At 42.5% G+C, this 72,089-nt stretch overlaps 1 long non-coding RNA gene across 1 annotated transcript; it reads right to left on the bottom strand.

Moving 5' to 3' along the window:
- LOC108635642 lies at nt 13,229-47,052 on the bottom strand. Its single transcript, XR_001917904.1, has 3 exons — nt 46,680-47,052; nt 23,062-23,175; nt 13,229-14,355 (listed from the first exon to the last, which is right to left on the bottom strand). It is a non-coding gene; the product is annotated as an uncharacterized LOC108635642 (long non-coding RNA).

The raw sequence follows: 72,089 nt of genomic DNA on the forward strand, positions 1-72,089 counted from the left end.
GAGGCGGAATGGATTACCTAGGAAGCACTCTTGCTAAATTAAAAAAAAAAAAAAAAAAGATCCTTGATCTGATCAAGACTTTAGTTCAACTATCAATTTTCAGGGAACACAGAAGACAAAGGAACATGCTAAGCCATACCACAGAAGCGTCATCCGCAAATTCAGACTAGGAAAAACCACTATAGGAAAACAACCTGGTTTCCTCAACAAATAAATTAGGAAGGGGAAAAACAGAGCTGGGGAAGAAGCATGTGCATTAAGAGAGACCAATAACAATGTGTGGAAGTTATTTGGATCCAGACTCAAATAAACTACTTTAAAAATTATGACATTTTTATCATTTTGGAAATATATAAACTGACAGGATAATGAAATTTAAAAATTAAAGCTATGTTTAGGGGTGAGCTGTTATTATAGTTATGTATTTTTTAAAGACTCCTTAGACTTTAGGGTACATATTGAAATATTTTCTTGTGATTTGATAACATGTGTGTGTGTGTGCACATGCTCAGATGCTGAGTCTTTGCAACTCGTTGGACTGGAGCCCATCAGGCTCCCCTGGGCCATGAATTTTCCCAGCAAGAATACTGGAGTAGGTTGCCATTTCCTCCTCTGGGGATCTTCCTGACCCAGGGATTGAACCTGCATCTCCTGTTTTTCCTGCATTGGAAGTGGATTCTTTACCACTAAGCCACCTGAGAAGCCTGAGCTGATATTATAGCTAAGATTTAGTAATACAGAATGGGAATAGATGGGTGGGGCTAGACATGAAACAAAAGTATCCCTGAATTGATAACTGTCTAATCTAGGTGATAAGTACATGGGCATTGATTATTCAGGTCAGGCTACTTTAGTATACATTTGAAATTCTTCATAAAATTTTTTAAATAGTTAGACAAGAAGTCAGACAGCCCTGGATTCAACTAGCAGCCCCCATATCTTTTCCCTTTAACTATATGTTCCGTGGAAATTCACTTCACTTTTCTAAGCTTCCATTTCCCTAAAAATAATGTAGAGATAATCTCCTTTCATTATTTCCAAATGATACTCTAAGGGCCAAATGAGTCCATGAAGGTGAAAACACTTTATAAAGCATGAAAGTCTATAAGTATGCTCAGAACTATTTTTGTTACTATCACTATTGACCTGAAAATAATTTAGATCTTTTGGGTTCTGTCTTACCCTTAGTAACAGTATCTCTTCATCCTTGGTCTGTTCCCATGTAAAATTAACCACAGACAATTCAGAAAGCTTTGGGGCAGTGGTTATGAATTTGACAAAGGGTCTGAAGATAATTTTTTTAATGTCATATTTTCCCTTTATCTCAAATCCAAATGGGAAGAATTTCTGCTACTGGGTGAAATAACAGGGACTGTATTTGCCCTCCTGCTGGATACAACCAAGAAATAGTCTATATGTATGTCATTCACAAGAGGTGGCAAGAATGCACAGAAGAACTATACAAAAAAGATCCTCATGACCCAGATAACCACAGTGGTGTGATCACTCACCTAGAGCCAGACATCCTGAGGTATGAAGTCAAGCGGGCCTTAGGAAGCATCACTATGAACAAAACTAGTGGAGGTGATGGAATTCCAGCTGAGCTATTTCAAATCCGAAAAGATGATGCTCTGAAAGTGCTCCACTTAATATGCCAGCAAATGTGGAAAACTCAGCAGTGGCCACAGGAATGGAAAAGGTCAGTTTTCATTCCAATCCCAAAGAAAAGCAACACCAAAGAATGCTCAAACTACCGCAAAATTGTACTCATCTCACACGCCAGCAAAGTAATGCTGAAAATTCTCCAAACTAGGCTTCAACAGTATATGAACTGAGAACTTCCAGATGTTTAAGCTGGATTCTGAAAAGGCAGAGAAACCAGAGATCAAATTTCCAACATCCATTGGATCATAGAAAAAGCAACAGAATTCCAGAAAAACATCTACTACTTCTGCTTTATTGACTATGTTAAAGCCTTTGACTGTGTGGATCACAACAAACTGTGAAAAATTTTTAAAGAGATAGAAATACCAGACCACCGTACCTGCCTATTGAGAAACATATATGCAGGTCAAGAAGCAACAGTTAGAACTGGACATGGAATAATAGACTGGTTCCAAATTGGGGAAGGAGTATATGTCAAGGCTGTATATTGTTATCCTGCTTATTTAACTTATATGCAGAATACATCTTGCAAAATGCCAGGCTGGATGAAGCACAAGCTGGAATTAAGATTGCCAGGAGAAATATCAATAACCTCCGTTTTTGATACATATGACACCAACCTTATGGCAGAAAGTGAAGAACTAAAGAACCTCTTGATGAAAGTGAAAGAGGAGAGTGAAAAAGCTGGCTTAAAACTCACATTCAAAAAATGAAGATCATGGCATCCAGTCCCCCTCACTTCATGGGAAATAGATGGGGGGACAATGGAAACAGTGAGAGACTTTTTATTTGGGGGGTTTCCAAAATCACTGCAGATAATGACTGCAGCCATGAAATTAAAAGACACTTGCTCCTTGTTAGAAAAGCTATGACCAATCTAGACAGCATATTAAAAAGCAAAGACATTAATATGCCTACAAAAGTCCATATACTCAAAGCTATGATTTTTCCCATAGTCATGTATGGATATGTGAGTTGGACCATAAAGAAGGTTGAACACCACCGAATTGATGCTTTTGAACTGTGGTGTTGGAGAAGACTCTTGAGAGTCCCTTGGACTGCAAGGAGATTGAACCAGTCAACCCTAAAGGAAATTAATCCTGAATATTCACTGGAAGAATTGATGCTGAAGCGTCAATACTTTGTCCATCTGATGTGAAGAGCTGACTCATCAGAAAAGACCCTGATCCTGGGAGAGAATGAAGGCAAGAGGAGACGGGGATGACAGAGGACGAGATGGTTGAACGGCATCACCCACTCACTGGACACAAGTGTGAGCAAGCTCCAGGAGATGGTGAAGGACAGGGAACCCTGGCATGCTACAGTCCATTGGGTCTCAAAGAATCGGACATGACTGAATGACTTAACAACAGCAGCAATGTTATTTGAGTATAGATTTATATATATTATATATATACACATACACATATAAATTATATATATATACATACACACACACATATGTTTACATATATTTACATATGCATGAGAATGATTTTTAAGGAACTGAGTACCAGGCCCCAAAGGATAGTGGTCACTGATGTGTAAGAAGCAAACAAGTTGAGTCTCACAATTACCTCGGTTTCCTGCTTCAATTGCGACAGTTTCCAGACCCCCAAAAAGGGAAAAAAAGATATCCATATTGGATGGGAAGAAGTGAAGCTGACTCTAGTCACAGATGACATGATCATCTGTATAGAAAATCTAACAGAATCTACAAAAAAAGAGAAGAAAAGACAATCAGAACTGAGTGACTTTAGCAGGTCTATAATGATCAATTTTATATATATATAGTAGCAGTAAAAATCAGAAGTTTTGCATATCAAAAATACATCATTGTCGATAGCATAAAAATGTGAAATATTTAGTGATGAATCTGGAAAATCTGTGAAATATCTATACACTGAAAAATAGTAAAACATTGCTGAGAGATGTTTAAGAAAATCTGGGTAAATGGCAAGATTACTATAATCATATGCTGGACAACTCAATCCCCAATATTAAAGATATTCTCCCCAAATTTATGGATAGATTCAATGCTATCCCAGTCAAAATGCCAGCAGAATATTTTTTAATAAGTTGACAAACTGATTCAAAAATTCATATGAAAATGGAAAGGATCTAAATCAGCCAAACGAACTTCTAAAAAGAATAAATTTAGACAACTTCCACTATCTGATTTTATCTGATTTCAAGAGTTATTAGAAATTACATTAATCAAAACAGTTGTATTGGTATGAAGATAGACAATAAGCTCAATGGTACAGAATAGAGTCCAAAGATATAAGGAGATGTATATATATATATATATGATATATATATCTGATTTTTAATATAAGTGCAAAGACTATTCTGTCAAGAAGAGTAGTCTTTTCAACAAATAGTGCTAGATTTGGATATACTTGTGAAAATAAATAAATAAAAAACAACTTTCAATCTGTTTTTTGTTCCATAAACAAGAATTAACTCTAAATGGACCATAGACCTACATGTAAAATCTAAAATTATGCAATTTATAGAAGAAAACACAGGAGAAAACCTTTGTGATCTTGAGCTAGTGAAGGTTTCCTGGGATCCAGCATCACAAGCACAATCTAGGGAAGAATGAAGTGGGTTGAGGACAGGAGGATTCACTCTGCTGGTAACATCATTACCAGATGGTCATTTAGGTTCTGGTGAGAAAGGGAAGAGCTCAATGAAAGTTCCTATGAAGATCTGTGAGAAAATTCAACTCATATAGGTTTTCTGAAATTCCTTGGAGACAAAAAGGCCATATCTGAAAAGATCAGTTCCATTTTAGTTTTTTTTTTTTAAGACCCAATCTAAAACTTCCTTTTTATTTTGTTCTGTCTTAGCATTTGCCACCACCAACCCTCCTCCTCCCCCTTAGACTTCTTTCTCTGTCTTTTGAGAATTGGGGAACTACTGTTCAGACTTTGCACACTTCCTCTGGCCTCCAATAGCCTGCTCCAACATTTTTACATAACCACTGTGCAACCACAGATGAGATATTAAGACTCTTTATGTCTCAGTTTATAATAAAGCTTTTGGAGGACCCAGTCTATAAGATCTATTTAACTTTGAGCCCCTTATTCTATGCTTTCCAAGAAGAATGATTTAACAATAAAACAGCATGAACAAGATTTTTTTTCATTTTGATAGTAGATTGTACCCAAGAATAGGAGTGATTGTACCCAAGAATAGGTGTATGTGTTATTGCCATAATTCATAAACTGCATTGGAATGAAGCTACATTGGATTTAGACAAATTCTGGGGTGTCTGTTAAATAGCCACTCATATTTCCTCTTGGCTCATACTTTCATTCATTCATCAAACTAATATTTACTAACCACTTACTACGCCCCAGGTACTTTTCTGGCTATTAAGAAGCAGGGTTCACATCTGGCAAGTAAGACCAACAAAATTTTTCCCACTACAGTGTCTGTACACCTCTATGACTTCTTCCTGGGACAGCCTTCCCCTCCTCTCTTCTGGCCAACTTCTATTCTTGATTTAAAGAACCCAAATGTGACTTCTATAGAGAGAACTTGCCTTCCATGAAGTGAATGAAGTCCTCCCGTTACTTATTTTCTTGTGCCTCTCTACTCTTTTCCCTTCCCAGCCTTTAACAAAATCTAGGACCATTTTATTTCTCATTGCGTTTCTCAGCACATGTGGCACAGTCCTTGAAAGGAGCAGTTGCTTAACCAACATATATACATTACCATGTGTAAAACAGATAGCTAGTGGGAAGCCACTGCATAGCATAGGAAGCTCAGCTCCGTGCTCCATGGTAACCTAGATGGGTGGGATGGGGGCAGTGGAGGGAGGTTTAAGAGGGAGGAGATATACGTATGCTGCTGCTGCTGCTGCTAAGTCGGTTCAGTCGTGTCCGACTCTGTGTGGCTCCATAGACGGCAGCCCACCAGCCTCCCTCGTCCCTGGGATTCTCCAGGCAAGAACACTGGAGTGGGTTGCCATTTCCTTCTCCAATGCATGAAAGTGAAAAATGAAAGTGAAGTCGCTCAGTCGTGTCCAACTCCTAGCAACCCATGGACTGCAGCCCACTAGGCCCCTCCATCCATGAGATTTTCCAGGCAAGAGTACTGGAGTGGGATGCCATTGCCTTCTCCGAGATATATGTACACATATAGCTAATTCTCACTGTAGTACAGCAGAAACTAACAAAGCAATTGTACTCTAATAAAAAAAGCATATAATAATAAATAATGAAATAAAGCTAAAATCATCATAACAACACTTAAAATATACCTGTAAGCTAAGTGACTGAACCAATGAACAGATAAAGGGCACATAAATGGATGGGAAGAAGGAGGTTGGAATGGACTCCTAGAATTATTAGGTCTTTAGCGTGATCAGAATTCAGGTGGGTGAAAGGTGAAGGAACTGGACAAGCAGATGTCTCATCTTCAGTTCATGATCTCTTATCTGGGAAACAGTCCCCTAACAGGTCTCAAAATTTCTGGTCTCTTTAGTTTTTCAGGCCAAGAGTTATCACACTACAAAGTCAGTTATATGACATCACTTAACATCTCTAAAATGCAGTGGACATCCTACTGAAAAATAGCCAAATTCTCCTGCATGGCACTACCCCCTCCCCCCGAAATGATCTGGCTTTCAACCCTTTGTCTGTATGTATTTCCCAGTAAATCCACCCACTTACTTTACAAAGCAGTCATAATGAAGAGGCCATCCCCCACTGACCCATGCATATCCTGCCCTTTCCTGTTTCCACGCTATGCGCTTTCCCCCATTCTCCCTCTGCTAGAGTTGTCATCTGATTCAAGTGTGACTCGAATGCCATCTTCCCTAAAGAAGCTTCTATGGCAAAGCACCCTTCCTCCCCTGAAGGAATCTCTCCTCCCTTTCTGCATCCACCTCACATGCTTATACTTTCTTTTTGTGCACCTGAGTCATTCTGCTTCACACCACGGTTCCTATCTACATATCTTTCAGTAGCTGATGAACTCTTCTAGATCAGAGGCAGCTCCCAAACTGCCCCCAACATAAGGTAAACACTCAGTAGACTTTTGTTGGACTAAATGGCCTGATATATCCACCCAGGGATCCCTTTCTACTATCCCTTGCTTCCTGTGGTGTTCACTAGGAGAGCATTAAGATACAGTCTTCTCAAAAACCAGACTGTATAGCCTTCCCCCAACTCTGGTAATTTATTTATTCATCAGATGTTCATTGAACATCTATCATATTTTAGACACTTTTCTAGTTACTGAAGATACCAAAAAATAGAAAAAATTTCTGTCCTCAAAGCACTTATATTTAAGTGTGTAGAAGACTCAGTATACTATGAAGTGCATCAGATAGTGAAAAATACTATAAGAAATATAAAGTACAAACGGGGATAGAGAATCATTGCCTCCTGGAGGTAAGTGATATTTTAAGGAGTGTTCCTACAAGTCCTCTAATAAAAGGTGACTATGGAGCAAACTCTAAGGAAATAAAAGAGCAGGCAAATAGGAGAGTGTGAGGCACACCAGACAAAGGAATATCTAGCAGAGAGGCCCGAAGGCAGCACCAATGGCAGCAATCCAATTTAGAGAAAACAGCCACCTGTTCTGCAATGGTGTATTTAGGATCAAGTCTGAGACCAGTGTGGGTAGAAGAGCATAAGCGAAAGGACAGAAGCGAGTAGATAAAGAGGAAATGGGATGTGGACACACAAAGCCTAAGAGGTCATAGTAAGGCCTTAGACCTTCCCTGTCTGTGAAATAGGAAGCTGTTGGAAGGTTTTGAACAGCAAAATGAGATCAACTAATACGTGTTTTAAAAGCATAAAAGTTTGGTTGTGGTGTTGAGGAGACATCACAGGGGAGTGGGAGCAGAAACAGACGGAGAGCACTGTGTGCAATAACCCAGGAATGAAGGAGGCTCCAGACAGAGAGCTGCAGGTGCAGGCTGAGGTGGACAAAGTCAGCCAACACTTGTTGTCTGTCGTTTTGATACAGTAGCCATCCCAATGCCTCTGAGGTGAGAATCTCACTGTGAAGACTATGAGAGAAACACAGCTTGTGGAAGGACAAGGATTCAAGAATTCAGCTTTGGGCCACTGAAGTCTGAAATGGTTTTATCATCCAGGTGAGATGTCAAGTTGGCAATTAGAAAGAAGAGTCTAGAGTTCACAGAAGAAGCCAGAGCTAAAAATATAAATTTGGGACATATCAACCTAATGAGATGATTTCAACTTATGATTTCACCAAGGGGGATAGTAAAGACAGATAAGAGAAGAGGGCCTGGGGCTAAACCTGATATTAAGGGATCCGAGATTTAGGAACCAGTACAAAGAAAAAGTGGCCAGCAAGGTAGGAGAAAAACCCAGGGCGGCGGTATATAAGTGATGAAGGAATCACTTACGCCAATTGTTGGGCCAAAATAAATGTGCCCAATTGACCATCAGTTCTAACAATGTAGAAACTGGTGAACTGAACAAGGTTTTGTGAACAGTTGCACACAAGCTTGCTTAGAGGAAGGTCCTTGAGCAAATGGGAGGAATGGAACTAGGGACCGCGTGTAGACAGGGCCACCATATGCTTCTGTTTGCTATCACAATCCCAGTCTGCACCTGCAGGCGAGTGTTATGGCCTGGTCAAAAGCGTCCCAGTCTAGATGGTAAATCATAGAACAAAACAATCTTAAGTATAGACAGCTCTGTCTAGGTTTCTGTTAACACACTGTACTCTTTCATCCATATAACAGTGCACTTTCCCCTTTCTAATTTTCCTGATGTAAAGAAATCTCAAATCTCTCCCAGACCAGAGATCAAAGGCCTAGAGAACTCTCCCTAAAGTAATAATATTCAATATGATGCTGTGGCCACACAAAAAGGACCAGGGCTTTAGCCTCAACAATTTTAAATTCCATTAATCAGACATATAGCCTGGGCTTATATCTCCTCCAGGAGAGTCTAATGTGTAGCCAGGGATGGGGACCACTGCGCTGATTAATGCAGAAGCAAGCAGGTGAGTCTGGCGGAGGTTATTATGTAAGCCTCTTCAGCCATCTCTGCAGAATCTTCCTCCCTGTCCATCCCATAGTCAATGCTCTGGTTCATGTGGTCATTTTTTCTCCCTGGACTATTGATGTTGCTCTCTAGATAGTTCTTCTGCCTCTGGGCTTACCTCCTTTGATTCATCTCCTCTCATATTACTAACCTATTCCTTTGAACTGACTGTTTTTATTTCTTTCTTTTTTTTTAATTATTTATTTTTTTAATTTTTAATTATTTTTTTAATTTTATTTTTACTTTATTTTATTTTACAATACTGTATTGGTTTTGCCATACATTGACATGAATCCACCATGGGTGTATACAAGCTCCAAATCCTGAATCCTCCTCCCACCTCCCAGCCCATATCATCTCTCTGGATCATCCCCATGCACCAGCCCCAAGCATCCTGTATCCTGTATCGAACATAGACTGGCACTTCGTTTCTTACATGATAGTATACATGTTTCAATGCCATTCTCCCAAATCATCCCACCCTCTCCCTCTCCCTCGGAGTCCAAAAGTCCGTTCTATACATCTGTGTCTCTTTTGCTGTCTCGCATCCAGGGTCATCATTACCATCTTTCTAAATTCTGTATATATGTGTCAGTATACTGTATTGGTGTTTTTCTTTCTGGCTTACTTCACTGTGTATAATCGGCTCCAGTTTCATCCACCTCATTAGAACTGATTCAAATGCATTCCTTTTAATGGCTGAGTAATACTCCATTGTGTATATGTACCACAGCTTTCTTATCCATTCATCTGCTGATGGACATCTAGGTTGTTTCCATGTCCTGGCCATTATAAACAGTGCTGCGATGAACATTGGGGTACACGTGTCTCTTTCAATTCTGGTTTCCTCAGTGTGTCTGCCCAGCAGTGGGATTGCTGGGTCATAAGGCAGTTTTATTTGCTGTTTTTTAAGGAATCTCCACACTGTTCTCCATAGTGGCTGTACTAGTTTGCATTCCCACCAACAGTGTAAGAGGGTTCCCTTTTCTCCACACCCTCTCCAGCATTTATTGCTTGTAGAATTTTGGATCGCAGCCATTCTGACTGGTGTGAAATGGTACCTCATTGTGGTCGTGATTTGCATTTCTCTGATAATGAGTGATGTTGAGCATCTTTTCATGTGTTTGTTAGCCATCCGTATGTCTTCTTTGGAGCAATGTCTGTTTAGTTCTTTTGAAACTTCTGATGTCACTTTATTGACTTCAGATTAAAGTTCAAATTTCTTGTGATGTCATTCAGAGTCCTATGAGTGCTCCACAGCTATACTGGAGTCAAACCACTGGGGTAAACAGAGACACATACAGCGAAGGAATAACAGAACCAACAATATGGGTGCAGATGGGGAGCTTTTAAAATCCCATCAGAACTTTAAGGATGTTACCAGAGGGACAGGAGGGAAAGTTGGGAAGCATAAACTGGGAGATTGGGGTTGACATATACACCCTATTATATATAAAATGGGGCTTCCTAGGTGGCTCAGTGGTGAAGAATCCACCTACCAATGCAGGAGATGCGACCAGGGTCAGGATCCTGGAGAAGGAAATGGCAACCCATTCTAGTATTCTTCTCTGGAAAATCCCATGGACAGAGCTACAGTCCATGGAGTTGCAAAAGAGTCAGACACAACTTCAAGACTAAACATAAAATACTTAACTAATAAGGACCTACCGTATAGCACATGGAACTCTAACCAACTTTCTGTAAAAACTTACAGGGGAAAGCATCTTCAAAAGAGTAGATATATGTATATACATAACTGATTCACTTTGCTGTACACCTAAAATTAGCACAACATTGTAAATCAACTATACTCCAATAAAGAAAACTTTTTTTAAAGAATGTATGAATCTATAAATGGTAAGGAATTTCCCACTAGACACATTCTTGAGCACATTTTGTTTGTGCAAACCTGTCAGACATGAATTGGAATACAGAGAAGAGAGGAAAAGTGGGGAGCGAGATGCTTCATCTCACTTGTGTTCACTCCATCTTTACCCTACATCCACCGGGAAATTACATTCATTCCTCAAACAAGTCATGTTTTTTTACCTCTAAGATTTAACACATATTGTATCCTCCTCCTGGATTACACTGTATCTCCCTTCTTTAAGTAGCTAATTTCTACTCATCCCTGAGATCTCAGCTACACGATGAATTCCTCTGACAAAACTAGCCCAACGCCTGTCATCCTCTACTTCACCAGCTTCACTAGGTCTGGATCAAGGGTGTTTCCTGCAGTATCCCGCACTATCCTGGACTTCCTCCACCATGGCCCTTCTCTCACTGAATTGTAATTGTCACTTTACGTGTCTGTTTTTCCCACTAGACTACCGAGACCATATCTATTTCGAGGTTCAATAATTCTTTGCTAAATGAACACTAATATGAATTCAATCTAACGGGCTGGTAGAAAAATCGGTACGTAAAACAAGGACTCACAACTTACAGGTACGGAACTCTCCTTTGCAATTTGACAGCCCCAAGGATGTCCTACCTAACCCTGGTCTTGCTTTGCCCCACACCCACTGGTGGACATGTGCTTCCCATTGGCCTCGGTGTCCGTGACATGAGTCATGCTGAAAGCACATTGGAAACCCTCATCTTTATAGCTCTTTTCTGAGAAAATTACCCAATCTGGCACTCCTTCTGGCCCCAAGGCCACTTGACAGATCCCAATGAGCCAGGCCAGATGGGAGGGGGGATGAACTCCACCATCAACTTGTCCAACGCCTAAAAAATGTTGGCTTTGGGATGCTGCAGGTCCTTTTTTGTGTGTTGCCTATAATTGGAGGAAGGTGTTCTCCGCCAGGCCAAGGCAGTGAGGTCTCTGTGTTCCTGGCTGAGGCCCCCAAGTCGGTTCTGTCTCCACCACAGAGCTCCCTGCCAGGTGGAGTGTCACAGCTGTGGAATCAGAGAAGTTGTGCAAGAGGAGAGAAAAAAAAGTTTTCCAACTCAGCAAAAGAACAAGTTTTGGAGCGAGAGAGCTAGGGGAGAGTAAGAGTCCAAAGCCAGGCTGAGAATCATGAAATAAGTCCACGTAGCAAGAACTAAGAATCTTAGCAACCGCAGTAACTAGAGGGAAGTAAATGAGCAGAAAGTTAAAGAGAAGAATGAGTGTGGTCAGGAAAACACAAGGAATTTCACTGCTTTCCTATAGCCCAAAGTTTGTTGCAAAGCATTCTATAAGTCATATGTGTATGCTCAGTCACTTCAGTCCTGTCTAATTCTCTATGACCCTGTGGACCATGGCCCGCCAGGCTCCTCTGTCCATGGAATTCTCCACCCAAGAATACTGGAGTGGATTGCCATGCCCTTCTCCAGGGAAACTTCTGAACCCAAGATGAGAACGTGAGACTCCGGATCAAATCCGAGTCTCTTACATCTCCTGCAGTGGAAAGTGGATTCTTTACCACTAGCGCCACCTGGGAAATCCTCTAAAAGTCAAGTCATATATTAATTAACTCACCAAGCACTTGCAGATACTTTGGACTTAACCCCCTTGATCTGCACAACTCCCTAGCTTCTATTATTATTCCATTTTACGAATAAGAAAAATGAATTTCAATGAGATTCATAAGTGACCAAGAAAAACTTCATGCCCAGGACCTGTCTGATCACAGGCCCATCTTCTGGATGGTAGCCCACCCCAAACCACCTTACACACTGGGCAACCCTGAGGAAAGTCATGCTCTTTGATCTTATCTATAAAATGAGAATGCTATAACCACTGAGATAATCTATAGGAAAGGATTTCTTCAACAGTAAAGCATTATGCAAATATGAGTTACATGTACTGGTTTATTCACTGGCTTGTTTCTTTATAGTCTATTTCATTTCGCAATAAGGCCGAAGTGAGACCACACACAGTGAAATAATACTGCTCAGTCATCCAGATATCAGTGCCAAAGAGATTAAATTCTCCATTTGTCAGATCTTCATGGAGGAAGACTCTGCAGGCACAAACCTTGTGGATACCAGTCTCACAATCATAAAAGCAATCGCCTCAACATGCCCTTACCAAACCCCTGTGTGTGCACGCTCAATTGCTCATTCACCTCTGACTCTTTGCTGTCCCATGGACTGTAACCCACCAGGCTCCTCTGTCCGTGGGATTCTCCAGGCAAGAATACTGGAGTGGGTTGCCATTTCCTTCTCGGGGGGATCTTCCCGACCCAGGGATCAAACCCCTGTCTCCTGCAGCTCCTGCATTGGCAGGTGGATTCTGTACTGGACCAAATCTGGAGGCAGTATATAAGTGTGAATAAAACAAGTCCCTGCCCCCAGGATCTCACAGTCTAGAAGAGACAGCAGAATAATAAAGATGACATTTCAAGAGTGTGCTCAAGAAATTCCCTGGTGGTCCAGGGGTTATGAATCCACCTTCCAATGCAGGGGACACAGGTTCGATCCCTGGTCAGGGAACTAGAGCCTACATGCCTCAACAAAAGATCCCATGTGCCACAACCAAGATCCAATGCAGCCAAATAAATAAGTATTTCTCTAAAAATGTAAAAAAGACTGTGCTCAGTGCAACAGGAAAGGAGAAGACATCAAGTTGCAAGCCTGGAGAACGTGACAGAGGCACTTAGCCCAGGAAAGTGCTTCTGGAGGTAGGAACTACTGAGCTGTTTCCCGAAATGGACTGGAGTCTACCAGGAAAAGCTTGGGGGTGAACAAGATGTAGAATGTTCACACCCAGGGATGGGAGGGTGTGTGAGCTGGCAGTGTTGTGGGTCTGCAAATAATTGGCCTGGCTGAAGCTTCGAGTTGCAGGGGCGAGCAGGATGTGTAGGAAGAAGCTCCCAGAACAAAAATAACTTCCTTGGCTCTGCTCATGAGTGTCCTCACTCCAGGGCACAGTGAGACATCCAGGAGGCTGCCAGAGCCCTCCAGAGCCTTCCGCCTTACTCTGATACATCAGCTTCCCTAATTGCTCCAATAAGTAAACCAGGCCTCAGCAACCTCTTACCTAAATGACATCTCTCATTCCACATAAGCAAAGACAAGTTGCCCAAAGCCTGAACAGGCTGTGTCTATTTCCCTTCGCTGAGTTGTAATGGTTCAGACCTTGGGCCTGGAGTTAGACTGGCCCACCTTGCAAGCCTGTCATGGCTGCTTCCCTACTATGTAACATTGGGAAAATAATTTACTTTCTCATATCTGTTTCCTCATCTGTAAAGATGGTCAATAATATCACCTGCCACATAGGGTTTCTGTGAGAATTCAATGAGATAATACAAATAAAGAATAAGAACAATGCCTTCTACATAGCAGTCATATCGTTATTATAATAATTACCTGAAACATCAACTTCTACAACCCCAGTCACTTTACTTTGAATTATAATTCTTTCCAGTAACTGGGGAAATGTGCATCAAGAGAGAGAATGAGAAAACATACGCAGAAGAATCATTGATTAATATGGGAGAAAGAACACAAATACCCAGACCACAAAGTCTCACATGGCTGGGATGGTTTCGTTTCAAGTTTGACGTCCAGTTTCCTGGCAGCCAAAGCAGAAGGGAGAACCAATTTGTAATTGCTTTCCCAGGACAGGTCCAAAGAAAATTTCTTCCACCAGCTTCACAGAGACAAGACATGACGTAGTGAACATATCCACAGTGGGGTCCGGATTGGTCTGTTGGAGCTGCTGTAAGAGAGAACCACAGACTGGGTGATTTAAACAACAGAAATTAATTTGAAATTTATTTTTTCACAGTTCTGGAGGCTAGAAGCCAGAGATCAAGGTGTTGGCAGAGATTTTTGCTCTGCTTTGTTGGGTTGTTGCTGTTGTTGAAAACTCTCTCCTTGGCTTATAAATGGTTTTTATCTTTTTAAATCTTATCTTCACATGGTCTTTCCTGTGTGTGTCTGTGTCCTAATCTCTCCTTATAAAACCACCAGTGATATAGAACAAGAGCCCACCCATATGATCTCATTTTCCCTTAATTACCTGTCAACTACAAATGGCCACTTGCCAAGAGCATTGCCAGCAGCTCAACAACAACAGAAAGGGCATTTGCCATCTGCCTCTGTGGAGGCCGAACCCTGTCCTGCTGCAGCTGGTGACCTTCAGCAGTCCTCTCTGAGGGAGTTCAGAGTGGAGTGAAGCACTCTGTGTTCCAGGGACCTGGTGGGACAGGTCTTTAGATAGTTGGATATTTTCAGGAACAGATTTCATGATTCTAATCTTTGCATCTCTTCATATCTAGAGAAGCCCTAAATCCCTTCATGGTGACAGCATCTCCTTGTGACTAGCAGAACATCTTTTGTAAAATAAGCACTTGATTGCATTGAAGTCCCCCTTCACCGAAATCTTATATATTGACCTTCCCCAACTGCCTCTTTGGAGCAATCTCTCAGAGCTATTTGTGGAGCTCCATCCTGGCCTGCAGTCCTCATTTTGGCTCAAATAAAACTTAACTTACAACTCTCACATTGTACATCTTTTTTCAGTCGACACCTCTTGAAAGTCTCTATTTCCAAATACAGGCGCAGCATGAGGTATTGAGGGTTAGACCTTCAACATATAGATTGGGGATGGGAACACACAATTTAACCCATGATAATGTCCCTGAGGCAGAGGCAGGGAGGAGAAAACACAGCTTGACTCCACAAGTCTTCCTGACTCTGCAGTCCTCTGACCTTCTGATGACCCAGCTGATTTCAGAAGAGAACCCAGAGAGTCTAGAGTGGTGGATGGACTATTTACATTCCAAAGATTTGGGGAGAAGATCATGTCCCTCAACCAATACTAGAAGGTGAAGGTGGGGTAAGAGAAATAGAGACCCTACTTCACACTGTGAGCCTGGAGTGTATTCAGTATTAGTTTGCTGGGTAAGGAACCTTTAAAAAGGTAATATTGCTTTAAAGCATCATGCTCGTGCAGTAGTGTGTGGCTAAGAGAAAATGGGAAAGCAGGTAAGAGTGGGTTGGAAATACCTAGGTTAAGGCTGCAATCTAAACTGGGCCATGTCAGTGGAGATAGATGCCAGGAGATGGATCTGCCTCATGCAACCTACTTCATGCTTATGGTTCAGAAAAGGTCTCCACTTGGTTAACAAGTAGAAAGAAGTGGTGAGGATGATGAATGGAGCAGGCTCGGAGGAGAGGATTTCAGTTTCCAGTCAGGACAGATCTGAGCTAAAGCCTCTGGAGCAAGAGTCATTCTGCTCTGTGACTGCTGTGGACCCTGCCCTCCTGGAAATGAAGAGTGCCCTTTACTGATAGGGTCTCTGCAACAGTCACAGAGTCGATCCATATTATTACATTTGATCATGTGATTCCCAAACTAGTTAGATGTTATTTTCTGTATATAATAGTAAGGAAACTGAGGATCAGAGGAGTAAAGTAAGTCACTTAAGGACACATGGTAAATGACAGAGGCAGAATTCAAACCATTCTGATGACTTTAGTTAGTGTGACCTTAACCAATGTACAGTCAGTGCCCCACCCACATTGCTGGGTGCTCTAGGATCAACTGAGATTTCAGAGGTTAACAGCCTTCAACATATTTTAAAGTCAGTCAGCAGCAACTGACACAAACTTGCTCTTGCCCCCTTGATCACTAAACCACCTGAAACCATTTCTCTGAATGGAGGTACCAGAGTCCTTAGTCGTCTGCATTTTCATGGACAAAAATGGGATAGAAAACGTCACAAAGCCATAGTAATGCCAGGGCTCCATAGCCTCTCAGTCACCTTTTCTTGGGCCTTTTAAAAGCAACCCAAACAACTGAATAACCATCTAGTCAGCATCCTATTAGCATCTATGAAGGGCAACTCCAAGACGCCCCAGATTCAAGTCTCAGAAGAGAAAACACAGGTTCAGAGTACTTCACAGAATTCTCATTCCCAGAGGAAAATGTCTATCTTTTTCAGCATTCAAGAAACCAGCTGCCCTCCCATTTCATGAGGTCCACTGCACCCCTTGACTGTCCTTCATGTGAAATAAGGAGATGGAGGTGGGCCTGGAATGGACAGCTTCCTTCACTCAGTACATGTGTTGAGCCCCCTGTTGTGGCAGCTAGGCACAAGGAGGAGCAAGAACCTCAGCATTAGGTTTGACCTGGTTTTGATTCCCACCCCTGCCACGGGGTGACCTTGGGTGAGTCATTTAAACTCTCTGAATTTCAGGCTATCATCAAAAATAAAAATGCTGGTGGGACGCAGACTACTAGGGAGTATCAGGACTAGCCAGTTCCACTGAAGTAAAGCAAACCAGTGGGCCAGCATGCAGGGGCAGAAAGTTACAATTAAACACAGTCAGGCTCAAGTCTCAGCTTCACTACTTACAAGTCTGGGATGCTGAGATCTCACTTAACTCTTTGACCTTCCATTTCCCCACTATAAAATGGGTTAATAATACTTGCCTTACGGAGCTATTATAGGAATGAGAAACACTTTTGCCTCTGAAATACAGCAAGTTCTTAAAAAGCGGTGATTGTCACTGTTTATGAGATGCCATGCTAGGCTCTGGAGATGTGAAGATGAAAAGTCAGTGGTGCTCTCTACCATCAGAGTTCACATCTCTGGGTATCCAGTTCCTTGTCCATCGTATAAGGTAACATGCTGTTCCCTGACTTGTTCATAGGGCTAATGATAAAATTAATAGCACAACTGTAACTATAGTATCTATACTAATTGAATATGATTACAATGTGGCTAGGCACGTTATCAAGTGTATTAGCTGAATTTTTTATTTAATCTTTTTGGTAGGCAGAATAATGGCCCCCAGAGATGTCCATACCCTGATCCCTAGTACTTGTGAATATTAACTTAATGGCAAAAGTGGCTTTGCAGATGTGATTAACTTAAGAATTTTGAGATGGGAAGATTATTCTGGATTATCTGGATAGGCTCAATCTAATCACATAAGACCTTACAAGCAGAGAAATTTTTCCAGCTGGAGGCAGGAGAAATGAGGCAGAAGGTGAGGTCAGACAGAATATCTGAAGTGTCAGGACTTGATACATGGCTTGTTTTGAAAGTGGAGGAAAAGAGCAAGGACACAAGAAGGCCAAGTGGCCCCTAGAAGCTGAGGATGCCAATCAAAAAGGAAAAAGCAACCCAGTCCTGTGGCCGCAAGGAACTGAATTCTGTCAGCTTCTCGAAAGAGCTTAGAAGGAGATTACTGTTTTGTGGCCTCCAGAAAAGAGGACACTACTACTGACGCCTTCATTTCAGCCTTGTGAAGCCCAGAGCAGAGAACCAGCTGAGCCAGGCTGTGCCCCTTTGAAATAATAAATGGGGATGATTTTTAAGGTATGACATCTTCAGCAATAAAAAATCATCAACACAACCATGTAAAGAAAGAGTCATTGTAATTCCCATTTTGGTGATGAGAAACTGAGGCAAAGAATGGTTAAACTCATCCAAGATCACACAGATATTAAGCAATAGAATTATTTGATCTAGTCTGATTCAAGAGCCTTTGTTCCTCAAAGCAGTATGTATGGCTTAGTACAATAGGTACTCAAAAAAATCTGTGAAAAAAATGGATGGAGGGAGAGATGAATGAGCGATGAGAAACAGTGAGTGTGAAGATACTGAGGACATAGAAAGAATTGCCACTTGTGTTACACTGAGCAGATCCAAATCTGTCATTTCAAGAATAGCCTGAGACCATCAGAAGGTACAAACTTCCAGTTACAACATAAATAAGTATTAAGGGTACAATGTACAACATGTTAAAAATAACTAACACTGCTGTATATTATATACAAAAGTTATTAAGAGAGTAAATCCTGAGTTGGCATCAAAAAAAATCCTTTGTTTCTTTAATTTTGTACCTGTAGAGATGGTGAAGGTTCACTAAATTTATTGTGACAATCACTTCATAATGCATGTAAATTAAATATTATGCTGCACACCTTAAACTTACACAGTGCACTGTAAGTGCAATTATATCAAGATCAGTGCAGTATCAATTTTATCTCAATAAAACTGGAAGAAAACAGTTTTTTAAAGAATACCCTTGGAAATAAAAGGAAATTTGGCCATTTGAGGAAAGAGGACTACACCGGGAGGCCTATATTTTGTTCCTGTTTTTCGCATCTATTTTCTGTGTGACTTAAACCAATCTCTGCACTGCTCTGAATCCGTTTTTTTTTTCCTGTAAGATGGAAGTGATAAACCCCATACAATCTCCCACTCATGGGTGCCACGAGGCTCACATGGGATGTTGGTGTTGTTCAGTCACTCAGTCATGTCCAGCTCATTGTGACCTCAGGGACTGCAGCACACTAGGCTTCCCTGTCCTTTACTGTCACTCCGAGTTGGCTCACTCATGTCCACTGTGTCGATGATGCCATCCACCCATCTTATCCTCGTGTCGCCCCCTTCTCCTCCCACCCTCGATCTTTTGCAGCAACCGGGTCTTTTCCAATTAGACAGCTCTTCACATCTGGTGGTCAAAGCATTGGAGCTTCAGCTTCATGGGATGAGGAAATGTAACAATAGTTTGGCAAACTGTGCTCCACGTCCATTCCTCCATTTGGTCATTAACATTTACTGAGTGCCTCCCGTGCAGCAGGCAGTGTGAGAGGAGTTACAGGTGAAAGCAAGCCTATCCTAAAGATCTGCAGCCCTGTCATGACAACGTGTACAGAAGCACATTATTGGAAAACAAGATAAGATGTGCTTAAGGTCAAGTCAGACCCCAAGAGAAGAGTTTGACCAACCCTCCATGGTGTATGTGTGTTGGGTGAATGAGCAGGTGGGTGGAGGTGCAGGAAAGCTTCCCAGTGGCTACATTTGAGCTGCTTCCTGAATAACTGGGAGTTGATTAAAGTGTTTGTGGGAAGGGAAGATGTCTCAGACAAAGGAACAGCCTTTCAAAAGGCATCTATGTCCTGTGCAGAAGGTTTCTATGTGGTCATTAAGGATGGTCACCAGTATCCCCTCCTCCTCCCCTTTCAAGCACATGTTGGGACAGCACTGCCTTCCTCTTGGAAGTTAGGTGGGGCCTGTAGCTGGCATTGGTTTATGAAATGTGAGCCAGAGTGACTGCTGTCATTTCTATAAGCCATGCTTGCATACTCAGTCGCTTCAGTTATGTCTGACTCTTTGTGGCCCCATGGAGAGTAGCCCACCAGGCTCCTCTGTCTGTACAATCCTTTAGGCAAGAATACTGAAGTGGGTTGCCATACCCTCCTCCAGGGGATCTTCCTGAAACAGGGATCAAACCCTCATCTCCTGCATTGCAGGCAGATTCTTCACTGCTGAGCCACTAGGGAAGCCCTCTGTAAGAATAGATGTGATTTTAAAATTCCCAGCAGTCATATTAGCCACATTTAAAAAAAAAAAGGTCAAGACAAACAGGCAAAATTAATTTTAATAATTGTGAAATATTTTAATATAATATATTCAAAACATTATCATTCATTGTATAAGCAATATGAAAGCATTAATGAGATATTTTATATTATTTTTCACACTATGTGTTTGTGTGGCTAGGCCAGTTTGGGCTAGGCCCCTTGCAAACGCTCAGTAGCCACATATGCTGGTAGCTGCCACATTGAACAGAGGTGGGGTAACTGGTTGAGTCTCCATGACCCTTGGTTGGTGAGTGAGAGACACAGAGCAGGGGTACAGAGAACACTCAATGAACACACACCATAATCAAGACATTGTTTCTGTACACCACAGAGACCTTTTTTGTCTGTATAACTTAAACCAACCAGCACAAATTTCATGTTGCTAGAATATAAAGTAAAACCAAAGGAGATTGGAAAGCACAACAGGAGTTAGTTAAAGGAAGGCCTTTAAATGAGACACTTCAGTTCAGTAGCTCAGTTGTGTCCGACTCTTTGCGACCCCATGAACTGCAGCACACCAGGCTTCCCTGTCCATCACCAGCTCCCAGAGTCTACTCAAACTCATGTTCATAGAGTCGGTGATGCCATCCAGCCATCTCATCCTCTGACATCCCCTTCTCCTCCCACCTTCAATCTTTCCCAGCATCAGGGTCTTTTCAAATGAGTCAGTTCTTCACATCAGGTGGCCAAAGTATTGGAGTTTCAGCTTCAGCATCAGTCCTTCCAATGAATATTCAGGACTGATTTCCTTTAGGATGGACTGGTTGGATCTCCTTGCAGTCCAAGGGACTCTCAAGAGTCTTCTCCAACATCACAGTTCAAAAGCATCAATTCTTCGGTGCTCAGCTTTCTTTATAGTCCCACTCTTATATCCATACATGACTACTGGAAAAACCATAGCTTTGACTACATGGACCTTTGTTGGCCAAGTAATGTCTCTACTTTTTTAATATGCTGTCTATGTCGGTCATAGCTTTTCTTCCAAGGAGCAAGTGCCTTTTAATTTCATGGCTGCAGTCAGCATCTGCAGTGGTTTTGGAGCCAAAACAAATAAAGTCTGCCACTGTTTTCATTGTTTTCCCATCTATTTGCCATGGAGTGATGGGACCAGATGCCATGACCTTAAGTTGAGTTTGAAGCCAACTTTTTCACTCTCCTCTTTTCATCAAGAGGCACTTTAGTTCTTCTTTCTGCCCTAAGGGTAGTGTCATCTGCATATCTGAGGTTATTGATATTTCTCCCAGCAGTCTTGATTCCAGCTTGTGCTTTATCCAGCTTGGCATTTCACATGAGATACTTAGACATTTGAATTTTATTCTGCAGGAAAGTTAACAGGTCTTCTGACACCATTCAGATCTTATAGGCCAGACTGGGGGACAGGAAAATAAATAGGAGGCTGGTGCAACATCCACATAGTGAGGCCTAGTATTGAGACAGATGAAAAGTACGTATAGGAAGGCATACACACCATTCGCCATCAACCTACAAATGGAGTAGCTTGTTTGACTGCATGTAAAAGGGGATTTTTGTGGCCCAGTCAGTGAGGGAAGCATCAGCCTGGCCTCAGCCTGGCCTCTTACATTCTGCTGGGGCTTCAGTTTCATCTTGCAGCTGGTATGTGAGGAATGATTCCACAGATCCATTATGGTAGAAGACTTTGCCCTGATGCAAATGATTATGGATCAGTTTTAAGGTCATTTTCACCTATCTAGGTCATTTTTTCTTATTTTTCTTCTAGCCTGGGGCAGATTTCAAGACTTCCCGCTTTTCAAAGCACTACAGCTAGGGTGGAGTATCCCCCCCCCCGCCCCCGCCCCCTGCCCCACCAATGATATGCCAAGTGAATGTTTGGGTAATTCTGCACCATTCATAGAGAAGGGACAGGGTGGCTAAAGATGACCCTGCAAATAGATTGGTGTTGATTTGAAGTCTATACATCAAAATCCATTCCATTGGTTTGAACTGTTGTATTTTGAGAAATCAGTTGTTTGTCTTTTTAAGCAGGGCTGAAGGACACACTTCATTCTTCCATGACCATAAAGAACTCTTTTGGAAACAATTTGGTAAAATGACAGTCATAGCCGTGAGAAAAATTTGTTTAAAAATGATTTTAAGTCTTTTTGCTGAGGGTTTAGAAAGATGTCTGTTGCAGTGATTTTCACATTTTCTAATCAGCCTTAGCTCTGACAGTAACATGGCTACAAAGCCCTTTACACACAGGCACATGGGCACCAGGAATTATTTGTTAGCTGCTCCATAATTAAGCTGAACTCAAACTAAGTCTTAATTCTCCCACTTACTTGCTGTGTGATCTCAGGCAAATCCAATAACTTTCTATACCTTGGTTTCCCCATCTGTAAATTGAGGGCAATGATCCGTACTCCTAAGAATGGTTGTTAAGAATACAGTGGAAAAACTGGCATGTTATGTCCCATAAATCTCAGTTCATTATCTGAAGTACATGGACTTGGGGCCAATAGTCTTAGGATAGAGATCCAGCTCTGGCACTCCCTCGTCACATGGCCTTGGACAGCTCATGCATATCATTTGTCTATAGTCTATAAAATGAGATGACAGTACTTTCCCCAGTTAAACAACATGATGTATTTAACACTTGATTTTTGTCTTTATCGTCTATAAAGCAGTCTGAGGCAAGGATTAAAGTGCTGGGACATCTAGTTGGAGGTGGAAGCCAAGGGAGGCCAAGGTGAGGGAGAAAAGCAGAAATGAAAGCAATGTGTGATTTGTACGTTGCCAGTATTGCACTCTTCAGGGTGAGCTACAAAGAGATGCTGATTCTGCAAAGGCGTGTTTATCCCTTTAGCCACTATGATATTCCAGAGAATTTTCAAGCAGATGCTGCAACTCAGCAGACAGGAGGAAAGAGAGAAATGAATCTGCCTTGGTCCTCCTGGTCTCCCTTTCCCGTTGATCAGGGTTTACTCCATAAGAAGCTAACTCCCCTCCCCTCTGAGTCATATCATGGGGCCCCTCAAAAGCTGATCAGGAAGCAGTTTATCTATCCCAGTGGAAAGTTACCTCTGTGTGGTCCAGCTTGGCCTGTGGGCCATGTGTGTGACGCTTGACAGCTCAAGGAGCTCCATCACCAACAGCGGCACCAGAGCACTTCAGCCTCTTCATGCTGGGCTCTGACTGTGTAGGGGGGAAGACAGCGTCAGTGATACAGAGCAGGAGTGAGTGAGATTTCAATTTTAAAAAAATATTTTGAAAGCTTAAATGTAACCTGTTTTTAAAATGAAAAGTTGGAGGCCCAGAGAGGGAAATGGACTTCCCCGCTGCACTGCTGCCATTGTCAAAGTCCATCAGACCTCTGCTCCTTCAACTCTGTGCTCCTTAACCTACCTGGCAATCTTGTTTGGAAGGAGATTCTGACCCAGTAGGTTTGAGCTGAGCCAGTGGTCAGGATCTGTGAGTTATGTTTTGAGTGGCAAGGTTTTAAACAGCCGGAGCCACCTTGGAAATCCATACTACACACCGCATAAAGGAGACCAGCACATTTCCTTCTTTCATCCACCGCCTTAGTCCAGAGCGGTCCCCCTTGCCCATCGCTTGCACCTGACTCTATCCTGCTACTGAATTTTTCCCGACTTTGCCTGTGATTTTCTCAACACTGTCTTTGCCTTAACAAGATGGCTCAATGCTCCACTCTTCCTTCTTGGCAAAGATTCTGGGACCCTCACTATCACTCAAGCTCTACCACATGAAGACGCGCTGAGTGCACGCTCTCCCTTTCTGCAGCTCGGGCCCCGAAGCCTCCAGCCACAGGGCATTCCTTGTGGTCAGTGCCTATAATGGGCTCCACCCAGCTTGTTTTATGTGAAGATGAGAACCCCAGTCTTCCAGGCACTTTTCACTGTGCCACCCAGCCTTAATTCTAAGGTTTAATAAGGCCATAGGGGATTTGTAGGGCACAAGAATATTTTAGTGCTGGAATGTGTACTTGTTCTCAAAAAAAACCCGACAACACAAAGCTTACATTCAAACTGGAATACTCTGGTTTCCTAAAAATCACAACCAAAATAGATTTTCTTTCCTGTTCTCATATGAATCAGATTGTTCTTCAGAGTTACTGATTTGCAAACAAATCTGAAAGTATTTATGAAATATCTACTGTCTCCAAAGATGTAGCAGAGAGCACAGAATGGGCTAGTGTCAGTGAAACTGAAACAGTCACTAAAGGTGAAACTTAAGGAGAAAAAACAGGTGAGTGTGGATGGGAGAACCGTGGGAATTACATTTCCCAAGCTCTTTGTTTACTATGACCTAGAGCAGGTGGCTTCAGAGAGGCAGTTTCTCATGGGTAAGAGTAGGGACTCTGCAGCCCAACAGCAACAATTCAAAGTCCACTCTACCATTCGCCACTGGTGTGATCTTGAGCAAGTTATTAAGTGCCTTGTTTCCTTGGCTTCCCCACTTGTAACATGGGACTAATAATAGTACCTATCTCATGGAGCTGGCATAAGGATTACTTGAGTTAATCATGTAAACACACCCATTTAAATTTTTCCCACCACATAATAAGCACCCAACAAATGGTAGCCAGCATGCTGCCAGCTGAAACTTCACTGCTTTGACTCCCACTCAAAAAATTATACGGTAGCAGAATGCAAGTAGGTGAAAGTGAAAAGAGAAAACAAGTCTTCTTTATACACTTGAGAAGATTGAATCATATCAAATGTTTTTTTGTGTGTTTGTTTATTTTCCTGTCCACAAAGAAATATATTCTGATATATCAAAGTATTTATGCTAATTTCTTCAGGAACCAAGATTTTTAGTGTATGGGAAAAGAGAAACAAGTATAATTCAATAACGTTAGACTTTATATTACTATATTTGGATTGTCAGTGATTAGCATGAATATAGTTTTTTAAATAGATTTTTTTTTTTAGCTTTGCCCACTAAAAGTGCTTAGAAGCAATTACAGCTTCATGGCAGTGAGCAGCCCTAGCACCCAAATTGTGGCTCCTGAAGACCATTCCTCTCCAAAAGGAACATGGACTCCTCTGAAGAGAGGATGGTGATGATCTGGACCAAAGAATTTCCAGAGACTTCTTGTACCGGAATGGAGGGAAGCTATCAAAGAGTGTTGAAGATATGATAAAAGGACCCATGGCAAATGTATTAAAATATGCTGCATATAGAACCCATGTGCTCAAAGTGATACCCGTAGAAGAATAAATAACCTCAGCACTCAGTGTTCACCACTATTAAAGGGACCGGATCATTTACCCTGCCTTTCCTCCATGAAAAAGTATTCAGAGTAAACAGATATTCATGATTTGTCAGCACAATGGGTCCATACAGAAGAATTCCAGCCAATACATAAGAAAGGAAAAGAGAACTAGAAAAAGTGCCCATCTTCAACTCCTAACAAAATAATTGGTTTAAGCAAAGATTGTCTGTAGATGAAACCATTAGCTGAAAGTCTAAAGGAAATCTTGGGATAGAGATATTAGACTGTTTCTACCTGAAATTTTTGATTAAATTAGCATCATAAAAATGGTGCAATCAGACTTTCTGTGCCTCCTAATGTGACACAGCATGAAGTATAAAGTGCCAGCAATGAAATGCTCTTGGGGAAAAACCCTGGACTTGAATCTCCTCAAGACTTAACTAGCTTCTGGCTTACTATAAATGGAAAGGACACAGAAATCAGTTAAATGACACTACAATGATGCAAACAGACACATTCAGAATGTAGGATTTTCTATAAGACCTGGTTTCTTCAATAAGAAAAACAGCATAAAAGGGGCAGAATCAGGGAAAGACACCAGGGGAAAAGGGCTGTTGTAGTTTAGATGAGACTTAAGAAATACAACTGATTGCAATATGCGTGGATTTTTATTTATATCTTGATATGAACAACAGTGCCTCACATTCTTGGGATAATTAGAGAAATCTAAGTACTACACCAAGGCATAATAGTGAATTTCTTTAGGTATGATGATAGCCCTGCGGCTAGCCCAGAAAGTGTCCATGTTGGTGGTGGGTGAAGGATGCAACATGGTTTTTTTTGTTTTTGTTTTTATTTTTGCTATTAGTGAAAAAAATCAAGGATTGCAAATATTTTTTTAACAAAATATGTATTAAGTCTGAGACATACCCTGGACTATTCATAAGTGAAATGACATGAGATTTGGGATTAGAAAAAGCAAACAATTGGATGGAATGGGGTAGGTGGGCAAGTGATGAAACAAGAGAGGCAAAATACTGATGTTTTATATATATATACACATAAGAGAAAGTGAAGTTGCTCAGTCGTGCCCGACTCTTTGCAACCCCATGGATAGTAGCCTGCACCAAGCTCCTCCATCCATGGGATTTTCAAGACAAGAAGTACTGGAGTGGGTTGCCATTTCCTTCTCCAGGGAATCTTCCCAACCCAGGGATCGAACCCAGGTCTCTCACACTGGAAGTCCTTGTGTATATACACATACATACGTATATACACAAACATGCATACTGGTTATATGTAGTTTATTACATTATTGTACTATATTATGGGCTTCCCTGGTGGCTCAGATGGTAAAGTATCTGCCTGCAGTGTGGGAGACCCAGGTTCAGTCCCTGGCTTGGGAAGATAGGCTACACAGTACTATTCTTGTACCATTATTATTATTTTCTCACCATTTTGGACTTCCCTGGTGGCTCACACAGTAAAGAATCTGCATGCAATGCAGGAGACCTGGGTTTGATTCCTAAGTACGAAAGATTTCCCTGGAGGAGGGCATGGTAATCCACTCTAATATTTTTGTCTGGAGAATCCCATGGACAGAGGAGTAGGTTGGGCTACAGTTCATGGGGTCACAAAGAGTCAGACATGACTGATCAACGAACACTTTTACTTTCATACACATTGTGTATGTAGGAAAGTTTTCATAATAAAAAATTTTTTAATAATATGGGAAAATCTAAACTCAGACTTAATTTTGTTTAAAAAATATTTGCGATCCTTTATTTTTTTCACTAATAGCAAAAAAATTAAAAAGCCATGTTGCATCCTTTACCCACCACCAAACCAAGGCCTCACATTTGGTCACCACTTATGCTGTGTGTGTTCCATCCTTGAACTAATCAGTCTGAATGAAATGGGGGTGTTCATTTGTCTCACAGTCACCAGACTGTAGCTTGGTAGCAGGAAATGTGTCTTATTCAACTTTGAACCCCAAGCGATGGTACACAGCCATTGCTGGGAGTAAATGCACATAATAGGTGAATATTCACAGGAATCAACCAGAGATTGTTTAAAATACTGATCCCTAAACCTCAACTCTAGAACTGCTGAATCAGAAAGTCTGTGTGGGGTCTAGGGAGTGTTCGTTTTTAGTAAATTTCCCAGTGATTCCTATGCACACGGTTTGGAGTCCACACTGAGCAACTCTTATTTCTCTATTAAACAGTCATGCAGGACAGTTTCACAGGGGAGCTCAGAAATAAATAGAGTCAGTAACTGCATATAGATGGCACGTATGCAGTTATCAGTTTCAGAGGCTCCGATTTCTGAGGTTAAATAATGAGAAGGCTGATTAGCAAATACAAAGGGTGCAAAGCAGCTTCAAATGCAGCATTTGATTTCAATTTCATTTTTATTTAAATGGAAACATCTGCAGGAGTCAAAAGCAAAGCTTCTTGGTTACAGACAGAGCAGCCATGGGTGAATATAAATCCTAGCTTTCCAGAAGGCTTTGTGAGAGGGATAAGGAGCACACGACACTAATGAGTGTGATTATATAAGGCACGAGCTTGTTATAAGGCACGAGCTTGCAATAAGGCTTACACGAATAGGGGCTTCCTCAGAGTCCAATTTGTAAAATTTCTCATTTTCTCCCATCAGCCCCATGGGCATCTGTTTACATCTGCCAGCTCATTGGTCAGAATAACATTGTTTCCACACAATTCCCAATATCATGCCAATCTATTGTTAGGGGTAGGGAGTTAGTTGCCTCATGAGCCTGGAATTTCCCTCCCCTGGTGTCCAAGTAGAGGACAGGGGGATGATCACTGAATGATTACCTGGTCTAAGAGATCCTACATTGGGTCTTGGAAATAAAGGTCCCAGATTCCTGCAAATTCTAGTCCTCGGTTGCCCCTTAATTTCTGCCTGTCTCCAGGCTTGGAAAATGCTCCGCCCCTGCCTAAAATGCCCCTCCCCTACATCCCTGCCTGACCAGGTCCATTGAGCCCCAGCTTAAGAATCTGCTTTTCCAGAAGATTCTTCTGACATCACCCTAATGTAGAAGCTCTTCTCTGTTCTCTTGTAAGTAGTCTGAGGTTACCTCCATTTTAGCATAATTGCCTTTTAAATTTTGTAAGTCCTGCCTCAACTGAGAGAATGCTATCTCACTCATTGCCACATCCCAGGTATCTTGCACAAATTTGGCAGACTGCAAATACTCAACAAAGGCAGTAAAACTGAAGGAATAAATGAATGAGTGCTTAACCAACACATCTAAGTTACTCAGCCAATCCAATTCAAGAGAATTATGCTCCTAAGTTGAAATATTAGCAGTATTTTGAGGAATTTCTAAAATACTGGAGAGTTAGAGAAATGCCACAGACAGGAGATAGATACAAGTGTTAGTTTTTCAAAAGGCAGTTGAAGGTGAATTTAAGACCATCGGAAAATTAACTTGTAACTGATTATTAGCAAAATTTAGGAGCATTTTAAAGCAAAGACGTGATCATTGGGTTATAGTAATGCATAGTTTTTCAAATCATCAATCTCCCAAACTCTCTCTCCCATTCAAGTATTTAACAAACCGTGTATAAGGTCCATCTGAAACAAGAAAAACATTAGCAGAAAGATAATGCTATTTAGACAAATTTTAGTTGGTTAAATTTATGTGTTAATGAATATATCAAGATTAGTCTGCAGGGAGAAGGCTGTCATCACTTCTTTGCTTTCCTGATTAACAGTTATACAAATTACTTGATAAAGATTCATAAGATAAGCTCATTAAATACATCCATCCATTCAATAAATAACTGTTGAGCCCTTTCTTTATGCTTTCCCATGAGAAGCTCATTGCAGAGTAAATAGCTAATTATACTACATGACAGATTATACAATGTGACAGATGCTATCACAGATTTTGAAGCAGAATCCCAAGAGACTGGCCTAGACATCACAGTTGTTAATACGAGCTCCAGGTTTTCCTTGAATTCAGACAAGGATCTAGAAAATTATGTCAGATGATACAATCAATTTTAAAGTATCTCTAGCCAAAACTGAATAAAGGAGAAAAATGAGAGCAAAACTTTGAAATACCTCCACTGACAAGAACAATGTGTTGAAAACTAAAGGAGAAATGTAATGATTAGTAACATTAAAACATGCAAAAACTGGGCTTTACCAATTATACAAGAAAATAATGTGTGTGACCTGGTTTGCTGAGTCTGTTAAATCCACATATCTCTAGCTTACTATCTTTACTACAGTAGTAGATAAAAGAATATAATCACAGCAATATGATTTCTTGAGTCTCAGGGTCCTCATATATTTAGTGGGCCTAATAATAGGAGCTGCCATGAGGACTTGTGGAGTCTCTAGGTATAGCTGTATAGGAGAAAATTAAACAAGAAAATTAATTTGCTCATAAAATATTTATTGACTCACTACCATATTTTGGTGATAAGCTCTGGGTATGTGTGAAGCGCTTTGTACCATGCTTAGCACATAGTACATGTACAAAAAAATGGTACCTGTTATTATTATTATTAAGCCCACTTATAATGATCCTGGTTAGCCACTCTGCAAGCAGAAACAGAAACTGCACTTGGTTTTTTGTTTTGTTTTGTTTTGTCTTTTAGTTTCAACAACAGGAGGGATTGTGCTGGGCTGAGGAAGTTAGCACATGGTAAACCTCTTCAGAGCTCTTTCCTTATCAAGTGTCCTTGAGAGTTCCAGGCAGAGGCAGACTCTCAGGATGGTGTCCACTGCTAGACTTGTTAGGGCAACTAAGTGTTTTCCATATCAAGTCACAATTAGTCCCAGACTAGACCAGCTTTCTTAGGAGTTCACCTTTGAACTCCTAAGAATTGTTAGTCTGTAACACACTGCAGAAGACTTCATTTTACTATCTTGGAATAGAAAAAAAAAATGCTTAAGATTATCTTAAAAGGTATTAGTTAAGAGCCTGGACTTCTTGGTGTCAGACAGCCCGAAGTTTAAAACCCTAATTGTCTGACCTTGGGAATGTTATTTTATTTCATCATTAGTTCAGTGCAGTACTTTGAAGATTGAATGAGATTATTATGTACCTCGAAGTGTAATAGGGAAGAAGAGATCTTATTCCATATTGGATCTGTTTCTTTATTGTAATCTTTGTATTCTTTAACTTTTTTGTCAAATTTGGAATGTCGTCTATAGCCCAAAATATACAGGATAGTTTATTGTCAAGGTTCTGACATCGAAGGATACAATACTTTTCCATTCATTTAAAGATTGAAAGCTGCAGAACAGAGAATAACATTTGTCTTGTTGGAGGTTTACAGAAACATCGTCATCTGCCCTACATCGACAGCTGCAAGAACAAAGGATTCCAACACCAAGAAGTTTGAAATAACCAGTGACACCCCCTTCCCAATCAGTGTAAAAAAAAAAAAGCCTTGATTCTGACTTGGGTGAGATGGTTCTCTAAGATGTTAGTCTGCCATCTTCTCTGACTCCCAGTTTTCCAAATAAAGTCATTATTTCTTGCCCTGACACCTCAGTGTCCTAACTTATTGACCTGTTATGCAGTGAGTAGAACAAGCTTGGACACAGTAACCGGGAATCCATTGAATGGTAGTGGTCAGGAGCAGTAACTGCTCATTGGTTCACAGTTGGCTGTTAGAAAGTTCTCCATGAATTGAGCCAGGAATTTCCTTACTCTTTGTTCTTACCAGTGGTCTAAAGTCTGCCCTCTGAAGGTAGAGAATCATACCTTTACTTTCTCTATTTCTCTGGGAAAGTGCTTCAGATAGCTGGAGACGCCAGTGATGTCTCCTTAGGGTGACCAACTATTCTAGTTTGCCCAGGACTCAAGGGTTTCCTGGGATACAAGACTTTCAGTGCTAAAATTGGGAAACTTCCAGGTAAACCAAGTTGGTTGGTCACCCTACCTCCCTCTCTGTTCTCCTCCAGACTGAATAACCCCATGATCTTCAATTATCGCTCTTGAAACCCATGTGTGATCTCTTACCTTCCTCTCTCTCACCTTATAGGTATTTGTTTTTATCATTGTCCTTCTTCATGTATAGCACAGAAACATTTATACTACTGTATAGATGTGGTGACTTCACTTTCACTTTTCATTTTCATGCATTGGAGAAGGAAATGGCACCCCACTCCAGTGTTCTTGCCTGAAGAATCCCAGGGATGGGGGAGCCTGGCGGGCTGCCGTCTATGGGGTCGCACAGAGCTGGACACAACTGAAGTGACTTAGCAGCAGCAGCATAGATGTGGTAGATTTTCTTTTGTGATAAATGACATTGGTTCTTTTCTTTTCCCCATCTCAGGTGCAAACATCATTCTAAGTCCATGGGTCACTACGTGCAAGACTCCCTGTTTCTTTATCCTCATTGTCAGCATTCCTGACATTTATGTCTCTTTCCTGATTAGGCACTCATTCTAATATGAGAAAGATGAGATGAAGATTTATGTCACTGTCAACCATGTAGTTGCTTTTTATGCATGTGTCTTTCTATTTGCCTATATGGCATTATGCTAGAGACTTCATTTTCTTTTTCTAAAAAAGTAATGGTTCTTGTAAAGATCTGTCTACATTACCATGTAGACCATCATTTTCTTGACTCTAATTGCTGTATAGTATTCCTGAGTGTATATCCAACTCATTCTCTAAATCGATCTCCTCAATGATGATAAACATATACTATTGTGATGAGCACCTCATTCATGTCCCATTTAAGAGAAATTCTCTTGGAACAGTTTTACTTACCAGAATCTCCCTGAACTTGTTTCAGTTCAGTTCAGTCACTCAGTCATGTTCAACTCTTTGCGACCCCATGAATCTCAGCACACCACACCTCCCTGTCCATCACCAACTCCCAGAGTTCACTCAGACTCACGTCCATTGAGCCCGTGATGGCATCCAGCCATCTCATTCTCGGTCATCCCCTTCTCCTCCTGCCCCCAATGCCTCCCAGCATCAGGGTCTTTTCAAATGAGTCAGCTCTTTACATGAGGTGGCCAAATACTGGAATTTCAGCTTTAGCATCATTCCTTCCAAAGAACTCTCAGGACTGATCTCCTTTAGAATGGACTGGTTGGATCTCCTTGCAGTCCAAGGGATTCTCAAGAGTCTTCTCCAACACCATAGTTCAAAAACATCAATTCTTTAGTGCTCAGCTTTCTTCACAGTCCAACTCTCACATCCAATACATGACTATTGGAAAAACCATAGCCTTGACTAGACAGACCTTTGTTGGCAAAGTAATGTCTCTGCTTTTCAATATGCTATCTAGGTTGGTCATAACTTTCCTTCCAAGGAGTAAGCATCTTTTAATTTCATGGCTGCAATCACCCTCTGCAGTGATTTTGGAGCCCAAAAAAATAAAGTCTGACACTGTTTCCACTCTTTCCCCATCTATTTCCCATGAACCCAAGTGTGTATATATATATATACTTATAATATTATATTATATAAATTTTATATATAATTATATATATTTATAAATATTGATATATATAACTATTATATATATATATTTATATAACAGAGAGAATTCTTATCATTAAATAATTGGAAGAAAGAAAAATTTATGCTGAGCTTCCCAGAATGACACCTGGAACTACACAGCAGAACTGGCCCACCAGGGAGCAACGGGGCCAAAGGACCTAGAAACCAACATGACCTCTCTGAAACTAGGGATTTCGATTGCCCAGTTTCTTGACATTCACATATTAGGACCAGATATCAGACCCTCTACTGAAAAATGAACTGAAAAATGAACTGCTGCTATTTAAAAGTCTTTGTGATCACACTTACCAACAAAAATAACAGACACAGCAGAAAAAAGACCTCTGTCTTGTGATAATCACTCTCACCTTCCAAATAGTATATATAATATCAGATACATATATATAATAAAAATATCACATACATGCTTTCCTTGGAGGAAGCTAGGTCATTAATGGAACCTGAACAATAAGGGCATATGGAAGATACAGATTTTTGCATTTCTTTCCCCTAGGAAATCAACTTCTAAGTGAGGCAGAAGGAAGTTGGGTGAACCAGTCTAGAGAATTCGCCAGAAACCAAGAGTGAAGCTGTTGGATCATGGGCGTATACAAACTTAATTTGCTCAAGTTGTGCCAGATTGTTCTATAGAATGACTACATAAGTCTACCCTCTCTCCAACAGTGCATGAGGGGTCCTGATCCCTTCTTCCCCAACAACACTTGGAATTACACAGCTAACAGTTGTTTGCCAACCTAGTTACAATGCCAAAGTAAAAGGCACATTTTTAGTGCCCCAGCACCCTGTTGGAACCAACTGAACTTGACTTCTAAAAATTTTTCCTAGTGTTTCTGATGTGAGCTGCTACTGCACTAATTTTCCTGAAGCCAGTAGTTCCATTGTGTATATAATCTTAAATTCTGGACTTGACTTTTTAAAAAATTTCTTGTAAGTAATATTAGCCCACTGAAGAGTTGGACACAACTGAGAGACTTCACTTTCACTTTTGACTTTCATGCATTGGAGAAGGAAATGGCAACTCACTCCAGTGTTCTTGCCTGGAGAATCCCAGGGATGGTGGAGCCTGGTGAGCTGCCGTCTATGGGGTCACACAGAGTCGGGCATGACTGAAGCGACTTAGCAGCAGCAGCAGCAGCTGGTCTATCAAGATTATTTTAAAATCTATCTAAGTATTTTATCTATTTATTAACTGATCCTTTCTACTCTGAGAGAGTAGAGGGAAAGAGAATTAATTTTCTATTTTATACTTGAGAAACTCATAAAAGGTAAATAACTTGCTCAAAGCCACCCAGTGATAAGTGGAAGAGACATGATCTGAACCAGGCATATTTGCAACCAAAGCCTTTCACACACAGTGTTATATGGTGCTTTGCAAAATCATACAGTGTATGGAGTGTCTGAGGACTAACCCAGACTCTGACTTGACGATTTAAAACTATTTTCAGAATTACTATTTCAGAATAGTTCTTTTTATGGCCTTTATAAATAAAGTCTAATGAAAAGACACCAAAAGTGACCTAATGGAAAAATTTTAAGATCTTAAAATGTATTATTGCAAAAACTAAGTTTCTCATTAAAAATGGTTCAAGATAGGGAAAGTGTGCTTTTCTGTGACCTCCATACTTTTGCACTTGCTGTTCACTGAAAATCTCCTTTCTCCACCTGGGCAACTCTTGCTCATCTTCCAACACCCAGTTCAAGGTGATTCCTTCTGTTTTGTCTGCTGGAATCCTTCAGAGAGATTCAAATTGAGACACTTTTGATATCAGAACCCACCCTCTTAATTTTTATATGCAAAAGTTAGTGTGGAAAGAAACAAAAACAAACCCATGAAACAATGTGATTCACCTTGTAAATGATGTAACACTAAGGCACAAAGGGCACAGAGAGGACGAAGCATCTGACTCAACTGAGAGAATCATGGGAGCTTTTTAGAGAGTGTGATTGTTGAATTGAACCTTGAAAAAGGAGCGGGGTTTGGCAGGTAGACAAGGTAGAGAGAATTTCAGAGAGAACTGGAGCAGCCAAAGTAGGGAGGAATGAAAGAGCATCTTTCTCCTAAAAGCGTAACGATACATTCTTCCCCAAAAGATCAGTCAGAAGATCCTTTTTAAATAACTCTGAATCTTGGAGATCATCTTTGTAGTAAATTTACTTTAAATTTTTTTAATGTACTCTAAAACTACCTTGTTATCACTAATAAATGAATGGTATGACTAAGGTTGCTGGTGTTTCCCCAAATTCTCTGATAACAAGACTTGTCTGGGATTCTTGTTAAAAACACAACTTCCTGGGTTTCCCTGGTGGTCCAGTGGTTAAGAAATTGCCTGCCAATTCAGGGGATATGGGTTCAGTCCCTCATCCAAGAAGATCCCACACGCCACAAGGCAACTAAGCCTGTGTGCCACGTGTGGTGTAACTACGGAAGCCTGCATGTCCTAGGGCCCCACACTCCACAACGAGAATCCACCATAATGAGAGGCTTACACACTGCATCTTAGGTCCATGAATCAAGGGTAATTGGGAGTGGTCAAATAGGCGATGGCAAGAGTGAATGTTGACATTGTAGGGATCAGTGAACTAAAATGGACTGGAATGGGTGAATTTAACTCAGATGACCATTATATCTGATACTGCAGGCAAGGATTCCTTGGAAGAAATGGAGTAGCCATCATGGTCAACAAAAGAGTCTGAAATGCCATACTTGGATACAATCTCAAAAACGAACAGAATAATTTCTGTTCGCTTCCAAGGCAAACCATTCAATAGTAATTTAAGTCTATTCCCTGACTACGTTTCCCTGGTGGTTCAGTAGTGAAGAATCTGCCTACGAATGCAGGAGGCATAGGAGACAAGGGTTTAACCCCTGGGTTGGAAAGATCCCCTGGAGGAGGACGTGGCAACCCACTCCAGTATTCTTGCTTCCCACATAGCTCCATCGGTAAAGATTATTCACGTGCAATGCAGGAGACCTGGGTTCAATTCGTGGGTCAGAAATATCCCCTGGAGAAGGAAATGGCAACTCACACCAGTATTTTTGCCTGGAGACTCCCATAGAAGAGGAGCCCGGCCGGGCTATAGTCCATGGGAGTGCAAAAAGTCGGACACAACTGAGCAACTAAACCACCACCATGCCGCAAACAGTAATGCTGAAGAAGCTGAAGTTGAACGGTTCTATTAAGACCTACAAGACCTTCTGGAACCAACACCCAAAAAAGATGTTCTTTTCATTATAGGGGACTGGAATGCAAAAGTAGGAAGAAAGGAAACACCTGGAGTAACAGGCAAATTTGGCCTTGGAATGCGGAATGAAGTAGGGCAAAGACTAACAGAGCTTTGCCAAGAAAATGCACTGGTCAAAGCAAACACCTTCCTCCAACAACATAAGAGAAGACTCTAAACATGGACATCACCAGATGGTCAACACTGAAATCAGATTGATTATATTCTTTTCAGCCAAAGATGGAGAAGCTCTATACAGTCAGCAAAAACAAGACTGGGAGCTCATTCTGGCTCAGATCATGAACTCCTTATTGCAAAATTCAGACTGAAATTGAAGAAAGTAGGGAAAACCACTATGCCATTCAGGTATGACCTAACTCATATCCCTTATGATTATACAGTAGAAGTGACAAATATATTCAAGGGATTAGATCTGATAGATAGAGTGCCTGAAGAACTATGGACAGAGGTTCATGACATTGTAGAGGAGGCAGTGATCAAGACCATCCCCAAAAACAAGAAATGGAAAAAGGAAAAGTGGTTGTCTAATGAGGCCTTACAAATAGCTGTGAAAGAGAAGTGAAAGGCAAAGGAGAAAAGGAAAGATATCAGCATCTGAATGCAGAGTTCCAAAGAATAGAAAGAAGAGATAAGAAAGCCTTCCTCAGTGATCAATGCAAAGAAATAGAGGAAAATAATAGAATGGGAAAGACTAGAGATTTCTTCAAGGAAATTATAGACACCAAGGGAACATTTCATGCAAAGATGGGCTCAATAAAGGACAGAAATGGTATGGACCTAACAGGAGCAGAAGATATTAAGAAGAGGTGTTAAGAATAGACAGAAGTACTATACAAAAAAGATCTTCACAATCCAGATAATCACGATATTGTGGTCACTCAACTAGAGCCAGACATCCTGGAATGGGAAGTCAAGTGGGCCTTAGGAAGCATCACTATGAACAAAGCTAGTGGAAGTAATGGAATTCCAGTTGAAATATTTCAAATCCTAAAAGATGATGTTCTGAAAGTGTTGCACTCAGTATGCCAGCAAATTGGGAAAACTCAGCAGTGGCCACAGGACTGGAAAAGGTCAGTTTTCATTCCAATCCTGAAAAAAGACAATGCCAAAGAATGCTCAGCTACTGCACAATTGCATTCATGCACCTGACCTGCCTCTTGAGAAACCTATATGCAGGTCAGGAAGCAACAGTTAGAACTGGACATGGAACAACAGACTAGTTCCAAATAGGAAAAGGAGTACATCAAGTCTGTATATTATCACCCTGCTTATTTAACTTATATGCAGAGTACATCATGAGAAATGCTGGGTTGGAGGAAGTACAAGCTGGAATAAAGAGAGCCAGGAGAAATATTAATAACCTCAGATATACAGATGACACCACCCTTGTGGTAGAAAGTGAAGAGGAACTAAAGAGCTTCTTGATGAAAGTGAAAGAGGAGAGTGAAAAAGTTGGCTTAAAGCTCAACATTCAGAAAACTAAGATCATGGCATCTGGTCCCATTACTTCATGGCAGATAGTTGGGGAAACAGTGGAAACAGTGTCAGACTTTGCTTTCCTGGGCTCCCAAATCACTGCAGATGATGACTGCAGCCATGAAATTAAAAGACGCTTACTCCTTGGAAGGAAAGTTACGTCCAACCTAGATAGCATATTGAAAAGCAGAGACATTACTTTGTCAACGAAGGTCCATCTAGTCAAGGCTATGGTTTTTCTGGTGGTCATGTATAGATGTGAGAGTTGGACTATAAAGAAAGCTGAGCGCCAAAGAATGATGCTTTTGAATTGTGGTGTTGGAGAAGACTCTTGAGAATCCCTTGGACTGCAAGGAGATCCAACCAGTCCATCCTAAAGGAAATCAGTCCTGAATATTCACTGGAAGGACTGATGCTGAAGCGGAAACTCCAATACTTTGGCCACCTGATGTGAAGAACTGACTCATTTGAAAAGACCCTGATGCTGGGAAAGATTGAGGGCCAGAGGAAAAGGGGACATCAGAGGATGAGATGGTTGGATGGCATCACCGACTCAATGGACATGAGTCTGAGTAAACTCCAGGACTTGGTGATGGACAGGGAGGCCTGGCGTGCTGTAGTCCATGGGGTCGCAAAGAGTCAGACGTGACTGAGCACCTGGACGGAACTGAACTATGCACTGAAATCAGAGAGTCACCCCACTGGCCACAACTAGAGAAAACCCAAGTAACAGCAATGAAGACCTAGTCCAGTCATAAAAAACAAACAGGTGAAACAGCTTCCTGGGCCCCCTAGAGCTTCTTACTCAGTGGGTCTGGGATGAAGCCAAGAACTTGTAAAGTTTAACAAGCATGCACAGGAGATTCCCATCAACAGAGAAGTTTGGAAAACACCGAGCTAGCATGGGCCCTGACATCCAGCACTCCTCCAAGGACTCTCTGCAGAGGTAAACTTCAGCGCAGCAGTCAGCCTCCCGGTCAGTTAATGATTAACTCGTGGGAACCACTGCCCTGTATAATTTAAAGATATATTTCATTAAAAAATGTGACTGTGAGCACTATGCTTGATGATGCTGTGGATCTGTCTCTTGCTTCAATGGTGTTTGGACAGAAAAGACCCAGGGAAGTTCCCTCCTCCAGGCTCTAACCACTTGCAAACTTTTTTCCTATCAAACCTTCGGAACCAACCACTCAGCCAGCCTCAGACTCTGGGACAAGCTCACACCATTTTTTGAGATTAATTTCTTATTGCTGATCAACCACATGATCCCACATTCATCAGAATTATTCCCTTCAGGAGGAAGCTGCCATTGACCTCCCAGTCAACCTGCATCTGCAAGCCTCCTACACTACCTCTCTCTGGGCTTCTATTTCCACCACAATGATATGACTTTGGAGGGCATGGGCCACTTCTTCTGTGAATTGGCTGACCCCTAGGTAGGGCTGGGTAATTATCTCTTGCAAAGGCTCGCCCTCAAGCAGCACCAGGAGGCTCTGGAGCCCAGCAGCCTTTGAGAAGCCCCCTCTGGTGTCAATGCAACCACCTGACACTCTGCAGCCAGTGGGCTGCTTTTTAACTATCCTGAAGCCCTATCCGAAGACTTGGACCAAATACAAACAATAAATCTTTTTGCAGCAAAAATTAACAATAATAATAGTAGTAGTGTGAATTCAGAAGCTTTGTACCACATTTCTCTTTATGAACACAGTGCCTGACACTTATCCTGCAGTGTCTCATCCAATCCCCTCAACAATCTTGCCAGGTAAATCTTTTTATTTTTTATTTTCTACATTGTACAGATTTGGAAACTGAAGCTCAAGAGATTTGGGGAAGGTATGGGTCATGCAGCTTATAGTAAGTAGCCAAATTGAAATTTAAAGCCAAATTCATCTGAATCCAGAGATCATGTTCTTCCCATTATCCCAGATTCTGGAAGCGTCTATGGCAGAGTCTTGTCACAAAGTCAGTCTATACAAATGTCTGACCATAATTTAAATCTGCATGCCTTTCCTCAGCATCTCTCCACTTTAGGTTGACATTTCACTGACCTTTTCTCCCCCACCCAACCTGCTTTACTCCAAGAAGCCATCCTATTTTCTCCTTGCCACTTTGTTGCAATTTTTCACCCAGATTATTTGTATCTCTAACAAGTAAGGCCACGCCAATATCTGGCATTAAAAGAAGCATGAATCTTCATTCCTGAGGTAATAAGACCTTTTTTTTCCAAGTTCCTTCCTTCAAAGTTCATGAACTTCATAAAAAATAAGACCCACTCTGTTACAGCCCAGACCTCTGCTGCAGGACGCCAAGGCTGAGTAAAGGCAGTGCCTGCATGAAAAAGAAATGTATCCATAGATTAGCACTGACTTTGTCTTCCACCAACCAAATTCAGAGAAAGACACAGTAGGAGGCACTCTAGCCCACATCTGAGCTTCCTGGTTATGCACTGCGGGTGACATTCATGTCCCAAGAACTAAGTGGACCTTGATACAGAGATGTTTGTAGTCTTTATTGGGCTTCCCAAGTGGCTCTCAGTTCAGTTCAGTTCAGTCGCTCAGTCGTGTGCGACTCTTTGTGACCCCATGAATCGCAGCATGCCAGGCCTCCCTGTCCATCACCAACTCCTGGAGTTCACTCAGACTCACGTCCATAGAGTCAGTGATGCCATCCAGCCATCTCATCCTCTGTCATCCCTTTCTCCTCCTGCCCCCAATCCCTCCCAGCATCAAAGTCTTCTCCAATGAGTCAACTCTTTGCATGAGGTGGCCAAAGTACTGGAGTTTCAGCTTTAGCATCATTCCTTCCAAAGAAATCCCAGGGCTGATCTCCTTCAGAATGGACTGGTTGGATCTTCTCCAACACCACAGTTCAAAAGCATCAATTCTTCGGCACTCAGCCTTCTTCACAGTCCAACTCTCACATCCATACATGACCACCAGAAAAACCATAGCCTTGACTAGACGGACCTTAGTCGGCAAAGTAATGTCTCTGCTTTTGAATATGCTATCTAGGTTGCTCATAACTTTTCTTCTGAGGAGTAAGGGTCTTTGAATTTCATGGCTGCAATTACCATCTGCAGTGATTTTGGAGCCCCAAAAAATAAAGTCTGACTCTGTTTCCACTGTTTCCCCATCTATTTCTCATGAAGTGATGGGACCGGATGCCATGATCTTTGTTTTCTGAATGTTGAGTTTTAAGCCAACTTTTTCACTCTCCTCTTTCACTTTCATCAAGAGGCTTTTTAGTTCCTCTTCACTTTCTGCCATAAGGGTGGTGTCATCTGCATATCTGAGGTTATTGATATTTCTCCATGCAATCTTGATTCCAGCTTGTGTTTCTTCCAGTCCAGTGTTTCTCATGATGTACTCTGCATAGAAGTTAAATAAGCAGGGTGACAATATAGAGCCTTGACGTACTCCTTTTCCTATTTGGAACCAGTCTGTTGTTCCATGTCCAGTTCTAACTGTTGCTTCCTGGCCTGCATACAGATTTCTCAAGAGGCAGGTCAGGAGGTCTGGTATTCCCATCTCTTTCAGAATTTTCCACAGCTTATTGTGAATGGGAAAGAATTTGCCTGCCAATGCAGGAGACCCAGGATCAATCCCGGTGTCAGGAAGATTCCCCAGTAGGAGGACATGGCAACCCACTCCAGTATTCTTGTCTGGAGAATTCCATGGGCAGAGGAGCCTGGCCGCCTACAGTCCATAGGGTCACACAGAGTCGGACATGACTGAAGTGTCTTCATGACTGAAGTGTCTTAGCACTCAACGGTCTTTGTTTTGGCTTCCCAGGTGGTGCAGTTGTAAAGAATCTGCCTGCGAATGCAAGAGGCTCAGGTTTGATCCTTGGGTCAGAAAGATCCCTTGGAGTAGGAAATGGCAACCCACTTCAGTATTCTTGCCTGGAAAAGTCCATGGAGCCTGGTGTGCTACAGTCCATGGGGTCGCAGAGTTGGACATGACTGGGCAACCTGAGCATACACAATCTTTGCTTATGGTCTTTTCTACCTCTCGGAAATAAAGCTTTGGAGAAGCCTAACACTTGACTCTTCAAAGTTATCAGAGATTTTCATCCATCTCCACACAGAATAGTGTGGAAGACCCAGGGATGCAAGGAAAGAGTTACCCCCGGCTGTTTCTCATCGGCCTCCTGTTCCTCAATGCCAGTGGCCATTGCCACATGCTTCTGCAGCTGCCCAGTAATGGTCCCATGGTGGCCATCACTTCATAACTCCCGATGTCTCCTCCTCTGAAGCTCTTAAAGGCCACTACCCTCCCCTGGTAACCCCAACTCCTAGCAGCTCACTTTTATAACTACTGCACTGAGGCATGCATCCCTAGACCCTCCAGGAACTTGGCTCACCTGCCCATCAACTCCCTGCTAGCATTCCAACGCCCGTTCAGAAGATATGTTCTGAGGACCAATCATAGTCTCGACAAGAAGGAGTCACCTTGAATGAGATCCGTCCCTGCTTTTCCACCAGCCTCATCTCCTCCCCTGCCCAAACTCTCCCCTCCCCTTCCTACAGACCCTTCATTCTGCTCCACCCAGCCACCTATATTCTCTGCTTTGGCTGCCAAGCTGCTGGAGAAGCTTGCCTAACAATGCTGAATTGCAGTAGAAAGGAATTAGCGAGCTCTGCCTTGGCTTCAGTTTCGACATTGTAATGCTATGATGAGAAACAGGAGGAAAAGAATCCAAAATCCCTAGTATCCTATGTAACCCAAGAAGGTGTTCAGCAGATATCCCCACCACCCACTTGATGTCTGAATTCTAGCAGTCCATCCAGTTGCTGTGTCCTCTGAGCCATTGCCCTCTCATCAGGAAAACAGAGGCAGAAAAGTCTTCAGGCCACAGAGAAGATTCAAAAACAAACATGTCAACAGCCATTATTCCCTTGTGCTTTCCCTAAATGAATGTGGTCTCTCTGGGCTTCAGATCCCACACCATTACCTGAGTTCTAGGTGGCTTCAAATCAGCAGCTTTACCCTACTGCATCAGAGGAGCTCTGCTGATGACAGGTTTAAGACCTGCTAGACTCCTAGAACCTTTGCCATTGCCTCCTAATTCTCAGCTAAGACCATTGAGAAAAACTGTAAAAAGTCTCAGAAAACAACTCTCAGGAGCCCCTGCACCCCGGGAGGTTTGGTGCAAGCGAATGTAACATGCTCAGCGCTCTGAGGCCCTCGGCCCCATCCCAGATGTGGTGGGCAGCGATGATGAGGAGTGGGTTGCATTTCCTATGAATTAAGCCATCAGGCGGGAGAACAATATCGTCATTGATGGGGAAAGGTCACTGAAATTCCAAGGACACTTGAAGCCTTTCACTGGGTTGAGACAGAGATGCCTAATGTTAATCCGACGTAATGCAAGTCTCTGACAGCCTATTTTCTAATGGGCCTATGGCAGCTCAATTGGCCATTCACTGTGATTCAGTGCATCCTCAAGGAAGTGGTTTGGAAGGGGGGAACCTATTTTTTAATCTGTGGTCTGAAACTCCCCCAGAATATATTAGCATGGGCCATTCTGATTCTTGGGGGAAAAGGTGCTTTGCTCCATTCAAGACTTAATTTACTTGCCAATGGGGGGCTTCCAAGCACAGTGAAATCAATGTTCTTTCATTTATTAAATACGCATTAATGGGGCACAGAGTATAACTAATACACAGGCTATTTCGGCTGCCCTCCTCAGGGTGGTTTCTGGCCTATGACCTCGGCTCTAAGGCCCACCTCTTTTCCCTGGTACTTTGGAGTTTCATCCCTTTATTTGATGAATAATTCATGTGTGCTCGTCTTCTTCCAGGCACTATAGTAAGCAATGAAATGGCCAACATGACACAGCTTCCCCTGACATGGTTTACTAACTAGCTGGAAAGTCAATCCATGACTTTATTTATTGCAAGTAAGTGACATGGGTGTAGAGCTGGGGGAAGTTCAGGACCCCCTGCGAACGTACAGCAGGCCCTCTGTTAGGGGAGGAAGCAAGGGGAATTGGAAGACGTTTGGAGAAACTGAAATTTCAGCCAGGCCTGGACAGTAGGCTAAGAGTTAGTTGACAGAAGGGGAGCAAGAAATAAGGGAGCTAAAAGGAGGGCGCTGTCCCTGGGCTTTAGGGAGTAGGGAGGGCAAGGGGAGAGGCGTGGCTGAAGCAGAGCCAGCGGATAGAGGGCAGGGCTACTTGTTCCACTCACTCTGGCTTCCCAATCTGCATGTAGTCTCTAGATCTGCTTCAGCTTTTCAACCTACAGTCCTTAGTGAGAGCCCAGCCCCCAGAGTGCCAGGCGAGGCCCAGCTTCCCAGGGGCCACTTGTCAGGGAGGGGAATCCAGACCACCTCCACTCACATCTCCAGGGTCTTATTATCATGATTAGAAGAATCAGTGTGAACTGGGGAGGCATAATTTGTCCACTAAGTAGTACCTGTGATGCAGTGTTTAGGACAGAGTAAGCTCAGTTTCCCAGCTCTTTTTCTTTGTCTTTGCTGGCAAAGAAATAACCTTTAGGAGAGGAGGGCACAGAAGTGAACCATTTGTCTCCCTAAATGAGTTCTCACCCGCTCACCTTCTGGCTTGAATTAGACTCTGCCCAAGAAATGAGCGATGCTACAGATAAAACTTTAAGGAAACATGAAGAACAAGGGCAGAGTTGAAGGACAGGAGTGTGGCCAACATTGTGTTTACTTTTCACAGTGAGAAAAAAGTAGGCACAGGACATGTCACCGGTGTCCTTGACACTGAGACCAAGCGAGGATGGAGGCACACGATCAAAGGCATTAGAGAAGAATATCCAGGACATTGGAGAAGGAAGCAGCAGTGAGCACGGGAGCAGCTCACTCAGCTGGCTGCCTTTTTGTGAACAGATATGAGTAGGTGGTTTAGTGAAAGTCCATGGTTTCTCTGGGATTCAACAAAATACATGCCAAACACTCCTTGGCAATCCTCAGGCTACAAATGTGCTCTAATTATGATGTGTCTGCAGAGTCAAGGCCAGAGTGTATGAGAGCATGGAATAGTCACCTACCCAGCCTGTGGCAGGTCTGAAAGGCTTCCAGAGGGAGGCTGGAGGCTTACCTGAACAGAGAAATCACACATCTCTGGCACATGGTAGGGGAGAGGCTAGAAGCAGGTGGTACAGCATGGTGTGAATTCTGTAGCCAGCCTGCCTGGGATCAAAGAGGGCCCTACTGATCACTAGCTGTGCAACCCTGGGCAAGTTCCTCTAACCTCACTGTGCCTCAGTTTCCTCATCTGTAAGATGAAACTGATAATAGCACTTACCTCATAGAGAAGTCTGAGCACTGAAGAATTGATGCTTTAAACTGTGGTGCTGGAGAACACTCTTGAGAGTCCCTTGGACTGCAAGGACATCAAACCAGTCAATGCTAAAGGAAATCAATCCTGAATATTCATTGGAAGAACTGATGCTGAAGTTGAAACTGCAATACTTTGGCCACCTGATGTGAACAGCTGACTTACTAGAAAAGACTCTTATGCTGGGAAAGATTGAAGGTGGAATAAGAGGGTGACAGATGATGAGATGGTTGGATGGCATCACCAATGGACATGAGTTTGAGCAAGCTCCGGGAGATGGTGAAGGACAGGGTGACCTGGCGTACTGCAGTCCATGGAGTCACAAAGAGTAAGACATCACTGAGAGACTGAACAACAACTTAAGTTTGATGTGGAAATCTCTGAAGAGAGTCCATATATACAAATTACTTAGAGCAGCGCCTGATAAGTGCTCTATAAATGTTAGCTATGATTAAGGAGATGTGTGATTAAGGTTTTTTTAATTAATAGACTTTATTTTTAAGCAGTTTTTAGATGTATAGAGAGAGCAGAAAGTGCAGAGATCTCCCATAGGCCCCTCCCTTTCACACACAATTTCCCCTCCTTTTGGCATCTTGCATGAGCGTGGCACCTTTGTTAAAATGAGCCAATACTGACACATTATAACTAACTACAATCCACACTTTACACTAGGGTTCACTCTTTGAGTTGTACATTCTATGGGTTTTAACAAATGTATAATGTCAGGTACCATTACAGAATCACACAGAATAGTTTCACTCCCCCCAAATCCTCTGTATTCCATCTCTCCCTTCACCCAGCCCCAATTTCCTATTCCCTGGCAACCACTGTTTTTCTTTTTTTTCCTATCTCCATAATTTTACCTTTTCTGGAATGTCAGATGATTAGAACCAGACAGTACATGGCCTTTTCAAACTGATTTCTTTCGCATAGCAAAATGCATTTAAGTTTTCGTTGTGTCTATTCCCTGATTAAGTTCTTGTAAGGAGGAGGTATATTCATACCAAGTTGAATGGCAGTACTCAAAGGAAGCTAAATAAAGGGTCTTTGCTTTGTCACTCTATAGAAAGTTCTGCTAATATTTACCTTTGGAATCCTGCTACTTCATCCTCCAGTGAGTTCCCACTGTTAATGCTTTTTGCCCCTAGTTAAGTGACTCCTTTAAAATACAAACATTCCTGGGAGGTCACATTTTAAATATTTCATGGCTAGAACTATAGCATTGTTCAGCTTAAAGGGAGCCTCAGCACCAAACATTCTCAAACCCTACATTAAAGATGGGAATCAGAGAGAGAGGTGACTTACTGAAGAGTACACAAGACAAGTGACATGTCATTCATCTAAGAAGTCACCTGTGACTTGAATGCAAGTTTGGAGAGACAAGGACAGTAACCACACAGCTTGAACTGAAGAATTAAAACACAAGTTTCAACAAAAAAAATATTTTGAGTAGCAACCATGAACATATACAACTATTTATACAATCCCATAAGTATTTCATTTATAAACTTTATCAACAGTAATAAATTAAGGCAAGACTATACATTTATTGACTTAGTTTAATGCTGTTACTGTTGATAAAGTTTATAAATGAAATTCTTTGTGCTTCCTAGGTGGCGCTAATGGTAAAGAACCAGCTTGCCCGTACAGGAGACTTAAGAGACTGGGATTCGATCCCTGGGTCAGGAAGAACTCCTGGAGAAGGAACTGGCAACACTCTAGTATTCTTGCCTAGAGACTCCCATGGACAGAGGAGACTGGAGGGCCACAGTCCACAGAGCTGCAAAGAATCGGACATGACTGAAGCGACCGCAAACGCACGCATGCATTTACAGACATACTTACTGGGTGTCTACAAAATGCAAGACAATAAGCTAAGATATGCATGTAAAAATAATATGTACTTACAGAAAGTAGGAATCAATGACTGCCTGGGTCAAACCAGGAAGGCTTCCCCAAAGAGGTGGCATTTGATCCTGTCCTGAAAGATGAGCAAACGTAGGCAGGGAAGAAAGGACACTGCGGTGACCCTGGGATGAGGAACGTGGGTGACGTTTATCCAGGAGCAGTGAACAGTTTTAACTGGCTGGGAGGAGGGCACAGAGGGGGTCACAGAAATGGAGCTTCACTTTCCCCATCACAGGGGCAAGGTGACCGTAGGCTGCGGAGGGACTGGGCTGGGCAGAGCCCTGGGAAGGCTGACTCCTCCGTTCACCACTGTTCCCAGGACCCAGGCTGCTCCACCAGGGTAAAGTGTTCCGCTACCCGCATGAACGCTTGCCAAGAGGCTGTCTACAGCAGGTTCTTGGAGAACTCAAGGACTCCCAGCTTCCTCCCTGTGTCCTTGGAGGTCGTGTCCTCATTGTGCTCTCTAAGGAACAAGTTTCCTCTCAAAGGGCAGACAATAGAATTCTTCCGAGAGAGCCTTCACAGGCAGGAGATGTCCTAAGGCAGCCTTCATTCAGCCTTGGTGGTGGGGGAGTGGAGGGTGGGCTTTCCTTCCTGGAAGTCCAGCTTATTAGCGAATTGCCTCCCCACCCTCCTCCCAACCCTGCTGGCGGCCCTGCCCTTCCAGCCCCCTTCCTCTGCTAATGCAGCAGCCCTTGCAGTCAGGATGGGTGTAAGCAACTTTCTCCATTAAATTCCAGACTCCTTACTTGTTGCAACTGTTTTCCCACCAGGCTTCCCAAGCTTGTCAGAGCAAGGAAGGCTCTGAGTCTGCAAGACACCTCATTCAAATAAACACCCAGGCAACAAGCAAGCATCATGTTAAAGAAGAATCAGGAGTGCGGTTGACAAGGAGAGGTCTTGGGAAAATGAGGGCTGTTTGGACTGGTCCCGTGCCAGTCTTTTGAACACTTGTCTCCTTCCTACCTGCCTTCTATCTCTGTGGATATAAGCACACATATGTATACATGTACACACACACACACACACACACACACACACACACACAACTCCAGCCATCCTCATTCTCTGTGCGTGTGTACATGTTCAGTCACTCGATCATGTCCAACTCTTTGCAACCCCATGAACTGTAGCCCGCCAGGCTCCTCTGTCCATGGAATTCTCCAGGCAAGTATACTGGAGTGAGTTGCCATTCCCTTCTCCATGAGATCTTCCCTGACTCAGGGATTGAACCCACGTCTTCTGTGTCTCCTGCCTTGGCAGGTGGAACCTTTACCACTGAGCCACCTGGGAAGCCCCTTATTCCCTATACTCACCCCCATAACTGACCTCTACCACCAACTTTCCTGACCCCTCACATCCCCACTAATTCTTACAGCACCATGAACCTCAATACCACAGGATACAGTGAGGACACCAGCTTTAAATCCTACAGACAGGGGCTGTATTGTAACCCTAGTACCTGTCTGGTGTCTGTACCATATATAAACCTTCCTCAGCTTCAGTTTCCTTACATGCAACCTGGAGATAAAGAAAATGAAAGGACTAAAGGATACAAAGTGTGAAAATAACCAAGAACTCAGAGTATAATCCCAAATGATTTCCTCTCCTCTACCTCCCTTAACAAATTAAACTCAATTGCATTCAAACACACAGCACCAGACTGTCCCTTCAAGGTCACAGAGAAGCATTATGATGGGACAGGCAAAGGCTGAGAGACAGATCCTGTCTCATAGAATAGAGGCCCCCAACCCCCAAGTCATGGACCAGTACAGCCTGTTGGAACCAGGCCACCCAGCAGGAGGCAATCAGCGGGTAAATCTAAAACCGTCCCACCCACTCCCCCATCCCCAGTGCGTGGAAAAATTGTCTTCCATGAAGCCAATGCCTGGTGCCAAAAGGGCTGGAGACCACTGTCATAGAAGATAAATTGTTTTTGCAAAGAACAGAAACCCCAACTCAAAATGGCTTGAGGGAGGGGAAAAAAAGAGTTTATTGCTTTGGCAAAAGAGATAAATACTCCCAAGATCCATTCTCCCATCCTTCCCTTTAGTAATAGGACTCCCTGCCTCGGTGATCCAAAGGTTGTGACCAACTCTCCCACACATTCCAGAGACCTCTTCACCTGGCCTTCCTTGCATCTAGATGTGGCTGTATATTAGAATGTAAATGAAGGAGGTAAGTATGTTCTCAGGTCACTTTCTTAAAAAAGATATTACTCTCCATATCTTTGTTTGCTCTTCTCCTGGGTTGAGAAAAGAGTCCACTGAAGCAATCACTTGGGACCTACAGATGGAAGCCACATGTTGAGAATGGCAGACCTACTCTGGCAGCCTAGACCACTTGCCTCTGGGCTGTTAGGTGAAAGAGACCTTAATTTGTGTATTACTTAAGTCCTGTTGCTGAGGAGTCTGTGTAATAGCAATCTGGCTGCCAACTTATTAACAGTTTCAGGTGAGACTTGATTCAGCGATCTCCAACAATATCAGTGAGGACCCAGTCTCTTTCATTGTCTCTGCTCTGTTTCCAATTGTGTTTATCTTCTTTTCAGACTCTGTGTGATCCCCTCCCATAACTGGCCACTACTTCCCCAGAACAGCTCCAGGGTCTCCCGGATACTAACAGAAATTTCTGCAGCCTTGTCCAGCTCTTTGTGACCCCATGGACTGTAGCCCGCCAAGCTCCTTTGTCCATAGGGATTCTCTACACAAGAGTATTGGGATCTTCACAACTCAGGGATTGAACCCAGGTCTCCCGCATCACAGGCGGATTCTTTACCATCTGAGCCACCAGGGAAGTCCATACAGCCCTCAAATCCTCACACAACACACTTTAGAGAAGAAGGATATTTTCTTCCCTTGTCATCACAAAATGGCAGGAGGGAGGCTAAAGGACAGAAAGATAAGCCAGCAAACTTAAATGGCCTACAGTTATTCATTTTCTCCTTTGAAATCTTGCTTAACTGTTTAGCTAGAGCCATTAGCTTAGGACTTACACCAAGTACAATAGACTTTAGAATCCAGCTCTAATATTCAGACTGTGCTTCTTCAGAGACCTTGTGGGTTTCTATTGTGGGAGGCAAGCACCTATTTCGAACAATGTCCAAGACACACAAGAGAGGAAACTAATTCCCCAAATGAAATTAAGTGCTGTAAGGAAGTGGAAATCAATTCTGGGAAGCTAAACAATGGTAAATGTCCATTCCATCACCTATATACTGATATCATCCAAACTTGTAATTCTAGCCCAACCTCTCTCCTGTGACTCAGACAGGGCCAGGACTAGAGTGAGGCAGGAAAGGAGCCCATGGTGAAAATTTTAAGGAAATACTCATTCTCAAGTTCAGCCCTCACTTGTTGAACCCTGAGAGTGAGTGCCTCCTTCAATTTTGCTCCCTAACCCTAGCCTGGACCAGCCTGTGTTCAGTTCAGTTCAGTCACTCAGTCATGTCGGACTCTTTGCAACCCCATGAATCGCAGCACTCCAGGCCTCCCTGTCCATCACCAACTCCCAGAGTTCACTCAGACTCACATCCATCGAGTCAGTGATGCCATCCAGCCATCTCATCCTCTGTCGTCCCCTTCTCCTCCTGCCCCCAGTCCCTCCCAGCATCAGAGTCTTTTCCAGCCTGTGTATTGGTCATTGATCTACCAGGATATTTCTTTGGCTTCCTGCCTTCCAGTATGATTAAGATAGATTCTACCACCTACCCCTCCCCTCCCTCTCCTACACTCCCTATTTTACTACCTCCTGCCACCAATATCTGGTTACTCAAGACAGAATCCTGGAAACACTCCTTGGTGTCACGCTCTCTTCACCTCCCTCCAGACAATCACCAAGTCCTAACCATTCAACTTTGTACAATCAGCCTTCCGCATCCACAGATGCAAAACCCATAGATACAGAAGACCAGCTGTACTCATTGTACTATTCCATTTTATATAAGGGACTTGGAAATCTGCAGATATCGGTGTCCAAGGGGCTCTGGAACCAGTCCCTCACAGATATCAAGAAATTACTGTCCATATCTCCATAATCCATCCACTTCACCAAGCCTACCATCTCTGTGTCACTAAACTCAACTACTATCATCTTTCCACTGGAAATCTGCAACAGCCCCATACCTGGTCTTCCCGCTTCTGATCTTGCTTTCCTCCAATCACTTCTTCTTATCATAACCAGAATGATCTTTCCTAATTTGGCTTACAAAATAACCTCCCACAATCCAACCACATCAACTTCTCCAGCCTTGGTTATTACAACTACAGGTATACCGTCTTCTCTTGGTTCCTCAATTCCTGAATGCTTCCAGGAATTTATGTGCTCTCTCTCCTCCCACCAACCTCCCCCATAGCGTACTTAGAGTATTAGCTTGAATTTTAATTCCTCACAAGGCCTTCCTGACTCATAAACTAGGTGAGCTCCCTCTCTATGCTCCCAAAATACCTAGTTCTACATTTACTTAGAACTACTTCCTGCTAGTGAGGAGACGAGGATTCAATCCCTGGGTTGGGAAGATTCCCTGGAGAAGGGAATGACAATCCACCCCAGGATTCTTGCCTGGAAAATTCCAAGGACAGAGCAGCCTGGTGGGATACAGTTCACAGGGTCACAAAAAGTCAGACATGACTGAGCAACTAGCAACAAATTCTCTTCTAGGTAGGGGAGATAGGTATAATCCAATAAAACAAATGCTATAAAGTATAAAGCAGCTGAAAGGGCAGAATGAGAACAAGCAAAGGAGCCCTTACATTTGGAGGAATACTTCACAGAGGAAATTTCCCTTAAACAGAGCTTTCTTAAAGACCCACAGTCAAAAGAGAAAATTGCCACCAAGGTACATAGCGGAAAGGAAACCGTGGCATATGGCAGAACGTGGCATGTTGTGGGACGTGTGGCAGTTCTGTATCACAGCAGGGCTAAGATAGGGTGTATGAGGGGTAGGAACTGAGGGCATGGAGAGCGGCAGAGGCTCCAGGAACCCTGCCAAGGACAGAGCCATGTTTGAGGCTCCTACAGAGAAGAGCTGCCTGGGTTTTCCTGCGGATAGCCACTCAGAGGGACACAGAAGGTTCACCATCCATCGACACATGTGCTTTCCCTGCTCCTGTTTATTTACACTCTGCGTGGCTGGAGGGAATCAAGGCATAATTCATGACCCACCCCTTCAGCACCCTGCAGAGAGAGGGAAACAGAGGAACATCCCTGTCAAGTGCCAGATGTTTGGCAGGGCCCTAAGGGCTGCTGATGGCTTTGGAGGTGAAACAGGAAACTCTTCTGGGGCAGGAAGCCTGAAAGTGCAGGAGTTTGCTGAATGAAAGGCAAGTGGCTTCAGAAAATTAGGGACTGATGAGATGGTGTCCAGTCAGACAAATCTGGGTTCCAGTCTCAGCATGGTTCCTTCCTGGCTGAGTGGCCTCTGACAAATCACTTCCTCAGCCCAAGCCTCAGTTTCTTCCGCTCATGTCCCTTCTAGAGCTCTGAGGTTCAAGGATGCCACAAGGCAGTACGTGAACTTCACTTTGTAGGTTGTTACCGCACTGCTCCTTTTCACTTTGAATGAACAGACCACCAGATGAGATGTCTTTGAACCAGAAGGAATTTAACGAAAAAGAAGTTCAGAGGCCTATCCACCTGACTTTAGAGTGAACAAAGACTTTTCAACACAGGGCATACAGAATGCTAGATTAACGGGGGCTAGGGTTGGGGGAGATTCATACTCTTATTTAGAAATGCTGGTGGGCTAACTTTCACTTTCAGTTACTTTAGTTCCAAACTGGTAGCTAAGTAAGAGCTCATAAAGTTTTGCTGAAGTTTTTTCCAGTCTCCTGTTCCCTCTCCATCCTACTTCAGCCACGTTGAATAAACCACTCTGTATGCCCCTAAAATGTTCCCATCTTCTATGCTTTTTGTCTTTGATCATGTTGTTCATTCATTCAACAAACACTACTGAACAGGAGCCTCTCTGGCCAGAGTTCTGAACAGTGGGAAAAAAAAGACATGGCCCCTATTTTCATAGCCATGTAGTCTAACATGAACTAGATTAACCAGATAGACACAAACTAAAAAGTGGTGCACAAAATAGAAATGTCAGAAGTTGTACATGCTACTGCTCTGGGGCAGAATATTGTTTATGAGAGCCATAGAAAAAGACACTGATTTAGTTATGGAGGACAGGGAAGGCTTCTGGGACTCAGTAATGCCTTATACCCTTCCTTTTAAGGAGAACATTCCATTCAGCTTTTCAAGGCAGCTCAGATATCTCTGTGAAGTCATCTGCATCTCACCAAGCAAGACATTCTTTCCTTCGGGATCTGTAGGGCTTTTGTTACGGACACTAACAGAGCTCTGGGGCCACTATGTCAGTATCTTGCACATGCGTACGTACTCAGTCGTGTCTGACTCTTTGCAACCCTATGGACCGCCAGACTCCTCTGTCCATGGGATTTCCCAAGCAAGAATACTGGAATGGGTTGCCATTTCCTCCTCCAGAGGATCTTCCTGACCCAGGAATCAAACCCACATCTCTCCCATCTCCTGCAATAACAAGCAGATTCTTCACCACTCATTGTACCCCGGTTCTAGTGTGTCTCCTCACAAACTGATAGCACAAGGCCTGTTATTTTCAGATGCTAAGTTGTGTCTGACTGTGACCCCATGGGCTGCAGCAGATCCACACTTTCTTGTCCTCCCAGAGTTTGCTCAAACTCATGTTCATTGAGTCAGTGATGCCATCCAACCTTCTTATCCTCTGTCATCCCCTTCTCTTTCCCTCAATCTTTCCCAGCATCACAGTCTTTTCCAGTGAGTCAGCATTTTGCATCAGGTGACCAAAGTATTGGAGCTTCAGTTTCAGTATCAGTCCTTCCAATGAATATTTAGGGTTGATTTTCTTTAGGATTGATGTGTTTGAGCTCCTTGTTGTCCAAAGGACTCTCAAGAGTCTTCCCCAACACCACAGCTCAAAAGCATCAATTCTTCAGCACTCAGCTCTCTTTATAGTCCAACTCTCATATCTGTACATGACTACTGGAAAAACCATACTTTTGACTATACAAACCTTTGTCAGCAAAGTGATATCTCTGTTTTGTTTTTGTTTTTGTTTTTGTTTTTAATATACTGTCTAGGCTTGTCCTAGCTTTTCTTCCAAAGAGCAAATGTCTTTTCATTTCATGGCAGCAGTCACCATCTGCAGTGGTTGTAGAGCCCATGAAAGTAAAATCTGCCACTGTTTCCACTTTTTCACCATCTATTTGCCATGAAGTAATGGGGAGAAAGTTGAGCACCGAAGAATCAATGCTTTTGAACTGTGGTGTTGGAGAAGACTCTTGAGAGTCCCTTGGACTGCAAGGAGATCCAAACAGTCCATTCTAAAGGAGATCAGCCCTGTGTGTTCTTTGGAAGGAATGATGCTAAAGCTGAAACTCCAATACTTTGGCCACCTCATGCGAAGAATTGACTCATTGGAAAAGACTCTGATGCTGGGAGGGATTGGGAGCAGGAGGAAGAGGGGATGACAGAGGATGAGATGGCTGGATGGCTTCACCGACTTGATGGACGTGAGTTTGAGTGAACTCCGGGAGATGGTGTTGGACAGGGAGGCCTGGCGTGCTGCGACTCATGGGGTCGCAGAGTCAGACACAACTGAGTGACTGAACTGAACTGAATGGGACCTGATGCTAAGATCTTTTTTTTTTTTTATGTTGAGATTTAAGCCAGCTTTTTCACTCTCCTCTTTCACTTTTGTCAAGAGGCTCTTAGTTCCTCTTCACTTTCTGCCATTAAAGTATCGTCTGCATAGCAGAGGTTGTTGGTATTTCTCCCAATGATCTTGATTCAAACTTGTAATTCACCCAGCCTGGCATTTTGCACGATGTACTCTGCATATAAGTTAAATAAACAGGGTGACAATATACAGTCTTGTCCTGCTCCCTTCCCAATTTGGAACCATCCATTGTTCCATGTCTGGTTGGTTCTAACTGTTGTTTCTTGACCTGCATACAGGTTTCTCAGGAAACAGGTAAGGGTGACTGGTATTCCCATCTCTATAAGAATTTTCTAGTTTGTTGTGATTCACACAGTCAAAGGGTTCAGTGTAATCAATGAAGCAAAAGTAATGTAGGCCTACATTACCCATTTCTGCAGCACCAGTACTGTGCCAGATACAAATGGCATGAAACTGGAGTTAGCTGAAAATGTAGATTGGCTGCAAATTCAAGGTATTTTTTTAAGAGAGTAACTCATTTCACAATTAGCAATCTAAATAATGTTCTGATTCAGGCTAGTTTTTCTTAATAAAACAAATTATTTTCTAATAAGTTTCCCTGGATATATTATATAATTAGTAAAAATAAGCCATGTATGAAAACTCTAGACTTGCCATTCAAGTAACGGATCATAAAATTCCTTCACTGGATTTTAAAGACATTCATCTGTAATTTCTCCATAAGCCCAAAGTCTGGCTGTCAAAGTGACTGAAGTAGTGAGGTTTCTTATTTCAAATATGAATTTTTATGATGCGGTCTACCTATGTGGGCAGGAGCACTTAGGAAAAGGCAGGTGGGTTTCTGGGCTTTGAAATAGAAATAAAAAGAAGTTGGTGAAAGTCCATTTCTCAGAAGTAAACACGTCTGTCACCTTTCCTCCTTACATGGTAGACTTGTTACAAAATGGGGCCCAGAATTATTTGGTTTCCTATCCCTGGGCAGGAAAGTGCCTTATACTTGGCCCATTCAATTACCTCCACCTAGCAAGTTTTTGCTCCCATCAAAACCCTAAATACCCTTCAATCCCCATCTCAAACATATCCTTGTTTATTTTACCAATGGTTGGATGGTTGGAATTTGCCCAAGGTCACAAAACACACTAAACATACTAAGTGGCAGACTTAAAGAACAGGCTTCTAGCCATCCTGGCCTGTATTCCTTTATCCATGCCAGGGTTGCCCAAAGAGCATGGGGTCCCGGGTATTTGGGAAACCTTATCTATCTCCCTCTCCCCCTTTCTAGAGAAGTCTTAATCCCTATTAACACACACACACACAAAAGCTATAGTAAATCCTGTAGCTTAGGTGCAATTTAGAAACCATTACTTTTACTTTATTTAATGCAGCATTTTCCAACTCATTTGAATCCTTTTCCCCACCACATCCATTAACTTCTCCAAGAATTATTTTTCCAGAAAACACGATTTGGCAAACACTGCTCACTGCCATGATTACTCTCCACTCACTTTCTCCCCATCTTTTTTGATGAAGGAGTCAAAGACTGTTATCATATAGGTGAGATGTTAAGATACTTGGATAATTGCCTTTCTTCATGCTATGAGACAACTATTTTACATTTGAATAGGAGTCAAATCCAAAACCAAAAGGGAAAGGAATGAAAAGGCAATTTATGAAGGTAGAGGCAAATTGTCATTTAATACATGGGAAGGTGCTATGTCTCACTAAGTATTCAAAGCAACACAAAATGAAAAATTAAAGGATGGTTTTTCTGAACAAAATCTCTGCTCCCCTTTCTCTTTCTCTAGAGCAAAAAACAAATTCTTTTCACCTTCTCAGGCACCGAAGTTTACCCATTCTTTCCTTGCTTAAGTTCCTAATAGTACCTTTATTCTCAAATAGTTATTCTCAGTGTTGCTACCAACTCCTGTTTAGATATGATCTTTGGAACAGCCTAAGAATATCTGTCACCCACAAACTCATCAACAGCAGTATTGTGGATAAGATTTTTGCATCTTTATTTTGTCCGTATATTTTTATGTCCTTGAGATCATTCTATATATTTCATACTCTGTTTTTCTGCTTAGCATGATATTAAAAGTATGTTCCCATGGTTTTACATTTTTAGACACTTTAACAATCACATACTAGTCTATTATAAAGACCCACCATAATTTATTTACCAACCCTTTTATTACTGAGCATGTAGATTGTTTCCAGCTCTCAATTATTATGAATAATGCAGTAAAACTTTGTATTCTTTCCTTCAGCTAATATCCTAGATAAAGAATTTCCGAGCCAAAACACATGAGCTCATATTCCATATTGGTATATTGTTATCCAGACCCTTCATGTATCTGAAGACAGTGATCCTACCCCTAAGTTTTTCTCTGAGTTGAACACTCTCAGGTCCTTCTATCATGCTTTATCCAGTTCATTTTCCAGTGCTGCCACCATTCTTGTCCTTTTCCTCTGGGTCAAAGCCCACACCTCTAAGCTGGTTCAGGGCTCCTCCCCTCTGACCCTCTTCATCTGCTGCGTCTCATCTCGTTTCCCAGGCACCCTCCCCTCCAACCAGCCATGGCTCCCTTTGTACGCCCTACTCTTTCTTTCTGCCACCATTTGTTTATTTTATTCCTTCAGTCCAGATGCCTTTCACACTCTTGATGCCTGGGAAACTCAAGTTCCTCTTTCAAGACAGGACTCATATACTGCTTCTCTGAAGCCTTCTTGGTTCCCTCTTCCCTGCCCTGGGGAGAACTAGCTGCCCTGTCCATCCTTCTTCTATGCTTCTCAGAACAGTAGCAGTGAGAGTCCCACCACAGAACAGATGACTATCTCAGTTTTAGGTGATTCAGGAAGGAATTAATAAAGGAATTATTTAGGAAGATGTGGGCAGGATGTGAAGAAAGTATAGGGACCAACACATACCCATGGGTCAACAGGTTTTAACATCCCTTCACCTGAAGTAGTGAGGACAAGGAGAGGTTACTGGATCTTGCAGGAAAGGGTCATATTGAGAATATCTGTGACTTCCATCAAGGGACAAATCAGTCCAAAATAGCCCCAAAGAGAGGGACGTGGGAGAGTAAATCCCTTGCTTGACTCCACTCCCCTCTTTCCTTTCCATCTCTTGCCTGGGCTTCCATTAGGAAAAAACTAACTAGACTCAGAGGGCTAGGAAACCACCAATATAGTCGCTGATATAGGTCAGCCTCTTGAGACAAAGAGCATGGTGGAGAAGGATGGGGACTAGATCTAAGAGGCAAAGGAAAGAGCTCCATGTCACCATATGAAAGTTCATTATCCTTTATCACCATTCACTGTCAGAAGGCATGCTTCCCTTTTTAGACTGACTCAACTCCAAACCATCTCCGACCCTGTTGTAGGGTCAACGTGCTCCCCTACACAGCACTCGCCAGTGCCCCACCGTGCCCCTGTCCCATTGCCTGCAGAGCCAACTATAAATGCACCAGCATGACTAATGTCCCTGATGACAGGGCGCTGGCCTTTCTCACTTCCTCAGGGCCACCTCTCCCTTCCTCCTACTTCACAATCCACCATGTAGATTGCGAATATGTCACTTACCAAACACAGCATCCTTTCTAAAGAGTCTGTCCTCTGGCTCTGAACACACTTTCCCCCCTGGAAATCTCTTCCTCATTCTCTAACACAAACTCAAGGGCTATTTACCCAGTGAAACTCCCTGCCTCCACAGCACACTCTGGGAGTCTCCAAAGACTACTTGAACAGTTTATATTTTATAGCACTTTATATTATCAATGCTTATCCCCGTGTCTCCCCAGATAAACTACCACCTCCCTTAAGGCAGGGACTGTGTCCTACTCATCTATTTTCCTGGTACCTAACAGAGTCTCTGGCACAATGTAGACATTCAACATTAAATGAATGAATGAATCATTGCATCAAATAAAGATACTTGCAATTAATGTACATTTCTCATTTGGTGGGGGTATTTAGTGTTTCGTTTTGTTTGTTTGTTTGTTCTTAATGTATGCTTGCTGTTTATGCACTTCTGGGCTGCCTTGGTGGCTCAGATGGTAAAGAATCTGCCTGCAGTGTAGGAAACCCAGCTTTGGTCTCTGGGTTGGGAAGATCCCCTAGAGGAGGGCATGGCAACTCACTCCAGCATCCTTGCCTGGAGAATCCCATGCACAGAGAGGAGGTTGGCAGGCTATAGTCCATAGCATCACAAAGAGTCAGACACAACTGAAGCAACTTAGCTCAGCACAACACACACAGGGTGTGTGTGCAACAGAAGCTCATGTCCTAGACATCTCTTATTATCAGCTGGCACTGGCTTCCCTTGGTAGAACCTCTATGTAAAGGTAGGCATCCTTTTGAGGGCAAGTAGGAGACAATCCATAGAAGGCCTCTCCATTATACATCCATTTGACAGATGGACCCTGTTAACAGGTAACTTGCCAACAAGCCCTTAGGAGTTCTTGTGTCTGCTTCCTAAATCCATTTTGGAGCAGAAATCCATTTTATTAGCTGAAGACAGAATAGACCAATTCCAAATATTTGGAAAAGCTTAATCTTGCAAATTAGTTAGCTGTCCTCTGGCCACATGGTGGCCACTTGTGTGGGAGGAAAGCATACCCATCTCAGGACAGACCTTTCTCTGTTTCTTGAGAAAACACAATAAAACACCCTTCTCCTTTCATCCACATCTGGCGGCTGCAAAAACAGTGACCCGTGGAATTCACATTTTCATACTTGACTATGGTAGGCCAGCGTGCAGAGGTTATTCTTGCTGTGTTTATGAAAGGGCGAAGCCTGTCAGGATAAGAAGGCTTCTGATGGAGTGCTTATTGAGAAAACATGCAGCGATTTCTGTTTCCCCAAATTAGAGAAGGAGCTTATGATAAGAATCCTTTTCATTGATTTTTCCTCCTCAACTGCTTTCCTGCTGTCCTGCAGTATAATTACAAGCCCCGAGGTCTAGCCTCATGAAGGAAGTTGGAGATAAAGTTCCCCAATGTAGAGTAGTTCAGGGCGTCTTAACTCTCAAAATTGCACAAAGCTTCAAAGAAACCATATTGTAGCCATAATAGGGTCGCCACGCTAAGTGAACTGTTGGCTGGCACTTTATGCATGCTGACGGTCTGATTATCTTCCATGGGTAGGTGGGAATGCCACTGGGAGAAGAGAAACACACCTTCTGTGTGTACCAGAATGGAGGCAGGTAAATCAGATCATGAATAGTGGCCATCAATACAAATGGAGCTCAGCGAAAAAGAGAAAAAAGATATTCAGATAGATAGATAGATATGAGGACAAAGAATTCAGAGATCAGGGGCAGTGCTGGTTCAATATTCAAGTGGGCACGGGGAGTATGAGGGCAATTTCTAAGCTAACTAGCAGGCGGCTTGATCAGTTTTGTCTGTTGCCTCGTTTACAGGCCTGAATCTGCTAAGAGCATTGAGGGAACAATCAAAGCGGACATTGATGAGATATTATATTCAGCAGTACTTTTTGCCCTGGTTAATATAAAATTGGGAGAAATTAATTTGCAGAGTTATTGACTAGTGCCTTCAACAAACTCTAATTTCTAACAGCTGCTGTTCAGGGCCCTGAATTTGCAACGGATGGAAATCATTCTCTGTGCACTTGAAAGGCTTGTGGATGGCGGAGAATTACTGGTCTCCTGATCGCCACGCTGACGCTTTACTATCTATTCCTCCCTAGAGCTGGAGGATTCTAAACCAGAAAGCAGGCCAGATTAAACCCTGTAATGGCTCCTTTGTATAAAAAGAAGGCAAGTCTCAGCGTTTTAGCATGGCACATGGACCCTTCCCACCTCTCCAGCCTGACCATCCCAATCCAAACCAGATCTGACTCCAGGCCTTTGCTCAGGACTTCCCCTATGCCCATACTGACATTTCTCCTTCTGTGCCTGGCCAGCTCCTTCTTAGCCTTCAGCTCTTCACTGAGATGTCAGGGTCTTTAAGAAACCATCTCCTATCCCAACACCAGATCAGTGATCCTCCTCATACTCTGCCCTTATAGCCCACGTGCATCTCCGTCCCTGTAAGCATCGTGTACTGCGCGGCCCTAACTGCCTGCTAGTCTTGCTTGACTCGTTAGATTGAAAACTTCTTGAGAATATGCTTTTATCCTCTTCCCCTTCATTTTCCCATACACAGTACAAGAAATAGAACTTAGAGTCAAAGCTCAAATTAGCTATTTATTAGCCACCTACTACATTTCACACCCTAGGCCAGGCACTTTCAAAAATATCTCATCTAACTTTACAAAAATCATAAGAAAATCACTTTATAATCTCACCTTATAGATGTGAAACTATGACTCAGAGAGGGTCAGACAGCTGCTCGAGATCACACAACCCTGAAATGGTGGGTGGCATCAGGGTAAAAGAGTATTCTCTCTCTTCCTCTATCCAGCAATGATTTGCAGTGAACTTCCTGTCACATCTGGACTATTTGCACTTAGCTGGAACCCTTTTATCTGACTGGGTGGAGAGGAAAGAGCGTAACACGTTGTTAAAAAATAAATAAATAAAAGCATTATTATCTCTCTTCAAGGGGATAACACTGTTATGTTTTATCCCTAAAGACAAAACGATATAGCTTTCTTTACCTTATTGCTAAAGATTTGGGATCTAGTCAAGGAAACACTAATCTCTTTTGAATGGACTACTGAACATAAATTTTTGTTGTTCGGTCGCCAAGTCATGTCTGCCTCTTTGTGACCCCATGGACTGCAGCATGCCAGGCTTTCCTGTCCTTCAGTGTCTCCTGGAGTTTGCTCTACTATAAATCCATTGAGTCGGTGTTGCTCTCTAACCAGCTCATCCTCTGTCTCCCCCTTCTATTCTCACCCTCAATCTTTGCCAACATTAAGGTCTTTTCCAATGAGTTGGCCCTTCACATCAGGTGGCCAAAGCACTCGAGCTTCAGCTTCAGCATCATATTAACGGGAGAAAATATGCAGAATGAAGGCCTCTGTGTGTACAGTTTCCTAGAAATGTGGGAACCAATCTCCAGGCAGAAGACTAGGGAAGGGACCCTGAGTGAGGCTCTGTGTCCCAGCTTCCAGATCCCGCTCCTGAAGACAACGAAGAATGAGTGAAACAGCATTGGCCCAGAGGACAGCGTCCAGTCCCCAGGCCAGGAATCCCTTACCAGGCAGTCTCGGGGGATCAGCGGCCTGCAAACTTTTTCCTACTGTATCCTTAAAACAATTTTGTAAAAGCTTTGTATCCCCTCACACATTTTTAAGTTGACATCTGAAATTTTTCATCAGAACTTTAAACAACATGTTGTAAATATTGAGATTTTAAAATAAAACTGTTACATTACAGTTTTTGCATGCACCCAATTTAATCTAAATACCATAGTGACTTAAAATTCACCACAATCCATTTGAAAAATGTATAAACATGCTCTCCTTTAACAGTTGGAAATTTGACATTGCTCTTTTTTTCTTTTTGAAGAACTCAAACTCCCGTTTGCTTCTGTTTCACTTCTCCCACAGAATTTTATCCCAATGTATTAGATTTTCATGTTAGAAATGAATTTCCTATCGACCATCTGGTACTTGGGTCAAGTGTGTGTGTGTTGAATTTCTAGCTTAGTTTCCTGAAACCGTAGAGCAATAGGTGTTTAAAAGGGAGTGGAGTATAGCCCAGGGAGCTCAGCTCTGTGCTCTGTGAGGACCTAGAGGGCTGCGATAGGGGAGGGGCTGGAGAGAGGCTCAAGACAGAGGAGAGACACAGGTATACTGAGAGCTGGTTCACATTGTTATACAGCAGAAACTAACACAACATTGTAAAGCAATTAACCTCCAATCAAAAATGAATTTAAAAAAATAAAGTAAAACAATATAAGGGTGTGAGGAAGGGAGATTATGAAAGGGGAGGTAGGAGAGAGGGGAGAATCTTTGCCAACAGGAAAGCTGTTGCGATCAATGCTGAATATGGAATGAATATGGAAATTGCAGAGTTAGACACTGATTCCTCTAGAACTATCTATGCCTGCACATCTCTTGTAAAGTCTGCAGGCACCTACAAGGGGGTATTAACCTCAGGTTGAAGACCACCAGCCTGAGGTCTGAGTTAAGGCTATGTCTTCCTGAGCCTGGACCCTTTACCACCAGTTGTCAAGATGTGTGATAGTCATGGGGGGGAGATTATCTGTTTCCACTTGTGCCTCAAGTTCAAACCCCAAGTCACTTAGCAATCCCAAGAGGCTATTCAGAGACTTCTGCAACATCTCAGAACACCCTTTAGCCCTCAGGGAACCATTGCATACCCACCGGGGAAGAGGCCTCCTGCCTGTGCAGCCTCAGGGTTAGACTGGAGCCCATGAGCTCACTGTGATCTGGGAAGGGAACTATGGTCACCACCATAATTCCCACAAGCTCTTATCTCCAGAGCCTGTTCTCCATCTGCCATGCCCCCAGCTATTCGAAGTCCTTTCCTCACCATGCCATCCATGCTATGCGTTTAATTAGATGCATTCATCCCTTTGACTGGAAATTCTGCTTAAGTATCACCCTCTTCTGACACTTACCTGGCAAGGTTAATTACCACAGCCTCTGCAATTAGGTAGAGTCTATTATGAAACTTAGCACATTGTACTGCATGTGTGTGAATGACTGTGTGTTGCCTTCTTTGGAGGCAGGCATCACATCTAACACGTGGTGTTCTGGCTCAATGACTGGTGAATAACTACACTCACAAGAGGACATTCAGAGGAAGTGTTTTCAGACATATATTTAGAGAACAAACTTACGGTTACCGGGCGAGAAGGGGAGGGATCGATTGGGAGTTTGGGATTGACATGTACGCATTCTATGTTTAAAACAAATGACCAATAAGCATCTACTGCATAGCACAGGGAATTCTGCTCAAAATTATGTAACAACCTAATTGGGGAAAGAATTTGAAAAAGAATAGATTTATGTAAATGTATAACTGACTCACTGTGCTGTACACCTGAAACTAACACAACATGGTTAATCAACAATCCTCCAGGATAAAGTAATTTTTTAAAAAAATGAAAAGACATACATACACACAAAAGAGGTTTTTTCTAGAATGAATTTTTTTGTGGACCAATTATAAATATATGAGATTTAGGTACTTTTAGCACCAGTTGTTGAAGCTATTTTCTTTTGCCTCTAAGCAAAACTGCCCAGGAGAATGACTTGACCAGCACATTTCGGAAGCTAGCGCACACAGCAGAGCCTGCATTCACACTGCGCTTGCATTCTATTCACTGGTGCTCATGGTGCTGAAAAGATCTTTTCATTTCAGAAAATACAGGTCATCCCAGTCAACAGAGGGTAAGTTCATCAAGAGCTGCGTGACCATTTCATGAGGATGTAAAACAGTACGTCCAACCAGGATCACCTCAGCTTCTAGAGAAATGTGTCATCAAACATTTCATACAAACCACTTTGCCGGGCAAAGTGAAATTTATTTTGACCCTTCAGATGCTGACTTTTGATTCATCAGGTGTTCTGACCCTACCTACCCTAAGGATGCATGTTACTTGTGGATTAGGACACTTAAATCATTATTGTACTATAGGTAAAATGTGCTTAATTCCTCGATCTCCACTTTCATGCTCTTCAAAATCTTCATTTCAATTGTAATAGAGTTGATTCACTGATTCACTTCATTTTTTCTATCTTATTTTATTAACTGTAGCTTCTGTCATTGCAAATCATGGAAAATAATTATTTGCTATTATTTCCAACAAATCGAATTGCTCCCATCAAAGAATATAGATCTAATTTAGACAAGAAACCTTGATTCTTCCATCACTTTTGTTTTCTTTCTTGGTTCAGTAATAAAGATTAGCCTGTGCCATTTGAGTCACTGCCAACTTTATTTTGTGGTGACTACTTCATCTGAATTCAATGTGCCCTGGGAAAGATTTTGCAGTTTTAGGTGATACTAACACATTATGAGGCTTTGGTCGGGCTTAATCCAAATTAAAAATAAGATGGAAATTTTTAATCAAGTCTTTTCTTTGTCACAACAGGAAGGATTAAGATGGGGGGAGGAGGTCAAGCCATCCTGTTTCCTGGAACAGCCTGGCATTTAAAGGACCCAGGATACAGAGCATCCAGATCAGGCTGAAATAAAACAGCTTGTAGATGAGATTGAAAGGTGAGGATGTGAATAGTTTATGAATGGCCTTGAACACAACTAAGGTACAGTTAAACTATCACTGCTGTTTAAAAAACTTCCCCTCTTCCTAAGTTTCTGCGCCTCAGTTTCCTGACTCCTGGGAAACATCGTTAGTCTGAGGTCAGGCCCCAGACTAGCCATGGAGCGCACTGTTCTTGGGAACTCTGCCTTCGGGGCTTGCTCCCGTGTGCTCTGCTTCCTTCACTGCCCACTGGCCTCAAGGTAGAAACTAACCACAGTTTTGAAGGGACAACTGGGCATATCCCAGGTATTTCTGGGTCCCACATCCAAATACAGTTGTGTGTGTGTTGCGTGCCCAGTTGCTCAGTTGTGTCCGAGTCTTTGCAGCCCCATGGGCTATAGCCCTCCAGGCTCCTCTATCCATGGAATTTTCTAGACAAGAATACTGGAGTGGTTGCCATTTTCTGCTCCAGGGAATCCCCCAACCCAGGGACTGAACCCACATCTTCTGTGTCTCTGGCGTTGGCAGGCAGATTCTTCATACCACCAGCGCCACCTGGGAATCCTGAAGCTCTCACTGCTCTTCCTAGCATACTGTGGGACTGAGCAAGTCGCCTAAAATTTTGAGGGTCCTTTTCCTCATGGACTATAGCCCTCCAGGCTCCTCTGTCCACAGAATTTTCCAGGCAAGAATACAGGAGAGGGTGGCCATTTCCTACTCCAGGGGATCTTCCTGATCCAGGGATGGAACACACGTCTCTTGTGTCTCACATGTTGGAAGATGGACTCTTTACCACTAGCGCCAGCTGGGAAACCAGCAAAAGGGTCGCAGGTCATACCACAGGGCTAAGCGTACAGTTGATGTGATTACATTTGTGCTTTAGAAATATCAGTCTCTAATGCCAGTCTCTAATATCAGTCTCTAATATCAGTCTCTCCTCTCCCAAAACTAGGCCTTCATCACCCTCCCTAGGGTGTGGGAAGTAAAAATAAAAAATAGTAAATTCAGACCACAGAATATAGAACAGGAAGGGCCTTTAATGTCAGCTGCCCCCGTCCACTCTTAACTCAGTTGAGAAAAATGAGGGGCAGGGGGAGGACTGGAGGAGAAACCAAAGCAAGTTCAAGTGATGTTCCCAACTGGGGCTCTCACCTAAGTTCTACCACAGTGTTCTTCACCCTAATCCCTGCAGGGTTGCCTCCCGAGCCCTTGGAGAAAGAGTTAAAAGTATAACCCAACCAGAACAAAAATGTTTACAAGAAGCCCATAGGCACACATATCCACAGTCAGACCTCCTCCTGCGCTCTCAGATTTCTCTGCAAACAGTCACCTTATCTTTTGCAGTTCCCAGTAGAGTTATCACTGGCCTTTTCCTGGGAACAGAGGCACACAAGGACATTGACTTCTGACTGTCAGAATAAGGAAAACATTTGAAGTGGGGCTGGAGGCAGGGGGATTGCAAGGCTTCAGTTCTTCCTTTGATGTTTGAAAGCACTGTTTAAACCCACTGCAAGCGCATCCGCAGCTTCGTTTCCCCTCCTTTCCTTTCCCTAGCCCTGACTAGAAGTGCCTGGGTTCTGGAGATAGCCAACTTCGATTTGGATCATAACTCTGCCAATGAACAGTTGGTTAAGCAAGTCTCTAAGTTACTTAATTTACTTTAGCTTCAGTTTCCAAATCTCTAATTATATCTTCCTCAAAGAGCTATAGCAAAGATTAAATGGAATAGCAAGTATAAAGAGCACTGTTTGTAAAATCTCTACAAATGACTTCCCTCCCTCTTTTTATGATAATCCTGGCAGCAAGTCTTCTGAATCAAATTAAAGAGAAATAGAAGAATGAAAACGTTGTCCTATTTTTATAGCGCTCGAGACTGACACAGTAGTTTTGTTTGACTTTGTTGCTTTTTTTTTTAATTTACTGATATATTGGTAAAACCTCATTCCTCAAGTATTCATTAAAATTTAAGAGCAGTGACCTCATTGTGCTGCTGTAAGAATTAATATATTCAAATATTCAGAAAAGAGTAATTTATTATGATTTATATTGTTACTATTATCATAGTAACCAAGATTCTTTGATAGGTGCTAAGGACACAGAGATCAATAAGACACAGATTCTGCCCTCAAGAAGCACAGAGGAATCTTCCTAACCTTATTTAATAGTGAATGAAAAGAGGTCCAGAAAATTCATTGACTTGCCAAGGTCATCAGTTGATATGTGACAAGATCAAGGCTCAAACCCAAACCCAAATCTTCTCCCTCTAATTCCTGTGTTCTTTATACCATGTTATCAGATAACACTATTTAATCTACTGTTCTCCAGCATGATGATATCTTTGATCTTGACCATTACTATCACCTTTTCCTATGATTCCTACCACCAGATACAGCTTGGGCTTCGAGTACAGAGGATAAGGAAGAAGAAGGTGTTAAAAATTTATATATATATATATAGACATATACATATATTTCTATATTTGTTTATTGAAAGAAAGAAAGTGTAAGTCACATTTGACTCTTTTTGACCCCATGGACTGCAGCCCTCCAGGCTCTTCTGTCCATGGAATTTTCCAGGCCAGAATACTGGAGCAGGTAGCTATTCCCTTCTCCAGGGGGTCTTCCCAATCCAGGAATCAAACCCAGATCTTCCGCATTGCAGGCAGATTCTTTACCAGCTGAGCTATCAGGGAAACCCATTTATTTATTCAGTTCAGTTCAGTTCAGTCACTCAGTCGTGTCCAACTCTTTGTGACCCCATGAATCACAGCACGCCAGGCCTCCCTGTCCATCACCATCTCCCAGAGTTCACTCAGACTCATGTCCATCGAGTCAGTGATGCCATTCAGCCATCTCATCCTCTGTCGTCCCCTTCTCCTCCTGCCCCCAATCCCTCCCAGCATCAAAGTCTTCTCCAATGAGTCAACTCTTCGCATGAGGTGGCCAAAGTACTGGAGTTTCAGCTTCAGCATCATTCCCTCCAAAGAAATCCCAGGGCTGATCTCCTTCAGAATGGACTGGTTGGATCTCCTTGCAGTCCAAGGGACTCTCAAGAGCCTTCTCCAACACCACAGTTCAAAAGCATCAATTCTTAGGCACTCAGCTTTCTTTACAGTCCAACTCTCACATCCATACATGACCACAGGAAAAACCATAGCCTTGACTAGATGGACCTTAGTTGGCAAAGTAATGTCTCTGCTTTTGAATATGCTATCTAGGTTGGTCATAACTTGTCTTCCAAGGAGTAAGCGTCTTTTAATTTCATGGCTGCAGTCACCATCTGCAGTGATTTTGGAGCCCAAAAAAATAAAGTCTGACACTGTTTCCACTGTTTCTCCATCTATTTCCCATGAAGTGATGGGACCAGACGCCATGATCTTCGTTTTCTGAATGTTGAGTTTTAAGCCAACTTTTTGACTCTCCTCTTTCACTTTCATCAAGAGGCTTCTTAGTTCCTCTTCACTTTCTGCTGGCCAAAAAGTTCATCTGGGTTTTTCTGTTAAATATCATGGAAAAAACACAAACAAACTTTGCCCAACCTAACATATATATATATATATATTTATCATTATAATTATAATATAGCATATATATTATAGACAGAGAGAAAGAGAGGGAACAAAAGATAGACAGACATAGAGACAGAGCCAAAGAGAGAGACAGAGAGAAAACCTGTCATTTATCAGGTACCAAATTAGAGACACTTTTACTAGACTTTTATGTCTCACTTACAATGAGCATTATTGCTCTTGTTATTATGGCCAGAACTAAGGCTTATGAAACAGTATACATTTTCCAAATAGCTGGTGGATCTGGAATTCAGTCCACCCTCCAAGTTGCAGCTCCTAATCTTAACCGTTGCATAAACTACATTCAAAAAATATCAGGGCAGTATTGGAGTTATCTTTTTTCCTGGTTCTGTGGGCCTGATATCCAGAGTTTCATAGGGATATCAGATTTCCTCTGTTCAGTCCTTTTTTCTGTGTTGATTAAACAGTTTCTATGTGCTGGACGCTGTGTTGGGGGGCGGGGTTCAGAGATATATACAATGCTGTCCTGGCCCTCAAAGAGAACTATACAAAGATAAATAGTGGTAGAAGATGAGAAGAGAAAAATGCATTCGTCATAAGTCCTGAAGCTGAGTTGGTTAGGAGGGTGTCATACTCACTCACTGTGACATAAGAGAAAAGACAATTTGGGGAATGACATAAAATGCACTTAATAAGTAAACAGATGAAAGGTATGAAATCTGGATAACCACCTGGAAAGGCCAGCATCTGGAGGGTAGTCTCTGCTCTACTAACCACACGTGTTCTTTTTCCTCTACATATCTCAGTCCACAACACGTATTGAGGACCTACTGTGTGCTTGGCACAAGCTTTACAACCATAAATCTGATAGGCATCAAAAACGCAGCATAAAATAAGAATCCAAACAAGCCAACACAAAGTGTACATTCCAATGAATCAAATATGAAAATTAGACCAGTACTCATGTGGGATGCATGGGCTGTGATGGAAAAAGCAACTTTATACATCTCTCACTGTCCTTCTGTCCTCTCAGTGGGGGTAGTCCTTCCTATATTCCTGGATGAAAGTTGAGGTAGGCCCTCTGAGTTCCTTATTTAGTCTTAGATAATCATAAGTTTGGTAGTCATTTAAAATGCTTAAGTATAGTCTCAGTTCAGTAGAGTCAAAGTAAAAGTCTCCAAGTTCATTTAAGATGAGTAATTATTCCTCCTCCATCTCTGGCTTATTGCAGCCCAGGGGAGGATTACAGACCATGTCTTCTTCATTTAATGCCCCAGCTCTTCCTCTCACAACTTGCTAACTCTGGCCTGTGAGCACATTCTGGAGTTGGATTGGTAAAGGGACAAGAGAGAAGATAAAATGGTAACGGACAGAGTGGGAGAACTTTTACTTCACATGAATTGTCATCAACTAGCACTGGCTATCCTGTCCTGGTGCCTGATAAAAGGATGATTAGCTTGAAAAGATACATGCACCCTAATGTTCATAGTCAATATTTTATATAACAACATTATAAGCCTTAAAAATTGTAAGTACTGCATCTGTAACATACATAGTATTGTGCATCAACTATACTTCAATTTTTTAAAAAGATAATTAAAGCTGGAAGAGGGGACAGGATTTATGGCCTTTACAAGGATCCTTACTGAAAGCATTTAATGACACTATAAGGAAGTAAGTGATGGATGTGTCATTAAATGGGGCTGGCTTAAGCTGGCTCTCCCCTCCCCAGGCCCAGACCCCTTTCCCAGCAGCTTGGCTCACATAGCCTCTCTAGTTATCCCTCCCTAGTTTGGCTTCCCTGGTGGCACAGACAGTAAAGAATCAACCTGTAATGCTGGAGACCAGGGTTCGATCCCTGGATTGGGAAGATACCCTGGAGAAGGAAATGGCAACCCACTCCAGCATTCTTGCCTGGGGAATTCCTTGGACAGAAGAGCCTAGTGGGCTATAGTCCACAGCATTGCAAAGAGTCAGACATGACTGAGCAACTAACACTTGCACTTTCTTTCCCCAGTAAGTGGGGAATTTCAGTGGGTAGAATTTCAGTGGCTCCAGGCCTGCTCTCTCCCACATGGTCCATATCTATTCTTCAGGAAATCCACAAATCTTTGACCTGACAGACTCTGCGAGGCTGGCTAATCCAGTGCCTCCACCTCTCCATCCTTCCAGCCATCGGCAGCTCTCCAGGCTGCCTCTGCTGCCAGCTCTCCTGGGCAGCAGGCAGAGCCAGCCCACTAAGTCACCCTCACTGCTGAGGACCTTCCCCAGCCTCCCTGAGTGGCCCCGAGGGGGCCTACACTCTTGTTTTGAAGAAAGAGGGATGAGCTCTTACCTCATCCTTTCCCTGGCAGTGTGGAATTCAAAGCACAACTCACGTCAAAGACATTTTCCTCTCAAATCCTCTATTAATCCTCAATTTCTTCACTTACACCAGTATTTTATGCCCTTAGTGTGGATACAGAATCCAAGGATTCTGAGCCACCAACTGGATTTGGGGCTCTCTCCTTTGTAAATTCCACTCCTGGTGAATGCAGCTTCTAAGGTATCTTGTGGTGCCATGGCCAACTTCCTCCCAAACAGCCTATCACACACATGTTCAGTGTGCCCCACTTATCATGTTAGCCAGTATACAGTGTAGAACTCATTCCCAAATTATCCCTTACATGGAACCTTCGGTCTGAAAACCGTTCTTATCAGCTGTAGTCCCACCTCCCTCGAGCTGTCTGCACTGATGGCCTCAGCAGACAGTGAAGTCACTGCACCCCTCACTGTATGAGCCACGAGATGGCACAAAGTCTATCTAGCTTGTCAAGGGCCCTCTGTGGTTGATCTGAAGAGACCATGGGCTGCAGCTGTATCATATTACTTGTTCCCACTATATCCATTGCCAGTCTTCCTAAAAGTGCCTTCAGCATGTGCTCAAGCATAGTGCCGTGGATACCACATACCCTGCACCGTAGCTATTGCCCTTAAGGCATTTCCCTCCTATAAATACTAGAGAGAATTAATCCTTCTGGAACCCCTGTATGTCAAATACCAGTCCTTATTTCACTTATTTTCTAAAATCACCCTAAGGATATCTATTACTTTACCACTTTACCAGATAAGAAAACTCAGCTTCAAGCAGGTTAAGTAACATGCCTGAAGACACATAACATATAAATGATAGCATTACACTTAAGTACCTTTGATTTCAAAACCCATGGTGATAATGGAAGGCAAAGTTCATTCTGAGGCAGGAGACCTGGGGTTTACTCCAGCCTTGCCATTAATTTGACCGAGGCCTTGTATAATTTCCTTCCCCTGTCTGAGTCTGAGCTTCCTCATCTGTAGATGAGACTGGATATGGTGACCACTCACGCCCTTCCAGTTGCAGAGTTCTAAGCTACTGAAATGTGCTTATGTTACTTACATGGGCCTGCCCAGATGTTTTAATTCAGAATTTCCCATGTGGTAATCAGTCTCATCTTGTTATTTCCTGCCTGCACTTCTAACCTCCCTCATTTGGGATCACTTATATTGCTTTTTTGTATTGCTCCTGTTTACAGAGGGCCCGATTTAGAATCATCTGCAAATTTCATCAAAGGGTATTTATTCACCCACCACCTACCCAGGGAAACTTCATGGGCCAAGTGAAATACCAATGGCAGAGCTCACATTTTGATTGCCCTCTTCCTTCTTCCATATTTCTCTAAATATCTGACCTCCAATTGGGTTAGCACTATCATGAACACCTGTGGTTTGGGGTCAGCCGGACATGAATGTGAACTTGGGGAAGTTGTTTAACCTTTACTTAACCTTTCTGAGCTTAAGTTTCTTCATATGGGGAAGAGGAAATTACGATGCCACCCCCAAGGATTATTTGGAGTATTAGAATCGGGTGTGGTGTGGGGAGCATTCCAATGCAGGATCAGAAATCAGTCACTCTCCTCCCTGTTCCCCATCTCTAAAGGCTATGAGAATGGCCACCTAGCAAACAGAACTTCCCGAACAGATTTCTCTCTATC

The sequence above is a fragment of the Capra hircus genome, chromosome 3 (genome assembly GCF_001704415.2).
Source record: "Capra hircus breed San Clemente chromosome 3, ASM170441v1, whole genome shotgun sequence".
NCBI classification, from domain to species: domain Eukaryota; kingdom Metazoa; phylum Chordata; class Mammalia; order Artiodactyla; family Bovidae; genus Capra; species Capra hircus.